Below are 64,190 nucleotides of genomic sequence, written 5' to 3'. Positions count from 1 at the left end.
GGAGACAATAACATTGCCACAAATGAGGGCGGGGAGAGAGATAGGGGGACTCCTGGTAGCTGACTGTCATCATCACTGGCCTTCAAGGGAATTTGTGTTGGTTTTCATTTCATGTTGTCAGACCTCTGCTGATCGGTGTTTCCAGGTTTCAGCAATGGTACATACAGTCTGAGTGCCTGTTTTCATGTCATTGTACTGAGGAGACAAACATAGTTTATTTTCAGTGTTCTGTATTTCCTGATGTTCAGAATTTGGAGTATATTTCGTTCTGAAGCAATCTGTTGCCTAACATGTAAAGGCAACAAAACATTATTCAGGATCAGCAGGGGTCATTTCCACTTTAGAGGATCACTTGCTTCTCTGTGTGAACATTTAAGGACACATCTACATGACAAATTTACATCAGAATAACTATATCCGTCAGGGGTGTGAAAAATCCACCCCCCTGAGTGACGTTGTTATACTGACCTAACCCCTAGTGTAGACAGCGCTATTTCAACAGGAGCGTGTCTCCCATCAACATAACTACCGCCTTTCGTGGAGGTGGATTAACCATGCCAATGGGAGAAGCTCTCCTTCTGGTGTAGCAGCATCTTCGCTGAAGTGCTACAGTGACACAGCTACACTGGTGCACCGCTGCAGTGCTGTATGAGTAGACAAGCCCTAATATGTGTTAAGATCTGTTCCCTTGATTCCTGTATGCCTGAGTTTTCTCCCTGGTGAAAATTACTCAAAATAGTTAAAACCAAAGCTGACAGTAAAGAGTTACAAAGCAATCTCACTAAACTGGGTGATTGGGGGACAAAATGGCAGATGAAATTCAATGTTAATAAGTGCAAATGAATGTATAGTGGAAAAAATAATCCCAGCTGTTCATACAAAATGAGAGTCTAAATGAGCTGTTAACACTCAACAAAGAGAGTCATTGTGGATAGTCCTCTGAAAAATATGAAGTGGCAGTCAAAAAAGCTAACAGAATGTTAGGAACCATTAGGAAAGATATACATAGTAAATCAGAAAATATCATAATGCCCCTATTTAAATTCATGGTACATGTACACCTTGAATACCGCATGCAGTTCTGGTCGCCCCATCTCAAAAAAGATATATTAGAATTGGAAAAGGTACAGGGAAGGGCAACAAAAATGATTAGGGGTATAGAACAACTTGGAGGGATTAACAAGATTTAGGCTGTCCATCTTAGAAATGAGACAGCTTAGGGTGGATGAGATAGAAGTCAACAAAATCATGCATGGTATGGAGAAAGTGAATAAGGTAGTGTTATTTACCCCTTCACATAACACAAGAGCCAGGGGTCAGCCAATGAAATTAATAAGCAGCGTGTTTTAAAACAAACAAAAAGAAGTACCTCTTCACACAATGCACAGTCAACCTAAGTATAAGTGGGTTAAAAAATAATTAGATAACCTCATGGAGGATAGGTCCATCAATGGCTATTAGCCAACATGGTCAGGAATGCAACCCTATGCAAGTGTCCCTAAACCTTCAACTGACAGAAGCTGGGTCTGGATGACAGGAAATGGATCACTGAAAATTGCCCTGTTCTGTTCATTCCCTCTGAAGCATCTGGTACTGGCCAGTCTACTGTCGGAGACTGGGTAGATGAACCATTGGTCTGACCCAGTGTGGTGATTCTTATCTTCTTATTGCCTGCAATGGGCTCCCTTCACATAAAGTGCCCCTGGCTTTTAATCAGAGCCCTGCAAAATCTGCAGATATCCGCTTTAAATCTGCGGATATCCACATTGGCGGATGCAGATATCCGTGGACCATGTTTGCGGATCGTGGATCAGATGCAGATATCCTAGGAACTTACAGCAATGCAAGATATTACTTGTTGTTATTTCTTCGGTGGCCACAAGTGACTGGCAATTCCACAGCCCAACATTGTTAATATTGTATTTTAACACAAAAAAACATATATTATTATGATCGGCTATAAAGAGAGAGGTCATACCAATAAGGCAAATATTTTCCAAGAGAGAGGGACTTTCCATTCAGGTTGCTCATGTAAGTCTTTGAGTAGCAATGGCATTTAAAATTGCCATATGTTACAAGTGTTAATTTGGCAATTTTTGTGCTTATCAGAAGAACCTGTTTGAAAAGATTACTTCGTTACATTTCTGTGATGCTTTGGAGGCAGTGTGGGTACGCCATGTAGCTACATATTCATTTTTGTACACAATTACACAGAATTCTGTAATAGGTTGAGGTCCTACACATATTATGATTTTGCCTTGCAGCATTGGAACCTGTATTTTTTTCTTTCTGTTCACACCCCAAACTCTTAAAAAGCCACGTAAGTGGTGACTTCCATCTACACATGGCCTAACAATTTCCCCATTTAACTCAACCAAGAACACACACCACAGGCGTCACAAATTGATACCCATACTTTTGAAGCACTTCATAGCATGGAACCTTTTTACCTTACGATATTTTAAGTCCACTCCAGCATAAGGTTTTGTCACGGAATCATTGATGAAAGAAAGCAAGTGCTGTCACAGGGAGAAACTGGCATTTAAGTAAAAAAAAAAAAAATTCCTTTTTAATAAAAATTGATCTGCACTGAAATGGAGATCAGAAAAAGAGGTCATTTAAAAGAATTTATTTGCTAAAGAGTTCGAACTATTCTGCTTATAAAGGGTGCTTCAGGGACACAAGAAGGAGTTCAATATAATTTTTGTATTTTACTTGTATTTAATCTTTGGGTTTCCCTCATCAAGTCTTTCCTAAAATAAGTATTTCAACTGATGGCTATTGCTATAATCAAAATGAATGTAGTACCTGAGTTGCAGATGTATTGTTGATTAACGAGGACTACAATGTTTTAAATCTCCTCACTTCATTCAAACATTTTAATAGTGCACATTAACTGCTGCATTGCTTTGAGTTGATGGCTTTATTGAGCTATCCATAGCCACTGTTTTTAACCTGAGATGGTCTGGCCAACCCAGAGTCCAAAATTGTGTGTGAAAATTGAGTAGGCATTACTTTCATCTTACTAATATTAAATTTGATCCACTATCTGCTTTCCCAATTACCAAATATGGTTAGGGTTTTCTTGAATTCCTAATAAACCTCTCTTTCGATACTGAAAAGAGAAGACTGTGTATCAATTTCTGACTTATAATAACAACCCTATCAAGGCAGCAAAGATTCCATAGTAGTAAGAGTTTTATTGTCCAGTATCACTAGATTGTCTTTTCTTGCTTACTGACTTCTAGTAGAATAGATAGCCAGGAACATTCTCTTTGCTTGTTTTAGCCTCAAATCTCATAACTAAGATCTGGTAGAAACTGACTAAATATACATGGTTACAACACTGCAAACAATTTTGTCAATTAATCTTGCACTCGTTGAGTCTTCACATTTATTTTTCTGTAAAAATAAGTAAATCTTTGGGGTTTTTTAAGAGCTCCAAAATTTCAAATTAGGTTGTGAAATCCACATCTCACTATACATTTTATTCTTGAGATTATTCAAAAAATTTTACAGAAGTACCAAGGCAGCCATTTTGGCTAACAATCACAATGATATAAATCTTAAAACTTTTGTGGGGGGAGAAGGCTACTCCTCTTACTAATGCCCCTTGAGAAAAAGCTATGTTAAATATGGACTAAATGCAGGGCTAAGAGGCAACAGGTTCCAAATTCAGAGTTACTAACTCCTGTGATTGCAAGTCTCTTTAAGGTTGTTTAAAAACAAATCATGACATCAGGGAAAGCTGAGGATTTTCTTGTAACTCAACATTAACCCCCAGTGTGTGCCCTTTGTGAGTGACACCGCACTGCTCTTGCTTGCCAGGGGAATGGAGACCTACAGAGGAGTATGCAGTCTTCTGCGGATTATGTCTGCCTCCATAAATGAAGGAGGTTGTGAGGGTTTGCTTCCTCCAACATACACTTGGTCCTCCAAACCCATTCTCTTATGGGTCTGTTTGATAGGAAACTGTGATTTTTGGTTTGCCTGAGCATTATCCTGCAGTAAAGGAATATTTCTGCTTTTTATTAGTTACTGATATAGGGATGCTTCCTCACTTCTATATCACCAGTAATCTTTTGCGTTACAAAACATTGCAAACCCTTTTCAATCTTCCTTATAATAAGCCCTGATTCAGTGCCATTAAAGTCAATGGGAGTTGAAGCCCATAATTTATAGAGAAATGGTCTTGTAACATGTCCACAAACTTAATCAATGTATTTCTCCTCTTTACTGTGTATTGCTTTGAGATCCTCATACCTACTAGTTTTCCTTATACCTTTGTAATTCTTGCTGCTCCTGCTGTTCAAGCAGAATGTAGAATATTCTACTATTAATTTATTCCCTCTTCTTTTGCATATTTTCAATTGATTCTACTTGATAATTAGTTCTTTCAGAGTCTCCTATCCTCTGTACAAACCCTTTTTCTATATGGACTATTTCCTTACCGTTTAGCTCTGTCTTATCTTGTATTCCTCACTATTAGAACTTTTTTTTTCTTTGAAGCTACAGGTTCATCAAGCCATGATGTCACATTGTACTAGGTGAGTGCATGGGAATATATGTGTGTATATTAACATTGTTCTGATATGTGCAATTCTGTGCATTTCATTTGTGTTGAGTTGTTCAAGTGTTCTCTACATAGGGAGTGCAGAATATCTCTTCCTAATCCCCTACAAATAATCAGTTTAAATCCTGAAGTCTCTTCTTAGTTTGCATAACTGTACAGGTAATAAGGTAGTCCATCACTTTTTAAAATCCCAACAAAGTCCCTCAGATGTTTGTTGATTGTGTGGTGGGGGTAGGGGCGGGGAGGAGGAGACAGTTACACAATCTCTTAATAGTTCATGGAGGCTGTTGAAACCAAGCATTCACTCTCTAGTGGCTCATTATACTGCATCCACAGCACTCCCAGGCCACAACAGGCCCTGGGGCTAGACCAGGACTGAAAATGGAAGTTTAATCTCCTGGATAGTAGTGTCGGTTGTGTTTGGGGCAAAAAGTTAAAAACTGAATTCTATGGTCTGAAAATTTTAATGCATCAAGGGGGGAAAAAAAGCACCTCATGTACTTCTAGCACCAAATCTGGTGCATGAGACTCAGACTGACACAAGATAATAGCTTCTTAAAAAGCGATTATGATCTATCAGCTCAGTAAACAAGTTAATAAAAAGGGGATAAATATGGATTCATATAGTACAAAAATATGTATAACAAACTAGGCATTTTCCAGGATAAACATTATTTGTTTTTACTCAATTTTAAATCTCTATTTTACATGATAGACCATAACAGAATTTCTAGGTACATGTTGAACATGAATTTCACATAAATGTATTTACCCAGTATACTAGTATACTCCAAAATATGTTTATTACTTAGACCAATACATGCATATTTCTAGGCCATCTTAAAAACTGCCTTCATATTTATCTAAAGCTCCTGTTCTGGTGCATCATGTAAAATAATATTGTAACTTTTAAAATGCCTAAATAGTATGTAGATTTAACCACAGGAGATGTTAGGGGCTAATATTATCCTTTTTACAAGTCTTTTAAAATTAAAAGTAACATAACACATGCTGCCTACCAGACCATTAAGTTCAAATTTTAACTCCAAATAACAGCAGAGATTGTGAAACAAACCAGCCCAGAAATTCAAAGTTAAAACTGCTGTATGTTCCTCACTCAGTTTGCTTTCCTATAATTATTTCCCCCTCTCACTATGAAGTAAGTTTAGGATGGAGCATCAATTGTAACTCTGAATACCTTAATTTTGTGTTTGTGTTTTGGATGAAACACGTTTTTACTTTGACATTTCCATATTTGCTATAAGTTTACACAAGAATAAAACCTTCAAAATTCCAATGTTTCTTTATGGTCCATAGTATAAAAATTATTATTTTCATGATGGCCAAATTAAAACGGGCAAATGGGAAATAAAATGCCAGCAGTATGAACCATGGTAATTGACAATCAAGTCCTCACATTGTATCCACAGCATATTTTATAAAATAAACCCCTGTTGCCAATAGCATTTCTCCTCTGTTTAAGTTCTCAGAGACCAATGAGTTTTATAATTATCTCCAAACTATTTTCTCCAGAGTTACTTAAGCTCTCTCTAAACAGCTGGGTGTGCTGCCATGCAATATCACCATCCCCTCCACTTAGTTCAGCTTCCAAAATAACTTCTGTTGCATCAGAGAAATCTGAATAGGAGCGAAGAATTTTATCTGTTGGGGGAGAAAAAAAACACAAACAATTAAAGTTCTGCCACAGATAATTTATATTGCTAGAATACATGTTCAAGAGGCAATTTGTAATGAACATTAAAGTGTCTGACTTGCAGATAATCAAATATATCTTCTAATTCAAATGGTGGAAAAAGTCCACTGCAAATTATTATTTATTATTTGTATTGTGGTAGTCTCCAGAGGCTCCAGTCAGGATTGGGTGCCCCATTCTGCTATATGATGTATGAATATAAAGACAATCCCTGCTTTGAAGAGCCCATATATATCCTGTATCCACATCAGGTTTTGCTAGATCCTAATTTTATTTTCCCCAAATATGGAAAAATGTGGCAGGTGAGAGCTGTATATTGATTGTTCTCATATATTTCCTTATCCTTGGCAAAAAGCTTAAGTGGGAAAAGGTTAAAATGCAACTGCATTTTAACTTTCTTTATTGCTTACGTTGTTTCTCCAACCTCCACTTCCCAGCGTACTAGTGCATTGCATTTTCATTAGCATGTATACCTCATGATTTAAAAAATAAAATCAATCAGATTTCACACTTACCTCCAGCCAGATCAACTTCTGCTATGTTGGAGCGCAATCTCCACCTTATTCTTCCACTGTGAAATGTCTGACTGTTCGTTCTAATGGAAATGTTGTCTATTTTTAGACCAACTGACCCACACTCAAACTTCCAGCAGATGTAAGAAGAGGATGACCCTTCTTTTCGGGCTAAATAAACCTAAATGGAAAAACATCATGGTTAAGGTATTGAAAGATGGATGCTGAGCCCAGATCAAATGAAATGTCTTTATAAGGGCACTAAACCTTGGCGTAAAAAAACTTTACCTTATTCCTGTTTTTACAGTGATATTGGGTAGCTGTACATTTTCAGTGGAGTTTACTTCATTGAAATAGTAGGGGAAGATCTTTAATGTGCTGCGTGGTATTTTAGCAACATAGACACATACTGTTTTAAGTATGTAGGGTTCTGCTTTTAAGTAACTACAATGGGCCAGATTTTCCATCCTGTTTTGGCTCCTTTGCCCTTCTATGGTAGCACAAATGGGATGGGAAAGCTTGTGTAACAAATAAAGAGATGTGTGGGACTCCTCAACTGGTGCAGCTGGCTTTGTGCCACCCTTTCTAGGCCTTGGCATGCCAGCAGTCAGAGAGGGGATGACTAGAGTCCACTACACTCCAGCAACCCCAATCACTGTAATGATCTTTTGGGGCCATCAGCAGCTTAGAGTACACCTGAAGTTTCCTGCCTATATTACATAGCCTCCTTATTTGTGCCTACCTGTTTATACTGCTACCCTTTACTGAAGGAACTGCAAGCAGTCTGAATCTAGAAGGTTAAAATCCAGTTTACATTCTCACCCGAGTGCAATTTTTTTGGAAGATGGTTAGTGTAGACTGTAAGAAAGAACCTGAGGATACAAGGTTTTAAAAATCTGATGATTTTAGATGAACAGGTTCTTATGTTGCTCCTTACATTGTGCTTATTAGCACCATGTGCTGCAGATGGTTCTGGGGGAATTTGGCCTATTAAATCCTAGTTTTCTTCAGCTAGTTGGGTCTAATTCTATGAAGTTTTACCTCAGGGACATGTTCGTTTACAGCACTGCAGTATAAAAATAAGGTGGTGATTACTGCTAATCAGGATACTAGCTAAAGGATCAGCAAATCCACTTTACCTGCATCAGTTTGCCTTTCTTATCTTTCTGCTTTGCACTGCAGTTGGTATTTCTTCTCTACAGCTTGTGGACTGAGATCCATAGTTAGCTTTAGGATAAAAAACAGTTACCTACCTTTTGTAACTGTTGTTCTTTGAGATGTGTTTCACATGTCCATTCCGATGTAGGTGTGCAAGTGCACCGAGCACAGCTGTCAGAGATTTTTCCCCTAGTGGTATCCGTCGGCTTGGCGCTGGTGCCCCGTGGTGCAGCGCACTCATAGAGCCGGTATAAGGGGCCCCCACCAAGCCTGGGGAGGTCTGTCTTTGTCTTTGACTTTGTTCATCACTTCCCACATGTTGTAATCGTAACGACCCAGCAACACCTGCTGGTTCACTATCCCCAACTGGAGTCCCCCCATCAAATAGACCTTCCTACCCAGAAGGTCCATTTTCCTGGGCTCCTTTGGATTGGGGGTAAATCTTATCTGACCTTGGTGCTCCTTTTTGTTAGCAGCCGCCACAATGAGGGACCCAAGAGGGGAATGAGAGAACAAGAACTCACAGCCTTTTGCGGGCACAAAGTATTTTCTTTCTGTTCTCTTTGCTGTGGGTGGAATGGAAGCAGGAGTCTGCCAAGTGGCCTTAATAGGTCCCAAAATGGATTTGTGTAAGAGCAGGGCCACCTTCATAGGGGCTGTGGCCAACAGAATGTCTAGGAACCCATCTGATGGTTCCTTAATGACCTCTGCCTGCCAGGGTTAGAGGCCACCCACTTTAACAAGTCTTGGTGGGCCCTTACATCGTCCTGTGGGGGGGAGAGCCCCTTGAGCATGAGCTCGTCCTCTTGAGATGATGAGGAAGAGATGTGCACTGCCATAGTGTCTACTGCAGCCTGTTCCCGAGGCACAAGAACTTGGGTACTGGTACTGGTTCCAGTACTGGCATCAGTACCAGGGAGTATCCCTGCTTGGGCGCCGGTGCTGGGACCTACTCCGGCATCAGGACCGGTACAGGGGGTTGGCTCCTGAGTTTACCTGTGCGTCCCTGGTGCCACAACAGTCTCCGAGCGCACCAAGTAGGAGCACCGTGAGCTGGTCCCTTGGCCTGGGGGAAGACCCCACAGGTTCCAAAAGCCCCACTGTAGGGATGCCAGACGCCATGGGCCCAGCGCCTTGGGTCATCCATGCTCCCGGCACTCCCAATGATAGCATTGTCTGTGGAGACTGACACAGAGTCTCCTTTCGGTGCTGGTGTCTTGAATAGTTGGATCCCGAGTCTGAACTTGATGAAGATGACGATGTGTAGGTGGAGGACTGTGGTGACCATGGTGGGGCCGATCCTCCCGGTGCTGGAGATCGGTGCTGTGGAGACATCTCTGAGGAAGCAATGAAGGGGGTTTCCCCCTGGAGGTTGGTCTTGAAACTGGCTTAAAGGTAGTCAATGCCGTGGTGCCACTGAGTGGTGCCACTGGTGCCGCATCCTATCTCCCATCTGGGCTCGGTATCGACAAAGTCATCAGCTCATTAGCAGCTGCATAGGCTTCTGGGGTTGAAGGCACTGCAAACTGGTCTGCCCAGTGCCAACCATCTGGTTGGTTGAGTACTACTGGGGTCTGCGGTGCCGATGCTTCTGCCAGTGGTTGCCGCAGTGCTGGGGAGGGAGAGCGGCCCAGCACGGATCTCACTCTATCCCGATCTGCTCGCTTGTCTCCCTTCAGTGCCAGCGAGCAAGTCTTCTCCGGTGGCCTCAACGTTTCTTCTTCCGTACCAGTGAGGAGGACCAGTGCCGAGAGCTCTTAGCCACCAGCGGAGCACTTTGTACTGATGCCGAAATATTCGATGCCAAGTCTGATCTCTGCTCTGTCTCAGCGCCGCCTCCATAAGTAGGACTTTCAACCTTGCTGCTCTGTCTTTCTGTGTGTGTGCTTAAATTCCTAGAAGACGTTACAGCACTCTTTCCTGTGACCCACTCCCAAACACTTGAGACAACTCAAGTGAGGGTAACTAGTAGGCACAGTTTTGCCACACGAAGAGCACTATTTAAACCCTGGTGCCCGAGGCATGCCCCAGTACCGGGGGAGGGTCAGAGCACCTCTCCGGGCACGGAGAGGAGTCCCAGTCCTATACTATGACTACTTAAATGTACTGAAACTACTAAACTATCAAAATCTAACTATTTACAATGAAAAATAGTGGAAACCACTAAAACACTTAGCTCAAGATAAAGAGGGGAAGTTCCAACAGCTGAACAGGCAGTCAGAAGGGACCGAGGAGCGCGGGCTCAGCGGGGGCCCCCTATACCGGCACTATGCGTGTGTGGCGCCAGCACCAAGCCGACAAATACCACTAGGGGAAAAATCTCTGACAGTTGTGATCAGGGTGCTTGCACACTTAAATCAGCGTGAGCATGTGCAAAACATCTCAAAGAAGAACTTTACCTTTTGGGTCGCCTTTGTTGGTTTCCTCTCCCTTCATTCCAAATTAAAGGATGAACCTTTTTTTTTTTTTTTTAATGAAGGCTTCTCTTTTTCCACTGCATGCATCCGATGCAGTGAGCTGTAGCTCACGAAAGCTTGTGCTCAAATACATTGGTTAGTCTCTAAGGTGCCACAAGTCCTCCTTTTCTTTCTGGACAGCTGGACTCCAACTTCTTAAGTGGTACATCTGCTTAAGTTAAAAGACTGAACATTCCACAAGATGGCGTTCTATAGAAGTGCCATATCACATCTACAAGCCTGATGGGTATCTGCTGTCAGTTTTCCTACCCACCCCCAAATTCTTCCAACTTCATGGAAGAGCTGCTTACTGCTGGTAAACTCTTCTTGCTCAGTCACACATCAGTGCTCCCTGCTCCACTTGTTACATATACCCAGAGTAGAGAGCTGAGCAAAAGAGCAGATATATGTATTTGAACAGAGCACTCCCCTGATTAGTGGCTAGTCTTTTTTTTACCTGGACCATATGTTTCTTGCAAAAATGGGAAGTCTGATCATATGAGTACCTGAAGGTGTGAGGTACAGCCACAGTGTTTGCAGACGTGGGAAGGCTGGGGAGTGCCCAGTCTGATCTCTTACCCTTTCCTGTTCTTCTTTCCTCCATTATCCCACTCTGTTGCATCTTCTTTTACCCTTCATCTTACCCTCTAGCTGTTTCCCTCCTTTCCTCTTTGTGCACTTCCCCATCCTGTTCTTCCATGGTGCTCTGACAGGCTGTTGTATACTGGGCCAGCACAGCAAATTTCAGAGTGAAATTAACTTCTCTGGTAAGCTTAATTTTCCATTGTGGAGAGGAGGCAAAGCCTGGCCTAAGTTGGTGGTATGACTGGACAGAGAGAGCTGTCAGGCTAACAAGATGTTAGGGAGAGCAAAACAATAGTCACTAATATAGAATGCTCAGCTCCATACTTGGTGGCTGTTTGCTAGTAAATGTCTCCTTCCCCAGTTTAGCCTTAATTTCCTCTCCCTCTTTAGATTTGGAGTGCATGATCCTTCCGTTGCTCAGTGTGTCAGCAGATGGGAAGGGTTTAGGCAGGGTCTTCAATAATCTGAGTAACTGACAGCTTTTTCCCTTCTTGCAGATGGAGTGTAAGGTTTAGCATAAGGAATTTCTTCCTTTTTGTCTGTGTGATGAAGAGATATGATATACTACAAAGCTATTTCACCACCGCTGAAAAAACAATTTAGACTCTTTGGAAAGAAATATTCCTTATTAATACATGCAGTATTGTGCGTGTCCATGTGAACACAGGGAGAAGGTAGGTCTTAAACTTTAGTGCTCCAGCAGGGTTCTTGTTATCTGCAGAGAAGTCAGTCATCCCATTCTGAAAGGCAAGCTGACTTTATTTCCAATTTCTCGTATCAGTTAACAATCTTATCTGAAGCAGGACAGTAAAATTTGGCAACTCCAACTGAATCCTTAAGCATTAAGAGAAATGTGATGCAAAATATGCTTAGTAATTTTAGACTTTAATAGCTAGAGGATATTAATAATCTAGAAAATTCTACAGAAATTTATTTAATTCCAATCCTTACCATTTTCCAATCCGTTTCAACCTTTCTCCATAGAGACTCAGTCTTCCACACACCTTCCTCCCAGCCAGTGATTTTTTCATTATTATTGGAAAGTCGTGTATAGCTGTCTTCCACTATATTGTAACTGAGGTGGAAGAGTTTAGAGGTCTTCTCTTTCCCAGATGGAATAAAAATGACTTCTTTTCTCCTCTGAACAAAACCAAAAACTATACATTGGTGTTTTGCGATGTATTTGAAGGGATCATGCTAATTTTATTTTTTCTTTTTTGTTTAGCATACACATCTGGCAAATATATATATTTGATAAAGCAGATCACCATGCCCTTAGCTATTCTATAAGCAGTACACCAAAGAGGTCCACAGTTCTTTATGAAAAACTGTATAGTAGCCAATTAAAAAATACTAGAATGTTTTTTTCATTGAAAAATGTTTGCCCCAACTTAGAAATTTTACATTACTTTGCTAGAATATAAATCTTTCACAGAGAAAGGGGAAGTAAAGTATTCTAAAATAACTGAAACCATGAGTCTGTCTACAGTAAATAATAGTTTACAAAAGATTTTTCATGTTCATGTATAATATGGGGCTGTAGGAATTAGGTGTGTTAAACAGATTTAACACACTGAGAAAAAAGCAAATTATTAAGCTATATTAAGAGAGCAAGCATAGCTCAATGACTAATGGTGAAAGCTACAGCTAACTATAGCAATTTACAGAACAATGTCTTTCTAAATCTGATAGGGAAACAAAAATAAAGATCGGCTTTCAAAATTAAGGGTAAGTGTGAATTTGATAAAGATATTCAGAAAACAAGGGAAAATGGAGTATATGCACTTAAAAATTGATTTCTAATCATCCTTCATATCATGAGATTCAGTAAGACAGAAATAAAGTCCCCTAAAATATGTATAGTTGAAATAAACTCTAGTATCTCAAATCTGAACATTGCTATGAAATCCATTAGTTCCATTTAACTAGCTCTAATTCAGTATTTAGATTGTCATCCTCTTTACATCAAATGACAAGATCACTAGAAAAGGATGTGCAAAATGTTAGGAATAATTGATACCTTTGTGTACTGGCCTATCTAGAATGGTTGTTTTTAGGAAATTGTCTCTCCGCATAAGGAATTAAGAACATTAAAAACTCCATTTAGCCAAGAACCTTGAGGTGAGGGGGGATTATGTAAACATTAATTAATCTTACTTTGTGGGAGTTGCAGTTACACATTCACAGTGGGCCTTGATTTACATTTTATTCACAAAAAAAGTTGGTAGAAAATTGCTCTCCAGCTTAATTAGATTCCCCAGAATTCTTGAGGAAATTGTCAACAACTTAATGTGTTGATTTCCCAAACACCTTAATTTCAGTTTTCTTAAATTTCCTGCTTTTGTTATGTTGTAGCTTTAATCAAAAGAATGTCACTCATTAGCCTATAATTAAGAGACAAACAATTTAGACCCACCCCCCCCTAAAATGATCACCAGTTGACAAATTAAATACCTCTGAACCTATTTCACCTCTGGCTACTCTCCAAGCCATTGAACCAGATATCCTTCCTCCAAGTTCACCAGGTTTAGGAGTTTTGGGAGAAATGAACTCAACAAGCTCCACAATTATCCTCTCCAGGAGCACTCTCTTTCTGCTTTCTGACATGGACTGTTGTCTCTGTCATAATAAAAAAAAAAAGTGCAAAAAACCTCAAAGAAAAAATAATCTTTCAGATTAGTTCCAACTGTATCTCAGCCCTGGAATGACACCATAAGGAAATAAACATGAAAGAATCTAGATTTAAACTGATTGTTAAAACATTAAACTGGGATCACATGCATTAATATGCCTCAATCCTAATTGTATAGTTATTGCATGGCACTGTGCAGTGACTTTAAAAATGTTTGAGTGCCTTAACTGCATATGTCCATACCTTAATCTGTTTGGGTTTCTTTTAAGGTAAATTCTAACTGAATTTCATGGGATTATAATGCATGTGTTTTGCATCATTAAAACATCCTTGTAATGTATTGTATTCTAAATTACTGATATGTAGTGTCAATCTTAATGTATTTTTTTTGTCTGGGAATAGAAAAAAGGCATGATTATTGGGTCAAGCCTTTCTTCTACACCGTGGACTGTTCCAGTTACCAGCGATCTTGGTTTGGTGAATAAGTCTAAGCATAAAAATTACATAAAGGCTGAAAGAGTAGATTCACAATGATGCATGCCATTACAAATGCAGTATGAGTTGCATATTTTTAAGAAGCAACAGAATTGAGTAAAATCATGCCTTTACACTTCAAGATAAATCAAGTGAGCCTAAAGAAGTCTGGTATGTAGAACAAGAATTATTATATAACCTACTTTTACCATATGATTAAAAAGGGTGGGTTTTCTTGAGAAAATGTCTTTAAAATGCATTTGACTGAGAGTCCATTTTTGTCTCAATGATTTCCATATCAAATATGCTAAGCTGACCTTTAACACTTCTTATTTCTTCATGGACAGTCCTGCAAGCAGCCTGAGAGTTGAGTCAGGCTGAGTTCTTCTCTCACAGCCAGTAAAAAAAGTTCTGCAAAATGAATTAGGCCCTCTCTTACAGCTATACAACTTTATGGTATTAAAATTATGGTCTCATTGAAGTTGTGCAAGTCAACTGTTTGCACAGGTATAATTGATTGAAATTAGACTTGTCTGTTGATACACAAGAGAGAACAGAATCCAGCTCACTTTCTCTGCAGAGCCAACAGGAGTAAAAGGTAATAATTTCCTTTTCCCTAATCAAAGTAAGGAAATATGACTGACTATGCAGAGAACCGACTGGTAACTGACAAAAATGCTATGCTGTGATTGGTCCTGAAGTGGTCTTATATAAAATCACAAAGAATGTATAAATAGCAATATTTAATTTTTTTGTAGTACACAGAGACCTTTATCAGGACTGGGCTCCCTTGTCCAGGGAATTTACATAGTCTGTTTCCAATACATGTCATTTCAATATATCAGTTGAGGTAAAGCTACGTACCAGTTTATTAAGCCTCTCTATGGTTTCACGCAATGCTGCTTCTTTGACTTGTGTCCTTCTAGAAAGTAATTCTTCGTGTTTACAGGAATATCTCCAGGTGACATCAACAACCTCAAGTATAAGTTGCAGAAGTTAAAAAAATACATATATTCTGCCTCTTAAATATGTGTATTTTCAATAGACAACATGATCAAGAGACTGTCTTCCCTTACAATAATCTAGCAGATCCCATTAAAATGGTATACTTTGCACAGCTTCTTTCTCAAGGCAAATTTGTATTTTTATTTCATAACATATTATTATCCCTACCCCTACCTCATCCTTGGAGAATGCAATTACATAGGAGAGCTTCTTTCCCCAGCCAATCTCATAGAGAAGAGGTTTATCACAGACAGTTTCACAAGGGTCACAATGAAGCCATCTCTGCTGGGATGAAGAATATACCTCAGTCCACACATGATCTGCATGAGAGACAGGCCAAGGAAAACACTGAATGTTTTTTAGATGGGTTTTCTGTTCTTACAGTTTGAGATATTTAAACTCTTCCAAATCAATTAAATGGGGAGCATAACATTACTCCTGAGGGCATTCTGAGCCAAAACATTAAATTCTGTGCCAAAAAATTTAAAATTCAGTGCACAATATTTTAAAATTCTGCAAGTTTTATTTGTCAATAAATAAATGCAGAGGCTCCAGTATGGCAGTGGGGAGTACAGGCCACTGGCTGCACAAAGGTGGGAGATCACCCTGCAGCCTCCCCACCCCCTACCCTGGAGACATGGACTCAGTGGTGACCCTGACACAGCACAAGGCCTGGGCCTGCCCCGGAAACACCCTGGGACCCTGCCCCTCTGCATGAGGCACACCAGGTTCTTTTGAGCGCCGAGACGTGGGTGGGATCAACCAGGCAAGATCCAAGTGTGGAGGGGCTCAGTGTGGGGGGATCCAGGTGTGGGATGAAAGGATTCTGTGTGGGATAATCTGGGTGCAGGCAGCTCAGTGGGGTATCTAGGTGTGGGGGGATCTGAATACACAGAGTCTCATGGGGGGGTTCCAGGTGCAGGGACTCAGCAGGAGCTTCTGGGTGAAAGTGGTTGGGGCTAGTAGAGGGGTCTGGGTGTGGGGGTCTCATCGGGAGGTCTGGGTACTGGGGAAGTGGGGCCTGGTGGGGCAGGGGTCAGGGTGCAGTTAATTGGGGGTCAGTGGCATGGGGATGTGGATGTGTGGGGTGGGGGTGTGGCTCTTCAGGGTGCAGGTTTGCGTGCAGAGAGCTCAGTTGGGAGTGATCTGGGTGCAGGGGTGGCGGTTCGGAGGCAAGGGGGTCTGGGTGCAGGAGGGCTCCAGATGCAGGGGTTGAGGGTCCATGAGGTGAGGTTTGGATATGGAGGGCTAGGGGGATTCTGGGTGTGTGGTGTGAGGCTTGGTGGGGGTGTCTGGGTGTGAGAGGTTTGGATGCATGGGGGTTGGGTGGATCGGGGAGCAGCTCCCTGTACAATGACCCCTCCCCTGCAGCTGAGCGATGGGGGCAGGAAGCAGGGGAGGATGCTGAGCTTCCTGCAACTGGGGGAGAATTCTGAGGGTGAGTCTGACACAGCCCCAGCCACTTTTTCCAGGGGAAGAGGAAATCCCATCCTCTCCTGCCTCTAGCCCAGCCGGGACTAGCAGCTGATCCCGGCTCAGGGTAGGAGCCACTGGTTGGGGTGTCCCCAACCCCATGGTGATTTACCTCTCCACTGGCTGCTCTGGACGCCTGAAACAATGTACCTGTGCAGCTAGGGAGTGGTGCGTGACTGCTCTTGTAGCTTCCCTTTGCTTCCCTGTCAGAATGTCATTTTTCTGCAGGGAAGCAAAGAAATCTGCGGGGGACATGAATTCTGCACACACACAGTGGCACAGAATTCCCCCAGGAGTAATAACATGGAACTGCGTAGAGGGAAGAATGCATTTTCCGTTTATATGCCTTCAGACACATCTCCTTTTAAATGTGAAAGCACAAACAATGAATTCTGCTTATTTTCACTGAAAGTAGGAGAACCTGAATGTAATATGTAATGTAAGATATAAAGATTTCATCATGTTGAAAACAGCAGCCTTACCTCATTTGTAGAATATTTCATATAATCAGACAAAATGGAAATTTAACCTAGATTTTGTTCATAAGATACTGTGAAACTTCAGCGGTTACCAGTTAGCTAACATGAACACACCAATCTAATGATTTTGTAAGTCCCATTTTTATGCATGCTTATACTAAGTTTAAGGTGTTCTAGAGCATTAATACCTGTTGAATCCCAGACATATCTAGCTTCAAATCCTATAGCTCTGCAGCACAGTGTAAAACAGTTAGCCCACTCTCCACAACGCCCACGTCTTGTTTCCAGAAGTTTCTCAGGATTATTATACCTAAAAAAATTAAACATTATTCATTGTAAATTATGTGCTTTCTACCAGTTAATGGACTTTAACAGGAATATATATTTTCCCCTTCCAAATCTTTGAACCATTATACAGTAGAACCTCAGAGTTATGTACACGAGAGTTATGAAATGATTGGTCAACCACACACCTCATTTGGAACTGGAAGTATGCAATCAGGCAGCAGAGACAAAAAGAAAAATACAGTACAATACTGTATTGAATGTAAACTACTAGAAATAAAGAAAAGTTTTAAATTTTTTTGGACAAGGTAAGGAAACTGTTTCTGTGTTTGTTTCATTTAAATTAAGATGGTTAAAAGCAGCCTTTTTCTTCTGCGTAGTAAAGTTTCAAAGTTGTATAAAGTCAATGTTCAGTTGTAAACTTTTGAAAGAACAACCATAACATTTTGCTCAGAGTTCATAATTCTGAGGTTCTACTGTAGTCCTCCCATCTGTTCTCAGTGCCATTGACTTCACACTAGTTGCTGAAGATGATTGTTGCACTGGACAAAATTAACATTTGGATGACCATCTCCTTGCTTCTTAGAGAGCTAAAATTCTTATTTTAAAAAACTTGTTCTTATTTTAAAAAACTCAACTTAAGTAGGATTTGTGTACCCTAACTTCATTAACAGATGTCAGCACAATTCTGAAATTAGTACATATCTGCTGCTACAGTCAGCAGAAGTATGCCCTCTTTTGTGGGCTCCCCAAGAAAGTGCAATGGTTTATTTATTTCTTTTTAAAAACCACCTTGATAATGGCATATATATTAATTAAAATAATTATATACAGAAAATGTACTTGGTAAGATCAGTCAAAGATACTCTGTTTAAAAACAGGGCCCTCTTTTTAAATGCAATAATTTTTTTAAAATTAAGCATTCTAGGCTGATTGGTGATAAAATATAAATATCGGCGCCCACAACAATCCCATGGTACTCTTTAAAATGATCTATGTATGTATTACAGTAGGGTTTTCAATCTATGTAAAACAAAATACAAGCAACGGTCTCCCAATAATTCACAGAATACACAAATACAAAGTAGCATTTTAGAAAATCCAAGGTTATGCTTACCTTGGGAATCTATTGCTGAACTGGCACTGGTTACAGTGATGATTTTCAACTCTGTTTGCATTCCATCTCAGATCTTCATCATTAGGTGGTAAGAGACCTTTAGGCTCTGTCTGACCACCACATTTGCTGCAAGCAAGGTTATTCACCCACTGAAAAAATTCACCCTTAAACCACTGCAAGAGCTCCAACAACAAAAAATCATCTTCATTCACATGGGTTCCTATAATATTAAAACATAGTAATTCAAACAAGATTAACCAAGTTCAGATTCATTTGACCTTTCCAATATGTACATAATTACTGTATCTGGACCTTTATCATAACTAGAGTTGAAGTATCAACCAAGACATTATTATATAGATGCTATTTTTTAAAAAATAAGATTTTAAAGATTGAATAATGGTAAATCATATTTTAAAAACAAGACAAGCAGCCAAAAAGAAATTTAGAATAAGGAATTGAACAGAAAAGGATTGAATACAGAGAAATTTAGCATAGAACATAATAACTCTTATATTTTTCCAGAGGTATGGAATAGCTTCTAATCAACAAATAACAATTGTTTTGACTCCAAAATCCCAAAGGTTTTTTTTTACCAGAAGCTAGTGGCAGTATAGCCAAATATCTCTAGTACGAACAGACTTTTATAAATTGTACAGAACAGTGCATATTTTCCAATAATTAAGGTTTGTGAACTACGTTTTGATTTCATTCATAATTATTAAGCAAATGTGTCCTTTCAGTTCAACTTCTCCAAACTAGAGATTTGCTGTCTGGCCCCATATCTTTCTGTTGTCCAGCCAGTTCCCCTATGCTTGAATAACAGACTCTTCTGTCCTGTTCTTCTGTCTATTTGCAGCAGGTTGTAGAGCCTTCTTTCCTACAGTTATGAGAAGGAGTAAATAACACTTCTTTATTTACTTACCATCTGGAATAGCCTCATTGCACCTAACTGACTGATTTTTAAAATCCAATATTGAGACCCATCTCTTCTTTGTTCTGATTCCTTACCACCTTTAACTTAAAAATATTTTGAATACTATACCCTGAGTCTTCCTCTCTCCCCCATTCATAAATGTTCTCCATAAATCTGACATTTGCTCCTTCATAATCTAGATCACATCACAGTCACAGACGTTAATGCCTATACGATATTTTATTTGTTTGCTTGTAGTTTGCATTTACAAACTGGACTAGCTGTAATATGATATTTTTATAACAACATGCTATACAAAACCAAAGTCGCACTATATTTTCAACATTCTGAAAAAAAGATGTGATGTGCAGAGATAATCCAGGGTGATGAACTAGAGTGACTCGTATTAAATGAGGATCTTTTAATACAGCTCCCGGGAAGCAGACAGCATGACCCTGCTCCAGCTCCTACATAGTATACGGAGGCACGGCCAGGCGGCTCTGCGCGCTGCCCCATCTGCAGGCGCTGCCCTGGCTGCGGTTCCCGGACAATGGGAGCTGTGGGAGCAGCCCCTGTGGACAGGGCAGCACGTAGAGCCGCCTGGCTGCGCCTCCACATAGGAGCTGGAGAGCGGACATGCTTCCGAGAGCTGCTTGAGGTAAGCAGTGCCTGGAGCCTGCACCCGAGGCCCCTCTGCACCCCAATCTCCTGCCCTGATCCCCCTCCCTCCCTCTGAACCCCTCGATCCCAGCCTGGAGCACCCTCCTGCACCTGAAACACCTCATCCCCAGCCCCACCGCAGAGCCCGCACCCCCAGTCGGAGCGCTCACACCCCATCCCATACCCAACCCCCTGCCCCAGCTCTGATCCATCTCCCGCCCTCCGAACCTCTCAGTCTCAGCCTGGAGCACCCTCCTGCACCCCAAACAGAACAAAGGGCAATGGTCTCAAGTTGCAGTGGGGGAGGTCTAGGCTGGATATTAGGAAACACTATTTCACTAGGAGGGTGGTGAAGCACTGGAATGGGTTACCTATGAAGGTGGCAGAATCTCCATCCTTAGAGGTTTCTAAGGCCTGGCTTGACAAAGCCCTGGCTGGGATGATTTAGTTGGGATTGGTCCTGCTTTGAACAGGGGGTTGGACTAGATGACCTCCTGAGGTCTCTTCCAATCCTAATCTTCTGTGATTCTATGAATCATTAAGAAAGGGATAAATAATAAGACAGAAAATATCATATTGCTTCTATATGAATCCATGGTACATCCACATCTTGAATACTGCATGCTGATGTGGTTGCCCCATCTCAAAAAGATGTATTGGAATTGGAAAAGGTTCAGTAAAGAGAAACAAAAATGACTAGTGGTATGGACCAGCTTCCATATGAGGAGAGATAAATAAGATTGGGACTTTTCAGCTTGGAAAAGAGATGACTAAGGGGGGATATGATAGAAGTCTATAAAATCATGACTGGTGTGGAGAAAGTAAATAAGGAAGTGTTATTTACTCCTCATAACACAAGAACTAGAGGTCATCACATGAAATTAATATGCAGCAGACTTAAAACAAATAAAAGGAAGTATTTCTACACACAACGCACAGCCAACCTGTGGAACTTCTTGCCAGAGGATGTTGTGAAGGCCAAGACTATAACAGGGTTCAAAAAAGAACTAGATAAATTCAGGGAGGATAGGTCCGTCAGTGGCTATTAGCCAGGATGTCAGGAATGGTGTCCCTAGCCTCTGTTTGCCAGAAGCTGGGAATGGGCGACAGGGGATGGATCACTTGATGATTACCTGTTCTGTTCATCCCCTCTGGGGCACCTGGCACTTGCCACTGTCGGAAGACAGGATACTGGACCTTTTTAGCATTATAAAAATTTAAAATGTTCCATAAATGATTCAACAGAAATAGCATCTATTGCTTATATACTGGATATGCTTTGTGTGTATTTTACTGCTACCTTTTCTCTGAACTGTCTGCCAGAAACTAAATGAGGTAATTTCAATCAAAGGACAATTTTTCTTTCTGTTGGTTAGTGGTGAATACAATGATGCCCCTCTATGGAAAGAAAATTGCTACTATTACATAAATATTCTTCTCTGGGTTCATAAAGTACATCCTGCATGAAAGGCTCAGCACAAAAATGATGACAAATATGATCTGTTTCAACAAGAAATGATTGTTTGAAAATACCCAGATATCACAAAAGTTAAAAGTATACATAATTCTGGTCAATTTACATTGCTAATGGCAGGTGGCCAATGAAGATGAAGACAAGCATTGTAATCTCTTGTTCAAATGACCATAACTTTATCAGGGTAGTCTTTATGAGCCAAAATGTCTATGACTTTGACTTGTTCTTCAAAATCCCAAAGGTTTTTTAGATCTGCCTGTAATAACTGTTCTCCAACAGCACTGGTAATTTCTCCAGGAGGCTGTCTTAATACAACAGTGACAGATTTACAAGGAAACAGGCAAGGTAGATTATTTCTTAGCAACAGTAGCTACTCCCTTCCATACAGCCCATTCTCAATGGAGTCTCTTTCCATACAGCTTTTAAAATTAAAGTTAACACACTACCTCTGCATTTAAGTTGTCATTGCCTAACAAATGGCAAAGTTTTCCCTATACTCTTTTACACCTGAGTTTAAGGTGCGAGGTCTGAAACCTTGAGTGCCGCTTTTGACACATCAGCGGTAGAGGCTGGGGTCACATGAACACAAGCCCCATCCCCCTTAAAGAAGATGGATAAAAATCATTATTTTAAAAAAATATCAAAAACATCAATTTTTTTTGGTTTAAATCAACTTTTCAAAGTTAAATAATATTTCTTGTTTACATATTACTAGTTAGTTCTTTATCTCCATTTTAGTCTCAAATTGTTTTGTAGTAATTTCTTTAGTTTCCTAATTGTTAGAAGAATTTCAAAATTTACATAGTGATTTTTTTTCTTTTAGGTAATTCCATACTTTAAATGCTCAGTGAAAACATTTTAGTACTATTATTATGAGAACACAATCTCAAACATAAAACTGATAAGTGAATACCCCATCCTATATTTGTAGGGCCCTACCAAATTCACGCTCCATTGTGGTCAATTTCACGGTCATGGGATTTTAAAAATAGCAAATTTCATGATTTCAGCTATTTAAATCTGAAATTTCACTGTGTAATTTTAGGGGTCCTGACCCAAAAAGGAGTTGGGAGGGGTCAAAAGGTTATTGTAGGGGGAGGGTTGTGGTACTGCTACCCTTATTTCTGCACCGCTGCTGGTGGCATTGCTGCCTTCAGAACTGGGCAGCTGGAGAGCAGTGGCTGCTGGCCAGGAGCCCAGCTCTGAAGGTAGAGCTGCCACCAGCAGCAGTGCAGAAGTAAGGATGGCATGGGATGGCATTGCCACCCTTACTTCTGCACTGCTGCCTGCAGAGCTGGGCTCTTGGCCAGCGGTTGCCACCCTCCAGACGCCCAGCTCTGAAGGCAGCAGCGCAGAAGTAAGGGTGGCATGGTATGATATGGTATTGCCACCCTTACTTCTGCACTGCTGCTGGCGGTGCTGCCTTCAGAGCTGAGTGCCCGGCCAACATCTGCTGCTCTCCATCCGCCCAGCTCTGAAGGCAACGCAGAAGTAAGGGTGGCAATACCATGACCCCCCTGCAACTCCCTTTTGGGTCAGGACCTCCTCTATGAGAAACACTGGTCTCTCCCATAAAATCTATGTAGTATAGGGTAAAAGCACACAAAAGACCAGATTTCATGGAGAGAGTCCAGATTTCACAGTCCATGACGCGTTTTCCATGGTTGTGAATTTGGTAGGGCCCTATGTATTTGTAATCAACATAACCTTGTAAAATACTTAACTTCCACAAGTAAAGAAAGCTGAAATTCTCTGATACTCTTCCATCAGGGTATGCAGTTTGAAGTCAATAGGACTTCGGAACACAAGTCACTATGTTACTTTTCAAAATCCCACCTTTTGGTGCCTAAATCTGGGTATAGAAGGCTAATTTTACACTCCGTTTTTTGGAATTTTTTGGCTCGGGTGCATAAAAATTCAAAATAAATTTCTTAACGTCTTGAAAGTCTAACTGAAGCAATTTTGCTTTGAAGTGAGAAAGATTTTATGCCACAAAGAGTAGTTTTTTATTAAAAATACAGTTTTAGATCCTGATGCTGCAAACACTTATGCACATGCTTCACTTTAGGCAGGTAATCAAAAGGATTATTCATGTGAGTGAAGTCACATACTTGTTTGCAGGATCAAGGCCTTAACTTCCATTATTTTGGTTTTTGCATATTGTATTTCTATAAAATTTAGAAAAGACACACTACCAAAAGTGGTGTTTTAAAAAAAGAAACAGCATTTGGAATATAGTTCATTATACATTTTAAAGTAAAGTTAAAATAGTACAAGTTTTCAAATTAATTGTACACTGGCTCAAGACGACATGAATCAATTATTTAAAAATATAAACAATTACAAATACAATCAATTATTTAAATTGCTCTGCCTTTCCTTAAAACATACATACATTTATTATCTTCATTCTACTCCAGATGCAAGCAGCTAAGTAATATGTACAGAATCCTGCTGCCTCTAATGCTATTTGCTGCTAGTTCAGAAATCTGGATTCAAGTAAATTTCCTTTGCTCTCTCTTCCCTCCCCCCTTCCCCAGCCATGAACAGATGGACAGCAGATGGACATAAAAGAAAAGCATGCAAAGGAAGAGAAAATACAAAATTTAAGATATCAGTGCACAGTGGATGAGGAGAGGAAGGTGAGAATGGAAGACAGGACAGAGGGTTAATAAATTTAAGAAATGGTTCAGCTGAACTGAATTTATGAAACCTCTCAAAGACCCATCTGTACAGAATACAGGACTTTGCTTCAGCCCTGTGCACACATGAATTTTAAATGCATATGATGCACTGGTACTCAACAGATTAACCTGAAGGACCGAAGAAATGTGAGCCTCAAAATTTTATCTAATGTGATTTTAAACAAAGAAAACAAACCTAAACTAAGAATTAGCATTAATTCTCCAAGCACTTTTCTTTTTTTGACTAAGCAGATAAACTAATTGAATAAGATGGCATACTACATACATTCTGAATACTAGTGTAGTTTAAAACTAGTACTCTGAACTCACAAAAATATAATGACAATCCTAGTCTATAAACATGCACATTACGCCCAAATGTTTAACCTAGTATTTTTAGTGTCTCATAAATTGTCAGAACTAATACCTTCATCCACTTTTTTGGCTTGTGCTAACTTTTCTTGAGCTTTCTCTTTCAATGCTTGGACTGGAATAGAAGCCAATGCTTTCTTTTGAAGAGACTGGTTCTCATACACTTGCACATGCTGAAAATTTGATTGAAGGGTTTTAAAGAAGATTGTTTCAGACTCCTAATATGGAAAAAATATAGGTATTATTACAATCTATGCAAACCATTTTCTAATAATTGGATGATTTCAAAATATCTGATCTTGGTTCATTAATGTGTAAGCTTGTTTGCATATTTATTATAGAGTTTCTGATCATGACTCCATAGTTAAGGTTGCATTACAGATTTCAGTTAAAAGGAGTTTTAAACTGTAAAAATATGAGTAACATGGCTAAAACTAAAACATAGAATGTAAACTTTGAGCATGATTTGAATTTTTCATGATGGTGTGATTGAAAAATGGACTGACAGAAAGAAGTAAGAACTCAAAAATTGCCCCTTTTGGGCAATTTTACACTGCATTGTCTCACTTTTCTTTGTATGCCCTTTCCAAAGAATCTAAAATACTCAGATTATGGGATCTGTCCCTTGTGCATACTGTTGCCCCTCATGTGCTGATTCCTGGAATATCAGTTAAACATAGCTGTGCTTGACTAGAGAGCATTTTGTAACTTTTTAGCCATAATTGAAAATTTATGTATCAAGCTGAAGCTGCTGAATTTGACAACATAGCAGCCCCGGCCAAAGAGTGGGGTGAAAGAGAGTGAGTTAGCATACCTCTATACCCTAGGGGATAATTCCCTGAACTAGGAAGGAGGAGACCAAGAATTTAAAGCTAACTGTCCTTTGTATTTCCATGCAAGTCACAACCAGCAAAAAGCTGCTGAAAAAACCTTTATTGGAGGTAGTCATGCCTATTGTTAAGGCTTCTGAGCACTTCTTGTTATACGAGCCTGAGTGCTGGAGCGAGACTCAGGAGACCTGGATTCTAACCCCAGATCTCCCACCCTCAGCTTGTTCACTGTAGCACACTGCCTTTCAGATTGACTAAACCAGTTTCAGTTACTGTATTTCTAACCACTATGATTGCACTCCCCTCTTGTTGGGATTCCCTCTGAGACCTCCTTCCACTTGGCTTTCCTAGAACTTAGTTCAACTTCAGAGTCTGTCACTCATATTTTTATTTGGCATACAGCAAAGCTACGCTGAGTTAATCACACTCAAGCGTAGTGGGTGTGTATAGGGCATACCACACACCCAAAGTTACACTGCAAACCTCTTCCTTTATATACATTTACACATTATATTGCATTTTGCTATACAGTGCATCACATGTTTTGGGATTGGCTTGGAACAGCACACACTGTCCATACATGACTTACTCTTTACCTCATCTTATATTCCAGGCTCATTTTAGTTATTGTTATTTTATCCATTATAAATGGTTTCCTGGGTTTCCCCCTTGTTTTAACTAGTACAGACATTCTGCTTTCAGCCTACTGATAATACTGTCTCCCAAAAAATGAGGCCTCACCCATGTCCAATTAGTCATGTCAAGCCAGGTCTACACTTTTCAGAGCCAAGAACAGAATCCAGGATTCCTGATCATCAATATTCTACTGCTGACTAGTAAACAGTTGTGTAAGCCACTCAGAAAGCACATGTCAAGTTCTCATTCAGTGGCTAATCCACAAAGTGGCTAGCAATTATTAGCATAGCTCAAACAGTAATTGGCCTAAGCTAGCAATTTGAAGATCAAGGGGTTCAAAGCCTGCTACTGATTTATGCGGGCAGATGGCTCTGTGTGGTTCACAGAGTGAAAAGACTTCTTTTAAACTTTGTACTTAAATACAATCTATACATTATGGTGGGAATCAACAAAATATACGTGTCACATTTCAGCTGTTTGTCACACATTTTGCTTGTATGATGCACTTGTCGATGTGCGGGTTGTGTGCCTCTCCATGCCCGAGGCTCCGAATCTGATAGCTCTGAACTTCAGAGGCTAGTTCTTTAGCATAAACGCTAACAGTTCATGTTTTTAGCTCTGGAGTTCAGCCCTGGTGTCAATCACAGTGGTGGCTGTCACATATTGGCAGGTTTGAAGGTTGAGGAGCATGCTTCAGGAGGGTCAACGTAGTCAGGGGCACCTTAACAGCACAGCTTCTCTTTTCAATTCCCAAGCAGGTGCAGCTCCCTTTCTCCCTACTTCTTGGTAGCTATCCACTAAGGTACCCTAAAGCCTATATAAAAAACCTAAGAAATCAACTAACAAAAGTAATTTTTAGTAGCAATTAAGGACACACCCCAGCCACTTAAAACCTTAAAAGCATGGATATAAGAAGTTAAGGTAGAATGCTCTTGTATGCTCTGCCACCTTCGTTACCTACAACACAGTTGATAATGGACTCCAACACACCGTAAGACTTTCACTTGCTCATCCAACAAATACCCAAAAGCAATATACGTCCCAACTTCATCAAACCTGCACTCTCAGGGATATGCATGTTATAGGCATTAGTAACAACATTACTAATTTTCTTTCTCATCACCAGGGGGAAAGGTGTTTGACAGTTACTCTAAAAGCAAGGCTAAAGCCTACATCAAGGCCAGCATAGTCCGAGATCTGAGGTGCAAGCGATTTGGCATTGACAAAAGTGATTCATGGCCATTGCCACAGTCACAATGGATAGGCTTTACATACTTCTTCCTTTCTGAGAAAGAGCTCAGATTAGAGGTCCATTTTGCCATATTGTATGAAGGAAATAGGAATGGGACTTAAGGAGCATGACCTTGCTCATTTCTGATAGGGCCCCTGACCTGGCCACTATGCCCTCTGGTGCACAAATTATGGAGTACCTCAAGATTTGGTAGGGGGTCAGTCATCAGTTGATGTAGAACTCATATAAGTATCAGAGCATACAGATATTCATATCCTTCTGTTTCTTCTATGTGTTGTGTGGGGTAGGGAGAAGCTTACTGGGGTAATGGTGGGAAGCTATCAAGCTTAACATTGCATTTTCAAGCCATCTCTTTTGGCTCAGGAACTGCCAACAGGGCTTGGAACTGGTCTCATCTGGTACCATCCAGCTGCTAGATTTGAGACTTTAATTCCCCCTTCCTGCCGTGCACATTTACTAACAATGAAGGATCAACACTGAATTAGCCTGCGTGGCAATTCCCATATTGTCTACTTTAGCCTTCCTCCCCCCACAACAACCTTATGTTTTGTGTGGGCTGTTCACATCCTTCCTTTCTCCTCTCCCAGCCCCAATAAAAACCGAACAAATAAATAACCCATACATAAATTTAATTAAAAATGTTCACATTAAAAAAAATGAACAAAAACAAAACTGGAGATGGATATTTGAATGACTAATTTCAGCATGCTTTTGGACTTCAGACTTGTGTTCTTGTGCCTCAACATCTATGGTGTCTTTGCTGAGATGCTCCTTCCTTATTTCACATTTGCTGTCAGATTGCATCTGTTGCTTCCCCTCTTTTGTATAGCTTTTTTATGACTCTGCAGGAAGGAATGATGTTGAATCAGAAGGCTCCTCCTTCAGTAAGGATTATAGGGCACAGTATGCTCCAGGGGGCTTTCAAGAGGGTAGCAATTTATTGGCCTGCATCATAGATGGCCTTCACCTGGGGGAAATAGTTAATTTTAGTGTATGACCAACTGATCTACAAGCTTCAGCATCTGCTTTAGCTCATATACATTAAACCTCACTGTCCCTTGGCTTACAGACATCAATGTGGTTGTGGACAAGGACATTTATGCTACTAATTTAAGACAAGTGGGTCTGCCACCTCCGCTGAAAAAGGCTGTTACATCATCTGTACTACTCTGTTAGGCAATCTGCTGTTAGTTTGGTTAGATACAGGCAGACTGGTAGTTGCCTGATCAAAAATATCAAGTTATGAAAGCTTTTTGCCCATTCAGCCAGGAGCTGTGGATGTTGATGCAGAAGAGCATCCCTTCCAATTACCTCCAACTATTGGGTCCAAATGAAGTACATCTCTTGGATGTTGGGAGCTGATGTCGTTATTTCCATGGTCTGTTTCAGTGCAATATTCTACTGTTTCTCTTTTTGGCTTTTATATGTAGCTACAATCCAACTTCTACAAACTTATTCTGTGTCCTATCCATAGAATTATATATTCCTGAAGTTACCTGTTTGTCCTAACTTCTCCTTAATGATTTTGTTCAGTTTGGCTGTTTCCTAGGAAAATTCTGTCCTGAGTTATTGGGATCACTTTAAACCTAAAGCCCTATGTAACAGGGTGGTTTGCTTCTTTAAGAGTCAGAGAGTCTGGGGCCAGAGGCCCTTTAAAAACAGGTGTTTGGGCCTTGTAGAGAGGATTATCAGACCCAGCTGGGAAGGAGTCAGGTGACAGTTTGATGAGCAGTTGATTCCCATAAAGGCTGAAAGAGCTCAGTTGAGGAGAACTATAGAAGCAAGTTGGTGCTTGTGCTGGGGGATGCTTAAGCAGACTGTTTCTAGACTGGAGAAGAGCTGCCAGGAGGGACGCCTGTGGGTCAGGGGAAAGGTTGAACTGTTTTTTGGGGAGGTCTGCTAAAGACTGTCAATACAACCACTAAACAGTGCCCTGAAGAGACGCTAGGTGGGGCATTAATCCTTTCTGGGATGGGGAGACAAGCCAACAGACTACACACTAAGACTCTTTAATAAGGTATCTAGATTACAGATGTTGTTCGTGTCTGGACTGTATGAGTATTCACAAAGCACTCATTAAACTCTCTGTCACAGCATTCACTAGGCTCACTGCTAAAACTAGAATTAACTTGGGGCAATCACTTCTTCAATTGTTCCGAAGTCTTGGTAAGTAATCTGGAGGGGATAGTCCCTGGACGTTATAGGCAGCAGCAGTTTCTCCCTACAGAATGGAATTTAGAAGTTTACCAAAGCAAGCTAATGAGCTCTAAGTCCTGTGCAGTCAGATCTGATTCTCAGCTGCCATTCAGTGTTCCACTGACTGAGATGTAAACTTCTGGCAAAAATTATGCCAGTCAGGAGCCTCTGGCTCTAAATAGTGCTGAAGTGGATTATCTGGATTTGAGCCGTTGGACATCTTGCATTGGCTTTCATCTGTTCTGAATGACTTACAACCAGATTTGCATTCCATAGCATGTGGAAGCACGGTTGATGTCTCCAACCATTTTGTGGCTTCTCCCTCTTGTTTTGATCAGCTTCCTGTGACTTTGAGTATGACTTATTCTTGCCATTAACATAGAGACTTGGTGTCATATGGCATCAGCTATCTTGAAGGAATTTCTTGGTGTCTCCAAAGGATTCTCAGCTCATGACCTTGGGAAAGTTTTTGATTCCTTGAGAAATACTGTGCTGCCTCAAGGAGTTGTCTTATTACCAAGTGATTGCTTGAGCAGGTATTATCTCCATGAGAGATTGTCCCTTAACTTGAATAACTTCTAACCTCAAGGGGTGTCTCAGGTGAGCCCCCAGTATTTCTGGAGTGCATCTGATTGGGGGTAGTTACATTTAGAGATGTCAAAACATTCTGGAATATTTAAGTCTCAAGATGCTGAAACCTCTTTGACATTTTAGTGTACCATATTCGGAGTGCTACATAGCTTGTTCTCCCCTCAATGTGTCAAGCCCTGAAGGCATGCCATGGTGGTTGTTTCAGTATTGTTCATGATCTGTAAATTGCCAAGGAAATTTAATGCTGAAATTTCTCTCTGCTCATTGACCTACAAACAAGTCATTCTAATAGGCACGTGTCACAATTTGTGTAATTTAAGATCAAGTAGCAGTTGAGCATGTTTCCTTTAGCATGTAAATATAGCTAGAGTTCTACACTATTACAGCAAACAAGATATGCAAATTAGATGTCAATTGCAATTAACTGAGGAAAAGTGCCATTTCCTCCTGGCACAACATGCAGCATTGATTATGTACATTATGGCTTTCTTTCATAATGTGGGTTGTTGAACCAACCAATTGACCTTTAGGCAGAATAGCATGCACTGCTGGTATGCCTCTCAGGAAGCTGCTGAGCTTCACTGTTTGAAATATGTAGATAGAATAGGGTTCCAATTCAAAAATAGGTACTTGTATCCATGGATGCCAGGTTTGTATAATTTTTGGTGGTACCCAGAATGGGTCCAAGCAGAGCTGTCCCACCCATAGGACAGACCGGGGCAACCGCCCTGGGCCCCACGTTTTGGGGAGCCCCGTGCTTCAGGGGGACATGGGATCCAGGGTGGCCTGGGGGTTTAGTGGGGAGCCTGGTGCTGGCAGCAGCGAGCGACCCGGCCCCAGCCCACCCCAATCCACCCTGCTGGCTCCCACATCGCTTCGGGGGGGGGGAGCAGAAGCTGGAAAGGATTGAGGCTTGGGGGAACGGGTGGAATGGGGGTGGGGAGGGGGCAGAGCAGGGGCAGGAAGAGGCAGGGCAGGGCGGAGTGGGGCAGGCTGGGGCTGGAGCTGGGTCGCTCGATTCTGCCGGCGCTAGGCCCACCGCTAGCCCCCAGGCCACCCTGGACCCGGCATCCTGCTGAAGCATGAGGCCCTGCAAAGTGTGGGGCCAGGACTTTTGCCCTGGTCCACCCTATGGATGGGACAGCTCTGAAAATATAATCCCAAACATTGGTGTAGCCGAGCCCACGTTCCTGAATATTTGTGGAGCAAGGGCATCACAGGCACATATAACTCACCGCCTACGCTTGTATCTTCATTTTATATACTATTACAACAGATTCTGTAAGAACTGTTTACCTCTTTCAAGAAGAGATCCAAGATGCTCACATTCCCTTTTTGATACTATGAATGACATCACTGCTACAGATTTGGGACTGGTCAGAAGAGGGCTCAATGGACAGTTGTCTCTCTTTCCCAGCCAATCAGATTGCTCTGGAGTAGAACTACAGGATAGCAATTTTGTGAACATTCTAACCTCAGATCACATAACTTTGATTTTAGTAAGGATGATTTTTTTTTAGTGGCTAGCAAGTTCTGCCAGTCAAACACTGGAGCCACTGGACTCCAAGAATGTAGTATTCTTGCAGCTTATAGTTTAAGACAATGGCAGGTAAATAAGTTTGTCTTCAACATGAGGAAGGCTTGTACGAAAGCCTCAGAAGTTCACTAAGCAGACAAAATATCAGCAGTGCAAACAGTAGGTAATATCAATCTCAGTATCAAGAAGGAAACGTTTGTGTTGTTGGACTCTTCCCTTACCTTAATTTTTTGGGGAGCTGCATGTATGAAGCACTGGTAAGCCAAGGCAGTATTGTGTTATAATACCTCCTCATGACGTTTAACAATGTAATTGAAGGTGAATCTATCTAAAATGCCTGCTTAAGATAGAGTGAGTTTTCACTTTACATAGGGAAGATTGACTGTCTTGCAATGGGTGGGGAGGCTACCTGTTCACAAAGGCCTAATAAGTGAATAGTGGATCAAATCAACCTGTCCTATCACTTAAACCCACTCCATTTAGCTGCTCTGAATTGTCTCTGTTCTCTAAGCCTCCAATATGACATTTGGCTTCCACTAAGCCTGGATATAAAGAAGAAGCGATTTATATGAATGTAGAAGCAAATCCCTGTATGTGCTCGGAGCTGCAGACTTTTTTTCTCCATAGCTCTATTTTCTCCTCTCTCACTAGTATGGTCTGTTTCTTCTGCTTTTTCACTCAAAATGATCATATTTTCAGAGTTATTTTATTACCTGCTGCCTAAGCTGGCACCATACTTTATGCTGTTTCTTATTGAAGTTGATTGGGTCTTGGAGAGAGTGTCACAAGTGAGCAAAACTGTTAAGGTCAAATGCGGTCATCTTGGGTCATGCGACCTCAGCATTTCTTTATTCAAATCCTGTAAGTTCAGTATGTGCATCTCTTATAGAAGAGAGGAGATGTGTGGATTCCCGCATTCCTCCTTCTGTCCCCCACCCCATTCCTCCTGTGGCTCCCATGTCACAGGATCAGTTTATTCAATACGTCGAACGCAGCCAAACAGATTTGAGTAATGACATCGTAAGCACTTTCAGTTCACTTGGGCAGATTTAAGGAATGCTCCGCTGATCAGCACTCAGCTAGGTCTGAGTTTAGCATGTCTCATACAGAGCAGGGGAAATATTTTTTCCACAGACCCTTGTCTGGTAGAGGATACTCTCTGGCCAGGACCAAATGCTGTGGCTGAAGAATGCTCAGGGAGGCCAGCTGTGGTCAGGTGAACTAGATCATTGTCTAACCGGCTGGTTGTCTAATTCACATGCCGTAATGGAGCTCCTGGTTAAGAAATTTTCCCTGATATCCAAATTAAACTTCCCTGTGTTTGCATTCATTCCATTACTATTAATTAGCCCCCCAAACCCCAGAGGCTTCCTACACAATTCCTTTACATTCTTCCAGTATCTGGAGATTATTTTCCTCTCCCCTTAGTCACTTGGCCAACCAAGTTATACATATTTTGTTCACTCACTCAAATTAATTACCCCCCCCTTATTTTAATTGGTTTTCTTTTAATACTCTCCAACTTATTAACATATTTCTGGAGATAAAGCGTTTGGACCTGGACTCAACACAGTAGCTGTGGTCTCACTGCTGGTGTATGTAGTACATCCTTGGCTCCTGATAAGGCTGATGATTATTCCGTAAGTTAGAGCACACATGGTCATTTTTTTTAGTATAAGTCATCTTTTACAAGTCCCTTTAGGGCAGTGGTTCTTAACCTGGCGTGCACGCACCCCCCTGGGGCTGCAAGATGCCCTTTCTGGGGGTGCAAGACATGCCAGATTTTTTTAGAAGGTAAATCATCGAAAACACAAATTAAGCACAGGCAGGTAAGTACTACTTTGTTTCATCAAACCTATGTATTTATTAACATTATACATTTTTTAATGATTACTGTAATATACAAACAAAAAATATATCTAGGTTTAAAGAACTGACCTACTTCAATGATTTTTGATAAGGGGTGTGAGAACATATTTTGAGAACCAAAGGGGTGCAGGCTGCAGTAAAGGTTAAGAACCACTGCTTTAGGGTGACCAGGGCCCCAAATATCTGGACTGTCCCTGATTTTATAGGGACAGTCCAGATATTTGGGGCTTTTTCTTACATAGGCTCCTTTTACCCCCCACCCCCGTCCCAATTTTTTACCCTTGCTGTCTGGTCACCCTAAATCCCTTTAATGTACTAAATTAACTGGAATAGGTAAATTGTCTGCCAACAAACCACTGCATTAGGCAGTTTAGCACAGGGACATAACTGATACACAAGATAGGAAATGCAACAGCTATATAGAGATTGAACTTGTGAAAACACCTTGAGCATGATTAGATGCATTAATAATTTGTTACTGTGAAGATAAGAAACTGCAGCTTACTAAGGTAAACTGAATTTGCTAAGGGGAGGCTTGATAATGAAGTATGGAGCTTTTTATCATTCACTAGTCAAAATCTGCCTAAATGGGCAGTGATCAAGTGTTTTTCAGGCTAAGAAAGCTTGTTAACTGAGTTGTCCATGGACCACCTACTTACTCATCAAGTATGGTTGTCTAATATAATGTTTTTCCACTTTTTAAAGCTATGTGTATGCCCCACTTGTATGACATTGTATGTATGTTTTCAGTTAGTCACTGGCCCTCCTCCCTGTCTGAAAGTTTGTCAGTAACATTCTAGGTTCTCCAAATTTTGTACCTTGTAATAAACAGAGTGTGATGTTATAGCTAACTAGACAGGGGACCAAGATGTGTTGTATGGTGAACCTTCTACTCTAATATGGGAAGATGGGAGAGTTTTTTGGTATTGAGGTCAGAGGTGGAAGTAGGAAAGGGTGGCAGACTGCTGTTGCCTGTCATCTAAAACCAGCCTGACATCTGGATGCAAGTAGTATTCTTGTATGTTCCTTCCTTCCTTCTAGAGGCAGCTGCTGCTCTGACATATAATTAATGAGTGCACCCAGGATTATTATTTTTTTAGTAGCATATCTAACCAAACGGGAATTAATTCAGGCCTGTGCTATAGAAGAGGTCAGATTAGATGATCACAATGGTGCCTTATAAATATAATTGATGAAGATGGGAACTGGCCTCTCCCAGTGAGTTTTGCTAAGTACCACCTAACAGCAATTACACCCTACTACATTGACGGCACCTTCAGAGTAGTAGCTGAGCAGACAAAAGCATTCCCTGCCCTCCCATTTAGCATAGCAGGACAAGAAAAGAGAGATGGGAGAATTAAGTTAAGGGCTGTCCAGCAGGCAACAAGTCATTCAGTTTTTGCTTGTTCAGACCAGACTTTTGGTTGCTCCAGTTTTCAGCCAACAGACTTTTTCCTGGTCTAGTAAAAGTGATTACTATTTGATAGTTATATGAGGAGCTACATAAAATTTGTGGCCACATGAAAAGCCTCCTCAATAGCTAAAGTTTCATGACTGGGCATGAAAACTCAACTTATGTCAGAGGCTGTCCTTCCAGAATATAGTTAAGGCACACTCAGGGAAGCATGCAACACTACTGCTGAATCTTTTCTGAGGCTAGAGCATTCTACAGTGATGTTAATCTGGCATTTTTCATTAGCACTGAGACCCCTATGTATGTACTACTGGAGGAATTCTGCGCCGAAAAGTTAAAAATTCTGTGCACAATATTTTAAAATTCTGCAAATTTTAGTTGTCAAAATAACACTACATAATCATGCCAGTTTTATTTATTTTGGTAATTTATTTCAAAATACCTGTCAGCAAGTATGTCTAACAATACAGAGACACAAAAATTCCCCCAGGAGTAGAGAGTTAAAGAAACCCCTATGACAACACAGTTCCTGCTTCTCTGCCCCCTTCAGCGCAGAGCCCAGCCATGCCCCTCATCCCAGATTCCTGTACCCCTCCCCCTCAGAGTCCAGCTGCGGGAGCCCCCTAGCCCAGCTAACTGCATCACCACCAGCACCCAAGCCCAGCCATGCCCGCCCCCCCCCCATGGATTCAGAGGGAAAAACAGCCTGATGCTGGGTCCCAGGCTTGAAATGAGTTTCCTGCATGCCGCTGTCTCCTTCCCTTAGGGCATGCGGGGAACTGCAGCTGCCATGAACCCTCTAGCACTCTCCCCAGCAGTGTCTTCTATGTTCAAGCTGGGCTCTGCCAGGTACAGCGGCCCCTAGTGGCAGCCAGCAGCACTGCAGCCCATTTCTGCATGGGAAAGGAAATTCTGCGCAAAAAACATTTCTGCAAAATTCTGCAATGCGCAGTGGCGCAGAATTCTCCCAGGAGTAATGTACCGGAGACCAAGAGCAAATGTGACATTGTAGGTGGGTAGGAGAATCCCAGGATGATAGCTTCCTTCACAGCATTATTCTTAAACTCAGGAATGACCCTTTTGCTGCAGGACAGTACTACAGGACCAGTCAGAACTTTTCATAACTATTGAATCAGGGGGGAACTGGTTTTGCTCTTCCTGGAGCTCATCAGCTGTAGGTAACTGGTTAAATATAATAGGCCAAACTCTGCCCTGATTCACCTCAATGAAGTTGCATGGAGCATAAGTCATGGTAGAATTTGAGAAGCATGTATTCTCCACCCTCCCAGGGCTGCCATGGTATTGACCAGAGACAGTTTTCAATCAGTAAAATCATGGTTTTTACCACCCTAGGAAAAACTAGTTAATCCCAGTTTAAAGCATTTTCTATTTTGAAAACTGTTTCGTTAATGCACACCACACTAAACTTAGTTTAATTATATAGTCAAATTGTGGTGACATAAGGCAGTAGATTCATAGATTAATTTATGGTTACACAAATAATAAGTAAAACGGCAGTGGGTGTAATACTAATATATGTAACTAACACTGAACATCTGAATGTCTATACATTTTGGTTTGGTATTTTCTCAAGGAAGTTACATGTCATGATTCATTTCAGTTTTCAATATTATATAAACAAAAGTCATATGAAAATGACGACAATACAGAGTTGAAACTTTAAGCAATCAGAAGCATGCAGAGTTGCAGACTACCAGTCCAGGTCCATTTGGCCACATAGCAGTCTGCCGCAGAAGACCAACTTTGATGTAGATAGACAGACCAAGCCTATTCCTCAGTTTTAAATGGATGTATCCAACATTTGAAAAGATTAATTCTATGCTTGCTGAACTTGCTGGACATTGATCCAATTATTTTCCCAGTTTCCCTGTTTAAGCCGGTTTTACCAGTGCCCTGTCCTAAACTAGTTTTCCACCAGGAAATTGCCAACCCTGTACCCCCACCTCATAGCCTCATTAGAAGGTTTTTAATAACTTATTTTAAAAAGCCTGTTACAGTCTGTAAATGGTCAAATATTGTAAAGTTTTAGCAAAAAGCTTCATTTATTGAATATTTTTTTTATTGTATTCAGATGATGTTCCATCCCAGAAACAAACATTTCAATGCATTTGAACCTGGACCTATACCTGCAACTGGAAATATGCTGAATCCTATCTTAAGCCTAAGACTGGGTACTGGAAACATCAACATACCACTCTTTTGGTATGATCATCACCTCATCTAGGCAGAGATCAGAGCCATCTTGCCTTCCCACTACAGGAGTGAGCAACCAAAACTATTCCACCCCTGAAAATTCCTGAAGTCCGTAGGTTTTCAACTCACCATAGGAAAACAAGCCACCCAAACACAAGGCAGAAAGCTAGAATGCAAGTGGCACAAAAATCATTCTGAACCCCTCTAGCAGCAGCACAAACAACACTCACAGAACTGTGTCACTGCAATAAAGGAGGCAAAACAAGCCATCCACTTTTCTGCAGTGAGTGCAACAGAACCACAACCAGCAGAGCTAAATTTGCAGTGAACTATCTAATCAACCCATATGGCATAGCTCAGACATCAGACCCAGAACTGACCACTGTGAAGAGCTCTCAGCATATTCCACTGATAAAATCAATCAAATGTGTATAGAACTAACTGAGAAAAAATATTCTCTGGTCAGAGTGGAATTATTTTCCCCATCACCTTTGAGTTTGGCTCCATCACTCATGAAAAAGCTCAAGAATTCCTAAGAAATATTAGAGCCACAATCTGTGAAATGGATCCATATCCATCCGAATAGAAACAGTCAAGCCTCCTTCAGAGAAACATCTACTAAGCTCCTAGAAAAAATGCAATAGTTCACCCAATCCTCAAGAAGCCAACACTCAACCCTGAAGATCTCTCAAACCACCATCATGTCCCCAACCTCCTGTTCCTGAGCAAAATAATTGAGAAAATAGTAACTACCAAGTGCTAACATCCTGGATACGTCACAATCTGGTTCAGACCAGGGCACAGCAAAAACTGCTCTTCTGGCACCAAATGATGTTTTTTTCATGGCCATGGACATACAAGTCTTCGGCTCTTGTTTGGCTCGTTGTTAAGCCCGGATGACCTGGTAATTTCCAGAAACGTCTTCTTTCACCCCCAGCTTGCTAGGAAACATCTCCCCATCTTTCCTGATGAGTACCTAGCCACAGTAATCCATCTACTTGTCACCTTCACGTAGGATTCCTGTAACTCACTGCAGCTGAATCTAAACGTGAAGGCTTGCATAGGCTCCAACTGGTACAGAATGCATCTGCCCACCTTCTCCACGGATTAAGACACTGAGTACACCCAGGCCTGCACTCACGTCCTTCCACTGGCTTCCCGTCAGTTTCTGATGCTAGTTTAAAAGCCTCGATCCTAATTTTCAAAGCAATCAACAGATCAAGCCGCAGCTACATCAAAGACCAAATGTCCATCTATGAAACATTGCAACAGCTGCACTCTTCTTTATGATCTACATCAGGGGTGTCAAACATGCAGTCCGCGGGGTTCTTTTGTGCGGCCCGCCAAGCTCCCTGCGTGCCCCCCACCTATCCCCCGCTTACCTCCAGGCCAGGGGTGGCCAAACTACAGCCTGTGGGCCAAATCCGGCTCCGGCATCACCCCCCCGGTGGAGCACAGAACCATGTCTCTGCGGCCCCGGGGTGAGCCTTGCTCTCGCTTCCAGGCACCACCAACCGCAGCTCCCACTGGCCGGGAACGGGTAACCGTGGCTAATGGGAGCTTCAGGGGAGGTACCGGAAGCGAGAGCAATGTGGAGCCCTCTCCCCCCCCCCCCACTCTGCAGGGACCTGGTTCTGGCTGCTTCCTGGAGCGGAGACCGCACCCCGAATCCCTCCTGCACCCCAACTCCCTGCGCTGAGGCCCCTGCCATATCCCACACCCCTCCTGCACCCCAACTCCCTGCCCTGAGCTCCCTGCTGCACGCCGCACCCTGCACCCCTCCTGCACCCCAAGCCCCTGCCCTGATCCCCCTCCTGTACCCCTCCGGCACCCCACACCCCACCTCCCTGCTCTGAGTCCCCTGCCGCACCCTGACCCCCTGCTGCACCCCAGCCCCGAGCCTCCTGCCACACCCTGCACCCTGACCCCCTACCGCACTCCTCCTATACCCCACACCCCAACTCCCTGCCCTGAGCCCCTGCCACACCTCCTGCAAGCCCTAGGTGCAGAGAAGGAGCGGAGTTGGGGTGGGAACTTCAGGGAAGGGGTTGGAATGGGGGCAGAGAAGGGGTGGGAAGAGGCGGGGCCAGGGCAGGGCCTCATGGAAATGGAGGAGTGGGGGCGGGGCCGGAGGCAGCGAGGGGTGTGTGTCAGTGATGCGGCCCTTAGGCCAATGTACTAGTCCTCATGTAGCCCTTGTGGTCATTTGAGTTTGAGACCCCTGATCTACATTGTCTCAGACCAGGATGAAGCATCTGAGAGCTGGGGACAAAGCATTCTCTGAGAGGACCTGGCTATGGAACAATCTTGCAGAGATCAGGCAGTCTAGTGTCTGACCATCTCCTGAGGGAGCAAGCCTTGACTTCAGCTGAGCATTGCCCGCTCCAACGACAGATAGCTGAATGGCTGTGCCACAGGCCATCAGGGTAGCTGAGTAATATAAGGTGCTGCGTTCAGGGTGCAGTCTCCTCTGGAATCATGGGTTTGTATCCCACCCCAACATGACAGGAAGGCTCTCTCGGAGAGGAAACTTTTGCACTTAAGTGACACTTGCAAGTTGAATACCCCGCCAACTCCTTCCCTCCCATCACCTCCATCAAAAAAAGCCTACCCAAAACAGAGTTCTAACTGTATAAAGGGTGAAGAGAAAGAAAACCCATGAATCTACCTGAGACTTTGCTAATGATTTTACGTAGAAGATGTTCAGATCCTACACCAATGGGAGGCAGTATAAAACCCTAAGGTAGGTAAATAGATAGTTCTTTGTACATTACCTCATCTCTTTGAGAATTAAGCCATTTTGTACTTAAATTATCTAGGTCCTTTTTGTAAATAAGGTAGAACAGGAGAGCTAAAGTCAGGACTTCTTGGGTTTAGTTCTACCATTGGGTGAACTTAAGTAAGTTACTTAACCCCCACTGGGCTTCTGTTTCTTCATTTGTAAATAGGTATAATACTTTATGCACTGACATATTATAAGGTTTAATTAACATTTACAAAATCAAATAATCTGAAATGAGCTATACTATTAACTATTATTAACCTTTTTACAGAAGCACTGAGTTTTGCACATCCTTGGTGCCTTTTCTAACTATAGTCAAACTGACTGCTTGCCATGTCATGCTTTCTAACTATAGGCATACACAGACTGATAAAGCTTAAAGGTCTGATTTTCACCTGCAGCTTCCATTTACTTCAGATGGATTTGCGGGTGCTGAGCAAGGTCTTCTGAAAACCAGGACCTTAAATGATCTTTTCTGGGTTGCTTTTAATTAGTTCATGAAGAGGTTTGTAAATAAGTAGAAGTTCCCTGAACGTTTGAATGTCAAGAATGAGAGTAAGGACAATTCGGACAATTATGGTCCATCCTCTTAATCTCACATGCAAAACTTGGATTCACTTTGTCTGAAGAAAACCTCTCAAGAGTAGATTGTTGTGAAAGTGAAATGGGCTATGTTCAACATTTGAATCACATCCCAGAAAAGCCTTCAGGGGGGAATTAGTCTTAATGTATGAATGAGAAAAAATGAGATAGAAAAGAAAGGGGCTTTGGTTTCAGGCCCTGGAAAAGTTTTAGGGAAGGTTCCCATCTTAACCAGACTGCTGGCAATGAAGTTAAAAAAGGGTGGTGGGAAGAAATTTATTAGAGAATGGATTCACCAAGGGCAAGTCATGCCTGACTAATCTAATTGCCTTCTATGACGAGATAATTGGCTCTGTGGATGAGGGGAAAGCGGTGGATGTGTTGTTCCTTGACCTTAGCAAAGCTTTTGACACGGTCTCCCACAGTATTCTTGCCAGCAAGTTAAAGAAGGATGGGCTGAATGAATGGACGATAAGGTAGATAACAAGCTGGCTAGATTGTCGGGTTCAACCGGTAGTGATCAATGGCTCCATGTCTAGTTGGCAGCTGGTATCAAGTGGAGTGCCCTAAGAGTCGGTCCTCGGGCCGGTTTTGTTCAATATCTTTATTAATGACCTGGAGGATGGTGCGGATTGCATCCTCAGCAAGTTTGCAGATGACACTAAACTGTGAGGAGAGGTAGATATGCTGGAGGGTAGGGATAGGATACAGAGGGCCCTAGACAAATTAGAGGATTGGGCCAAAAGAAATCTGATGAGGTTCAACAAAGACAAGTGCAGAGTCCTGCACTTAGGACGGAAGAATCCCATGCACCGCTACAGACTAGGGACCAAATGGAATGTGTTACCTAGGGAGGTGGTGGATTCTTCTTCCTTAGAAGTTTTTAAGGTCAGGCTTGACAAAGCCCTGGCTGGGATGATTTAGTTGGGGATTGGTCCTGCTTTGAGCAGGGGGTTAGACTAGATGACCTTCTGAGGTCCCTTCCAACCCTGATATTCTATGATTCTATGATTAGAGAAGATTGGAAAACAGAATAAAAATTTTAATAAGCAGAAATCAAGTTACATGTCCAGTAGCATGGGAATCAGTTAGCAACAAACAGTTGCAACAGAGAAAAGGGAAGGAGGGAAACTGGGAGTAATTTTAGTAAGACTAGATATATTAAAATAAGCACATATTTACAAATAGATACCTGTTCAGTCACCAATGAGAAGCCTAAAAGCCAAAATGGATGAACTAAAATGTTTGACATTAGGGAAAGGACCTCTACATAACTGATATTTTCGAAACACGATGGAATAAGAACCATCAATGGGATACTAAAATTCCTTGCTTCAAACTATACAAAGAAAGGATAGTTAGGTTGTTTTTCTAAAAAAGATCCTGAAGGAAAACCGTATATGGCTATATATGTGAGATCTTAAAAATATGAATACAATAGTGAGGGTATACTATCAGGTAAGGATATGATTTTGTTACGGAGGTCATGAATTCTGTGACTTTAACGGGCCTCCGTGACTATCTGGGCCCCCCAGGGGAAGAGCAGCAGCCAGCCCCCCAGGACTGGAGCAACAGCCAATGGGGCTCAGACTGTTAGTCCCTGTCCCTTCCTCCCCACTCCCCCCCGATGGCCCCCTGTTATTGTTAGTAAAACAGTCAGGGTCAGGTGACAAGCTTCAGTGAATTTTTGTTTATTGCCTCCGACCTGTCCGTGACTTCCACTAAAAATACCTGTGACAAAATCTTAACCTTAACTATCAGTCTCTAGATCAGAGGAGCAATGATGAAGTTTAAGACAGTTTAAAGAGGCAATAAAATCCACAACAGTAACAGCAACATCCAGCCAACCCAATATCATACAATGATTGAAACATCATTTATAAACACAGTTTGGAAAAAGTTTCTTTGGACAGCTTGTTCTGAAGCATACAAGTGGAGAAGCTATTCTAAACACAGTCCTGAGAAACAGACATGAGTTAATTCAGGAAATGTAACTGAAATTTAAAGAACGGGGATATGGATTTTTAAAGAACTGAAGTTAAAAAACAAGATTAACTGAAAAGCTAAGCATCCTCCATACTGATTCCACTAATGTTAACTTCTTAACAGTTAGTCTTAGACAATGTAATACCCCAGGGCAAAGCATTAAAAAACCCTACAGGGTACACTTCCACAATATATAGTTAACCAACTTGTGGAATTCACTGGTGGTCAGTAGAGAGCTGGCTGATCACACGATGTTGGCTGTCTTCATTTTCTGCTGGTAATCACATATAAACCAGCTAAAATACATAATACTTTCTTAATATTTACTTCTCCATGTAACTGCTGTACACAATTATGTATTTATTACCAAATGAATGTTATGAATGCAAATGCTAGGGAAAGTGACCCATAAGATAATAAGATGGATCCACACTATGAGAAAGCTAAGAATCTCTTGCCTATCACTAACAGGATTTTTTTTTAAATTTGAGTTTTCTTCTGAACTATTCTGCATAGGTCATTTTTGGCTACAAGTTACTAAGCTGGATGGACCGTTGATTTGTGGAAATTCCATTGCTACTTTGGAAAAGTTTTCCATCAAAAAAACATACATTCAGTGAATCCTGTTCTGGAAATTGCACACTCAAGACCTTTTCTGTTGTGTCATTTGTTTGTGCTGGGCCTATAGCACATTCAGCTTTAAAGCTGGATGTAGATAAAGAACTTCCACAACCTCATTAAGGTAATGGGAAAAGATGTTCCCAAGAAAGATACCAAGGGAATCAAATTTTCAGTTGTCCCCAGTATTCCAGTTATTTCTACTTCTGCCCTCATTAAAGTTTTTCCAAGTCTTATAAATACAATTCCTTTTACAGGATAGGTATTATAAGAGGGTTTTAAAAGGTGCTTACCATTTCAGCAGATTGTGCAGCTGATGTTTGTAGTTGCCTATTGACAGGGATTAGGGCTGAGTCAGCAGCTCTTAAAGACTGAGGTACAATATGCTGCATACTAGTTACAGTTTGAGAAGATCCTGATCTTTGGGTTTGACTTGATTCACTTAATCTGCTATTTCTCTCTCCAGCAATCAGATCTCGGATTTTGTGTAGTTGTTCAATTGAGGCTTCCTTAGGAAAAACAAGATGAGTTTCTCCCTGAAATGTAAAAAACATAGAAAAGTTAATTTTTATGTATTTAGTGCATGCAAATAAAACAATGCAGTTTAACTCTTTCTCTGCTGGTCTTGCTGCAGAAAGAAGAGGCATCCTTAACCTTAGAGACCCAGGAAAACTGGAACAAGATCTCAATGTTTCTAAAAGAATTTACCTATCTTCAGCTTGGATTAAGAGAGGAGGAGGAAAAGGGCCTCATGTTTTTATTTGTATATTATTACTCCAGAAGTAAGGGGAAGTGTCCAGTTTCTCCTCTAAACAAGGTCTTGTGCAGTAGTTGTGCAATGGGAAGGCTGGTAAAGAAACTGCCACGCCTGAAAGGAAATCCAGAAGCAGTGAAATGACCATGGTGCTAACATGGAGAGTGCTGAGCCAGAACAGCCGTAGCGAGATGGGGTAACTATAACTCAGATTTCTTCCCCTCTCCAAACACCTGAGAAAGATGGACTAGCATACCGTGCTGGAACACACATCCCCTGGAGATGGTTACTGAAAATAAGTTTGTGACCTCCAACCTTGATTACCACAACTTGTATAGAGATGAAGCAGCATACTCTCAAAGCTCTAACTCATGCAAAATACAGCAGCAGTTTACCTAGTAACACAGGTGCCTGAACACAATCACTGTGGAGTGCAGTTATCTTCACAGATTCTCCATTTAATACTATGCCATTCAAGGTGTTATCCGGGACCTCTTCATGAGATTAGCCTTAGAAACCTGAGGCACTACCTCTTCCTCTGCAATCAGGCTCTCCCATGACAACTACTTTCCATCAGGTCAATTATAATGTGTGACCAATAGAGGGAGGCTCAAAAATGCAAAAGACAGAGCTTTCACCAGCACTGGACTTAGATTAGAGAACTCAACTCCACAAGAGATAAGAGTGACAATGGAACTAGCCAAATTCAGCTCTGGAAGCAAAATTTGTTTTTTCAGTTTAGCTTTCCCTCAAATATTCCATACACAAATTAAAACTAGAAGCTATTTCTACTTCAAGAAACTTGGAGGGTACTCTGATGCTACAGTGATGGGGCCATATTAGCACACAAGGGGTGAAATCCTGGCTCCACTGAAATCCGTGGTAAAACTCCCATTGACTGCAATAGGGCCAAGATTTCACTCAGGATGTTTTTTTTACCTTAACCCTACAGATTTATGATGATGCTTTCCTTAACTTTCATGTTATTTGGCACTAGATATTTATGGACAAAGTAAACATATGCAAAATGAAAGGAAAAGTGCTACTTAAACTGCAAGTGGCCAGGAAGTAGAATCTGATGAAGTCTCCGGTCAAGCTCAACGGATGAGCTAATCACTTGTTTCAGGCCCCACAAGACCATAGGCTAATTCTGGATCTGCAGTTCCATCTGTAAGTGCCACAGGAGAAGGCAATTGTAGATGAACATGCACTCCTTTTAGCTTTATGCCTCACACATTTATCCTTGCTTGCAGCAATTCAGCTCATGGGCTGAAAGCTCCCAGATGTTGAAGTCAACTCTGCAAGGTTGGACTTTGGTCCCTTCCAGTGTTTTTGTAACATATCTTGGTCTGCCTCTAAAATGAGTTCCAATCTGCAATTCTCTTTAAAAGATAGCCTTTGATATTCTACTGTCAAACATACGGACCATGTGACCAAGCATCTCAGCTGTGCTCTCACTATAAAAGCTTAAATGTCTGATGTTGCAACACTCAAAGACCTTGGTATTTAGAATCAAATCTTGCCATTTAATTCCAGTTATCTGCTGTAGAAATCATGGAGGGTATTTGTCCAAGCATTTTATGTGGCATTAATAAGTTGTCCATGTATTGCAGCCATAGAGGAGAGTAGTGGTGATGATACATAGTGGTAAACATCAATTATGGTTTGCAGTCTGACATGGTGTTCATTCCAGAGACAACGCTAAAATTCTCTGAAGGCATCACTGGCTGCACCAATGCATTTCATAATGGTGTTGTCATCATTGTATTTAGGGTTACCATATGTCCATATTTTCCCGGACATGTCTGGCTTTTTGGTTCTTAAATCGTCGTCCGGGAAGAATTTTTAAATACCTAAAAATGTCTGGGATTTCGCCATTATTATTTTTCCCCAAAGAAGAGTTGATCATTCAAGAAAGAGAGTGAATGTTAATCATTCGAGAAAGAAAGTGAATGCTGATCACTCGAGAGAGTGCCCACTTTTTCCCCCTAGCTCCCAGCGCTTGCGCCGCAAAACAGCTGTTTCACATGGCTGGGATGGGGAACGCGGCACGCTCAGGGGAAGGGGGGGCCCAGGATTTGGGGAAGGGGTTGGAATGGGGACAGGGAAGGGGTGGAGTTGGGGCGGGGGTGGGGGGCGCAAGCAAATCCTCGCCCCCCCCCCCCCCCCCATGGAGTGTCCTCTTTTTTGAATGTTCAAATATGGTAACCCTATTGTATTTCAAAAAACAACACTGTGTAGGTAGCAAAATGTATCAACAACCTTGACTGGTACATAGTCAATAGGCAACAGGATAAGTTGCAGTATTTACCAGTGGAGCCTGGACTGTCACTTCTGTCTTCTTTAGGCTGATTGTTAAGTTAAAATATTTTGCTGCACACACAAAGTAATCAGCGAGTAACTGAATGCCCCTGAGGTTATGGGCCAGTAAAGCACAATCATCAGTGACAGTAATTCATGAATAGTTATCCTCATCACTTTTGTCTTCACACACAGGCAATGCAGATTTAAGACACCTCCATCCATATGGTACTTCATATAAATACACAATCAATGTCTCTGAATGCATCTATTAGAACAGCTGCAAACATGATGCTAAACAATATTGGGGTAAGAACACAGCCTTGTTTTACTCTTTTGATGACAACAGAGGAAGCTGAGAAGCAGCATTGGTCAAGGACACGAACCTTAATTCCTGCATGAAAAGATTTAATAATGACAAACTTATAGGAGAAAAATGAACTTGTGGAGTCCACAAGCCTTTTCAATTTACAGAGTCAAAGGTCTTAATACGATTGAGAAAAACTACATATAGGTCTTGATTCTGCTCACAACATTTCTCCTGTATTTGCGGAGTGAAAAGATCATGTCTGAAGTACCATGCCCAGGACGGAAGCCACATAGTGCCTAAATGCCAATCTTCTCTGCAAGTTGATCAGTTAGTTAGTTTAGCATGACTCAGGCGAGTATCTTACCTGCAGTGGCAAGAAAGTGCGACGCCACAATGGTTATCGCAAGAAGCATGACTGCTTTTCTTTTGTAAAAGTGGATAATGTTGGCATCTTTCTGCTCCTGTGACATAGCCTCCTGTTCCCAAAACTTTAAGCAGAGGCCCGTGAGCTTCCTGATCAGCTCCCTTCTAGTCCTACAATTCTGTATCTCTCACATTTGAAGATCTCTGCAGGAATACCATCTGTACTTGATCTGTTGCTGTTTCACATTTGCTTGACAGCTTTCCATACTTCAGATATATTTGGTGGAATTGAGAGTTGGTCTTGAATTGGAAGTTGTTCAAGATCATCAAGTGCTGATGCTAATGTGGTGCTGATGCTGATGCTAATGTGGGCAGTTCACCACTTATTAAAGTGTTCACCTCATCATTACAGAATTTGTCCACGATCAGTCAGCCCATTAGATTGCAGGCCATACAGAATCTTCAGCTCATCAAAAACACGTTTGGAGTCTTTTTTGTCTGCCACTGATTGAAGATGGCTGGGTTTCATTTTCCACCAGCTATCGTTCATGTGGCGAAGCTTAGCTTGCACATTACATTTTGTATGTGAATAAGCCATCTTTTTAATAATGAGTTTTTATAATTTATCCATGTGTGAAGAGCATGCATGGATCTCAAGAGTTGCTTTATCTCAGCATCACTTTTGTCAAATCTTTTCTGATGCTCCCTCTTTAGATGTATTGAACACGGTTTCCTTAAAAGATAACCAGGCAGAGTCAGCATTTATTATGTCTGACTCAAAGTGTGATGAGAACTTCATGAAGTTTTTTAAACAAGCTTTGTATACGTGAGCTCAGATTTCAACACATGCACACTGACTGTGGGTATTGGAGATTGACAACATCTGTGCTGTTTCAATTGGATCAGTATCACTTTACATCTCATGACCTGATTATCAGATGGCATGCAGCTCCCTGCATTGCACAGGTGATTTTGACATCTCAATGATTGCCTTGGTATACAATGTGGGGGTGCATTCATGTTGTTTTGCACTTTGGTGCTTGTTGAAATATCACATCTGTGATGACTAGCTAGTTCTCCATGCACTTTTGTGAGGAATAGTGTGCCATTTGTACCCACACCACATTCACCAATTTCTTTTAGGCAAAGTTTTGTGATTGCAACCAACTTTGATGTTAAAATTGCCTAGGATGATTAATTTGTCGCACCTATGAGCTGAGCTCATGGCATTGTCAAAGTCTTCATAGACTTTTTCTTTGAGAATGTCAGAACATGTCATCGTCGGTACATATGCACTAACTGTTACATGACATGCAGATGTCAAGCTGAGGTGAAGGACAATCAGGCAATCATTTATTCCTTTTGGTACACAACTAGGTGTGCGTGTGCAATATACATCCAAATAGCAAAGCCCACTCCCGATAGTCTCCACTCGTCTACGGACTTGCCTATCCAGGAAATGTGTATCCAGCACAGAACCCTTCAAGATGGGACTTGCCTGGGAGATGTGTCTCACTTGGTGCAGCTATATCAATGTTGTATTTGGCAAGTTCTCTTCCAAGGAGTGCAGTGTACTTTCCAAGCCCACCAACATCATCAGAAAGAGTGCAGACATTTCCAGGCTGAAAAGTTCAGTGTTCTATGTGTGATGCTGCTTTTTAACCAGATACTGCATGACCAGCTAGTCACGGCATACTAGTAAATTGATAATGGAGTGAGAGAGATTTAGGAATCCATTTCTCCCCCTCCCCTGCATTAGGGAGAGCAGCACTATCTTTAAAGAGGGCTGATCCGTCGCATGAGAAGGATATGGATTCCAAGATCACTCCAAGTCAACAATAAACAATCATCACGCTGGCACTGCCTGACTGCAGGTTTGTGACTAAGGACCCCCTGTTCCCATCACCATACTTTCCTATCACCACAGGACTTTCAAAGAACAGAATGAGTGAAGAGATAGCAAGGAATAAGGACTATGGACCTGCACAAAGAATTGTTTAAAGTGGTACTAGGTTGTACATGACTAGTCACACTCTCCTGTCCTTAAAAACAACATGGAGTCCTTGTGGCACCTTAGAGACTAACAAATTTATTTGGGCAAAACCCACTTTATCAGATGCATGGAGTGGAAAATACAGTAGGCAGGTATAAATACACAGCTCATGAAAAGATGGGAGTTGCCTTACCAAGTGTGTGTGTGTGGTGGGGGGGGATCAGTGCTAATGAATCAATTCAATTAAAGTGGAAGTGGGCTATTCTCAACAGTTGACAAGAAGGAGTGAATACCAAGGGAGGAAAAATCACTTTTGTAGTCCTTGTTGGCTGTTCTGTCCACTGGTGCAGAAGACTGCAACGTGTGGATTGACAACACAGCTCTTTGCAAGGTGCAGGTGAAACAAAATTGAGAAAATTGCTTGCAGAACCCACTGAAGGCCAAAGTGACCACAGCCCAATGCCCGGGCTTTGCAGCAGTGCCAAAGGGAGCTTGCTAACTCCACTGCAAATTGAAGCAGAAAGCAGCTGCTCCACTGAAGTCCATGGGCCATGATTGGCTAGCAGGTCGGACAACCTCAGTTTGAATACAGACTATACCGTCTCTTTAGACCAGCTGCCTACCAGGGCTAAGGAGTGTCTGGTTAATCCCAATAATGGACTTTTTGTCTGATGTCTACCTTCTGACCTGTCCAGTTGGAGTGGCTCTACCAGGAGTTAAACTACTGCAGCATAGCTCTCAGGATCATTGGAACACTTAAGCCTTTCCACCATCTTAAGGTGCAGCCCTAGAGAAGGCCCTATAGCCTTGCAATTGTAAAGTTAAGCATGAACCAGAAGAAGGACAAATCACCTATTACACCGTAGATGGAACACTACTGAAGTTACTACAGGATAAAACAAGCCTGGAAGACAAACATCTAGAATACTCACCTCTTCAAATCCCATTTCAAACAAACATTCAACTGCTCCTCTGACAGGTAACAACCGAGTAGAAAAGGCTGGATTTCCAATCCGAATAGACCTATATTTTTCTTCATTTGGGTGTCTGATAGGAATTTAAAAAATTGAAACAATTACATCATCAGCTAAAAAACTTGGAAACTTACAGTGTGGGTAGTGACACCTCTCATTGGATTTTTTGGGGTGTTAACATTTTTTAGACGCTAAGAAACTTAGACTTGCTTTCATGTACAGAGTGTAGGCAGCACATGAAAGGTCATTTCTAAATCTACATCCTACAAAAAACTTGACAATAGTTAGGCCACTGCTGTGCTGTCATCACTGCTCATAATGCTGACTAATATTGTCTCGTTGTTTCCTTGTCCTTCCCCATCTGTCTGGGTCCATCTGTCTTACATTTACATTTGTACTCTTTGGGGTAGGGACCCTCTTTTTGTGTGTGTTTGTACAGCACCTAGCATAATGGGGTCCTGCTCAATGACGAACTAACTTGGGATGAATGGCCGTTTACTGGACACTCCCCATCATGCCCCATGTGGCAAAATACTGCGCAATACATGAATACCCCGATGCTAAAATACTGCAGTGATACACACGGTTTAAACACCCAAACCGCTCACAGACTGTGCATGTGCCTGGGGGAGAGGTGTGAACTGCACTAGACCTGCACCCTCAGGGTGGGAAAAGCAACTGACTCATTAAACGTCCGCCTCCCGCCCTCACCCTGTCCAGCCCCAGGAGACAAGAGTAAAGGGCTGCCAGGTGGGCCCGTCCGAGCGGGTGCCAGGGCAGTGGCCAGGAGGCAGGTCACAAAGCCAGGCCTAGGCCCAGCAGGACTTGCCAGCCGGGGGCAGCCCCCTGCGGACAGGGCAGCGACATGCTGCTTGGGCCGACACGGCGTGGGGGCGGAGGGGGAAGCTCTGCCCCTCAGCGGGAGCTCTGCTGTCTAAGGGGGGTTGCAACTGACCCGACGGGGGGCAGAGTTCAGGCGGTCATGGACTCAGGACCGGCTGAGCTAAGCCGCCGCCGCCGCCTCCCCTACTGAGTCAGCAGCTCTTCCCGCTGGGTGCCCTGCCCAAACTCAGGTCGTGCCCCCCCGCGGCGCCCGCCACCAGGCCCCAGACCCTGAGTCAGAAGATTTATACCCGCCACGGGGACGGTGCCCTAACTGACCCCGCTCGGCGCGTCCGCCGCAGCTTCACGGGCCCGTCCGCACTGCTGACCTGAGGATATTGTCCGCGTAGGTGAGCAGTAACCGCGAGGCCTCCAGGAAGGTGTCTCGAGCGTTCTGGCAGAGCTCACTCACGGCTCGAGAGCGCGGTGGCGCGGAAGGACCCCCCGCGGCCGCCATCGTGCTACTCTCCCGGGGGCGGGGGATGGGAGGGTGTCGCTTGCTCCCAGATCCGGGACCTGCTGAACCACCCAGCGGCTGAACGTGGAGCGGGCGGGCAAGTTTCCCTTTCAGTTTCAACAGCTTCATCAGCGATTATGGTTTCACAGTCAGTGCCTCCATAGCTAAATTGGATTATTTCACTTAACCCTCAGATTCAACGTCTTTGTTTTGCATGAAAAATATAGTGCATCTTTCCCCAAATGTACCGCACATAATCTGAATAAATTTTGAATTTTCTGAGAATTTTCAAATAAACCTGTTAGATTGAGCTAGATTTAATTAAAAATGGGTCCTTTAAACAATCTGTCCTGGTGAGTGTCACACTTTTTTTTAAATCCCTTTAGCTAAAAATGTATTTTATGGTCTTATTTTCAGATGTGCTAACCTTGTGCAGTTTCCCTTGAGGTTGTGGTGTGTAGCCTCTCTGAAAATCAGGCCCTAGGTGTATGCACTGTAGTGTACAAAATACAAAATAATTTATCTTGGTCAGTTACAACATGGTGTGGTCTGATTGCTTTGCTTTTACAGTAATTTTGAAACTCCTTATCCTTTTCTAATAATGTGGTCCTATAAAGCCCTGTATTTCCACTATTAACAGGCAGAACATTTTTGCATTTTAGTCCTAAAATGGATCTTTTACCACGTAAGGACAGTTCCATCCCATTTCACAAGAATTATGTAAAATGTGCAAGTACCCTGACTAAGCCCTGACTGGGATGATTTAGTTGGGGTTGGTCCTACTTTAAGCAGGGAGTTGGACTAGATGACTTCCCATCAGTATTGCACCTCATTTAATAACTTTTGCCAAAAAGCAAGTGCCAACAATGTATATTTCACGTTTTTCTGTTTGCACTGAACCTCTAGGGACAGTTGTACACACAAGTTTCTTCAGATTCTTCTCTCAGAAAGCCAAAAATCACCAGGGTCTTTGAACTAGAGCAGCTCATTTACACACTTGAGAAATTTCTTCCTACCAAATAATGAGCATTTACAGGTGCTTTTATCCAAGAATCTCACAGTGTTTAATAAACACAGCTTGGTTTATTAATCCTTAGCACCCCTGTGAGGTAAAGTGATCCCCATTTTATGGTTGAGTAAACTGAGGCAAGAGCACAGCATGAGTCAGTTATTTTATTATAGGCAACGCAGATAGCAACATCCATCATTTTAACATTGCCTGGACACTTTCCATTATAAGACCCTGTTTTCATTTGCTTGTAACTTTATCAAATTTAACCATTTGGGCTGAAATTTTCCATGCCAGGGTGTCAGCCTCAGGCTGCACTGTTTTTGGAAAATTTCAGCAAAAACAATTCTGTTGTTTCTCAGAACAAAATTTGATGGAAAAAAGTGTTGCCCATCTTAAAAAAAAAATCTTCTGACCATTTTGATGAGCAACTCTAGTGCCTGCATACTTTGGGGTAAGGACTTGAAATTTGGCAGGGACAGGTTGCCCTGGTGTCAGGGATGTGCCTTTTTGCCATCCCCATGAAAATCTGCCCAAATTTGTTCAAATTATGAGCCTCTGAAAATCTCAGTTTGCACACGCTCTGGGGAGTTTGGCAGCTCACTTCTCTGAAGATTCCATCTGCTGTGGGCATACTCCACCAGAGGGATGCAGAGACTGAGCAGGACTTTCTCTTAGTTGGTCCCCCCAACAGTTGGAGATTGCTGAAGTGCCAGGCACAGGAACTGAGAGCCAGGATTCTGTCTTTCCTGTGCTTTTAATGCCCCCCTACTGGCATCCAGGCAGAGAGGAGGAGGAGGAAGTTTAACTACCTGACTGGAATATGGAGGAATAAATTGCCAATCCAAGGGAGCTGGTGAAGTGGTGGGGATGGGAGAGAGAGGACTGAGATGTGAAGCTCAGGGATCTGGGACTGAAATGAGGAGCTGATGCAGGTGTGGGGTGTTAAAATGGGACTGGGGGCACGGACGTGCTGTGCAACCTTAATTTGGTCCCCTTGTGCATATACTTTATGATACCATGTAACTGTAATTAAAGACTATTTTTGTGACAAGCAACATTAATTCTAGCATTTCCCAACTTCTGAATTTGTAACCCTAACGTTCTTTTTAATATAAATAAGATGATGTGAAAAAAATAAAGTGAGGGAAAGTGAATTTCTCTTTTAGTTTCCTTCATGTCCTCGTGATTATTTAGACTCATGCATATTTTCTAGTCATCTCGTGGTTTTGAGTTCTTGGTGTTCTCTTTTGCATGTTTTCTATTTCTGAACGTGACTTTTTGGAGAGTGCTTGACTTCTTTTTTTATTAATTTCCTTTTTAATATAACTTTATTCTCTGGGTTTTTAAAAAAATCTCCATGACTCTTCCTTCTAGGGATCTGCCTTGCTGTTTTTGTTGTGATTCCTCTTTTTGGTCTCTGTAGATAACCCTAATAGCTCTTGGATTCTAGCCTCATGCTGTGCTCTAAGATAAGTAGGAAGAATATTTCCACCACCTAAGAACAAATTGAAGAAAGGCTCCGCTTATTGTCATGGGTGGGATTCTCACTGGTGTCGCAAGCAGAGACTGTGAGATAAACACACCACACGCCTTATCCTGCCACAGCCTCGGAGACAAAGCGGCAGAAGTCAGAGAAACAGCAGGTCACATGCCCTACCAATCCAAAGCCGATTTCTTGAGTGGTGCAGGAGCTTCTGACCAATCGAGGAATCGGCAGTCGATTATCCAGTCGTCGAGGTTTGAGACCCCCCTTTTTTCCTCACGTGGTTTAGCCCACCGCCATTGGAGAAGGGGAGGGAGACGGAGCTGACCACACCGGAGAGGGGGAGGTGAGATACAGACATCCGAGGAATGTGCCTGTTTCCGCGCCGATCTCAGGGGTGGGATGGAATGAAAGAGGGAGGTCTGGGAATGGCGCGGAGGGGAAAGATCTTGCCCCCCGGAAATGGGTCAGGGCTGTTTCCCCCTCTCCTAGATAACCGGGGCGGGGCTGCCCCACCCAGGAAGGGGAGGTTGCCCCCGATGGAACGCTCTGGGGCAGGGGGTTATACTCTGACTCACACCTGGGAAGGAGCCGGGTGGCGGAGAGGGACCCCCCCCCCCCCGAGCCCCCTCAGCAGAGCTCTGCCATTGCTGGTGCGGGAGGCGCGGTCCCAGTGTGTCCCGTGCCCGCCAGTCCCCTCTGCCCGTCAGGCATCGCGCAGTGCGTGGAGAGAGGCCTCCGCTAACTAGGCTGTAACCTCTTCCCTAGCCCCCAGGAGTTTACAGGCGTGAGGTTTGAAAGTCCGCTCTTGTTTTCACACAGGGTGGCTAATTTTGGTTGGACGTATTCCTGGAGGTGTCATCCCGTGGCATAAACTTCTATTAAAGATTAATCTTGTATTGCTGGAGACTCCAGGACAGTCCTGGAGGTTTGGCAACCTTATTTTCAATGCTGTGCCTAGGGGCTGGCAGTGAAGCCAGAGGAGGGAGCAAAAGGGTAAAATGTTGATTTTTTTTTCAGTTTAGAGGGCTCCACGCCTTCTTTGGTGAATTGTTGAGGTTTGGCCCCCTATAGCAAAATAGTATTCTATGTAATAATCTCAGCTACTCTAGCAGTGTTGCCAACCCCAGTGTTCAAAACAAGTGAGTCAAATGCACCAAAACCATGAGATTGGCTTTAAAATCATGCGATTAAGTAAAATAATAGGTTTGGTGTTTTACTTTGTTTTTTGTTCTGATTTATGAGCCTTTAGGGTGCACTGGGGGACACATTTTGAAGTTTTCTCTGCAGCCAGAAGGGCTAGAAACTTGTTGATATTGTAACACAAATAAATAAGAGTTGTCACTTGGGTATCCCTCACTTTGCACTTTTATAGAGCTTTGTACTTTCACTATGCTATAAAAAATATTAACTAATCCTGTGATTGCCCTTAAAGTTAGTTTAACATGACTTTATTTCTTCTTATAGAACATTAATAACCATTAAATGAAGGTGGTGCACAAGCATTGCTTTTTCAGAACATACCTCGTTGTAAGGTTTATTTTGACAATATTTTCAGTGGTTCTCAAACTGTGGGTTGGGACCCCAACGTGGGTTGTGACCCCGTTTTAAGGGGGTCACTGGGGTTGGCTTAGGCTTACTGGGGCCAAAGCCCGAGCGCAACTACCCAGGGCCAAAGCTGAAGCCCGAGCCCAACTGGCTGGGGTCAAAGCCAAAGCCCAACAGCTTCAGCCCTGGGCAGCGAGGCTCAGGGTACAGGCCCCCTCCCCCTCTGCTAGGGGCGGTGGGGCTCCCACTTGAGGCAGCAGGGCTTGGGCAAGCTCAGTCCCCCCTTCTGGGGTCGTGTAATTTTTGTTATCAGAAGGGGGTTACGGTGCAGTGAAGCTTGAGAAACCCAGTGTATTATGCCACATCCTGAAGTCTGGCTGCCAAATATGCTGACCGTTGACCCACAGCGGAATATAAAAATTAAAGCAGCAGCCTTAAAGATACAACACACTGCTGCTGTGAATTTAAAACCAATAGCATTTTGCAGCCTGTTGTCACAGGAAATAAAATTACTTTCAGTTTTTCCTCCCACTCATTCCAACTGAAAAAGATATTCACCAAACTTTAAGAAGCTATATTTAAAATATAAATTTAAAATAGGTTTCCCTGTCCTTTCAGTGCTCTTCATTTTTGTCGTTGGCCGTATGTATAAAGGGGAAACAGTATAAGAAAAAAGTGAGAAAAGTTCTACTAGTACTTGTCCTTGGCAAAAACAACAACAAGGCCAACATCCAAAATATCTAGTGTTATACAGTCGCATGCTTTTACCCATATAAAATAACAATCGCACCATTAAACATTTGGCACAATAGAAATAAAGGCACTAGAACCAAATGCTGTCACAGGATTAATACTCTGTGTTGAAAAATAACCATCCAACTCTTTATCTAGCAGCAGGAGTACATAACAGCATTCTATTACAGTGATATTATCTCCAAGTCCGTTCCCCTCGGAAAAATTATTTGGTAAAAAAATGGCGTTGTGGGGGGTTCCAAGTTTATTTGTTTCTCATGGATGTCAAACCAAATTTGCTCCATTTAGAAGAGAAAATGGTTATTTTCTAATTGGAAGCCCTGCAAACTGCTTGGACACTTAATAGTCAAGTTGGGTTATTTCTTTCTTGTGTATCATCATGGGTAATAAAGTTCCTGCAAGCCAAATCATACCCTCATGAGCACATGTACAACAGGAACACAAATTGCCAAACCAGATCAGACCAATAGTCCAGTATCCTATCTTTTACAGTGATCAGTACTAGATTCTTCAGCTGAAGGTGTACTTTAAAATATAATATTAATATAATAACGCAGTGTTTTATGATGCTAGATGTGGTTATTTTCGAAGTGAGAGCTATTAATCCTGTGACAGCATTATATTTCAGTGCATTTGTTTTCACTATACCAATACAACTGATGACATATATGTCATCTTATGAAGACATATACATTTGATTGTGTGACATGTAGTGTTTTGGAGAATTTTCAAATAATTGTTTAAAGAGAGCAAGTGGCCAGATTTCATGGCTTTCTAAATCGTAACTGTACTACATTTTTAATAAATGTAAATTAACTACTTCACATGTATTTTGATATATACTATATGACTTCAAATTACTCTTTTCCCCAATTAGCAACAATTTAATTTAAATTAGGGACTAATTTATAGAATTTCATGATCGAAATCTATGCTTAAAGCTTAATCAAACAAACTATCTCAAATGTGAAAAATCTGATTTTAGTAAGTCAAAAATGGCTTGATAGAGCAAAGCAATTTTTTCACAATATAAATGGATATTCAAATACAATGTTAAACTAACATTAAGGGCATCAAAGGACTAGTTAATATTTTTACAGCATATTGAAAGTATAAATCTCTATAAAAGTGCAAAGTGAGGGATACCCAAGTGACGGCTCTTATTTATTTGTATTACAGTACTATCCGAGATCGAGGCCCAGATGTAATAAGGGCTGTATGAACACATTGTAAGAGAACCCTGTCCCAGAGAGCTAACAATCTAAATAAACAAGACAGAGAAAAGGTGTGAGGGGAAAGAGAGGCATGGAGAGATGAAGTGACTTGCCAAGGTGTCAGATCAAATCAGTGGTAGAGCTGGAAACAGAATCCAGGTCTCCCGACTCTCAGTCTAGTGCCCCATCCCCTAGAGTTGCTGTCTCCCATAAAGGTTATGATGAGGTCCTTAACTTACTGTAATAAATAGCCACAATAGGGCACTAGTCACACAGGGAACATCATTCTCTGCAATTTAGAAAATGCATGCATTTAAAAGGCAAGTCCTAATTTTACTGTACCTTAAATGCTTTTTACATCAGCTACTTCATTGTTACCTTTTTTACCTGTTACAGAAACGCATTTCAGGTTACCGTGGTCTCCACCATGATCTCACAGTGCTTACAAGATTTCTTAAAAATTGTAAATTTTCGTCCTCGGAGTTCCAAATTACATCAGTGTTTAAGAAGTAGCAAAAATGGTTTCAGCACCAAGTCACTTTCCAAACATCAAAGGCGAGTAGTTGTCACAGGTATTGGTTTAGTGTCTCCTCTTGGTGTTGGGACTCAATTCGTGTGGAATCGCCTTCTCCAAGGAGAAAGTGGGATTATCTCTCTGGATGGGGAAGAATATACAAGTGTTCCATGTAGAGTGGCTGCTTGTGTGCCAAGAGGAAATGGCAAGGGTCAGTTCAGTGAAGAGAACTTTGTGTCAAAATCAGAAAGCAAATCCATGTCTTCTGCCACTATCATGGCATTGGGTGCTGCAGAGCTAGCAATAAAAGACTCTGGCTGGCATCCACAGTCTGAAATGGATCACTTAACTGCTGGTGTGGCAATTGGAATGGGAATGGTTCCACTGGAAGATATTTCCAATACAGGCTTGCTGTTTAAAACAAAAGGTTATAACAAAGTCAGCCCATTCTTTATCCCTAAGATCTTAATCAATATGGCAGCAGGTCAGATCAGCATTAGATACCAACTCAAGGGGCCCAATCATGCTGTGTCAACTGCTTGTACCACAGGAGCACATGCTGTTGGAGATTCCTTTAGATTTATAGGCTATGGTGATGCTGATGTGATGTTGGCTGGAGGAACAGAGGCTTCTATTAGCCCCTTGTCTATAGCTGCATTTGCAAGAGCTCGGGCACTCAGCTCTAACTTTAACTCAAGCCCTAAACTGGCATGTCGACCGTTCCACTCGCAGAGAGAAGGATTTGTAATGGGAGAGGGTGCAGCTGTGTTGGTGTTGGAAGAATATGAACATGCTATTCAAAGAGAAGCCAGGATCTATGCAGAAATTTTAGGTTATGGACTCTCTGGTGATGCTTGCCATATAACAGCACCTAATCCAGATGGAGATGGTGCTTTTAGGTAAGAATTTGTAGATTAATTTGACAGATACGTTATTAAGCTATTATTTTCTGTTGGTCAATATTCTCTGTAAATTTGTCAAGAGAAATAACATGCACCTCAGCATGAATACCATCCACATATCTTTTAACTGGTGTGAGAGTGTTTAAAATACAATGGCATGCAGATTTTCAAAAAGCCTGAAAGCTTAATCTGAACAATGGAAGATTTTTGTAAGGTTTTATCTTATTTTTCTTGTGGCAAGGTAGTCTCACTAGAGTCAGACGCCTCATGTAATATTATGGAAGCTTTATTCAATGTGGAAAATATTTCACTTTTACTTTTGATGTACACAGCTGTTCACCATAAATGAGTCCCAACTACACGCAGATGTTAAAGGCTAAAGTACAATAAAACCTTTTGAACCTCTGTATTTGAGAGGAGAGACATTCAGCTATGAAAGCAGGTAATGCTGCTACCTGTGTTCTTTAGGAATACTATTTAATTAGCCCACACTGAACTCCAAAATAGTACATTAACAGTTATGTAGTAGTTGAAGAATGCCGATTCCCAGAATAAGTACCTTAGATATTATCAGTGTGAATAGTCAAAATGCTCTGAAAAAGATTTAGGACTTGGTTTTAACAAGTTACGTTGATGTGTATGCAAAGCACACGGTTAAAATAGAGACCTGGTTTAAGGATCTTGCTTTGTTGGGATCGTAATGCAGACTCAATGCCTTCAGTGTAGTATGGGGGGAAAAGGTTAGAGTTGGTGGATGGACAGCAGAAATGAACTTTGGATTTTCACTTTGGTATGTCCTCAGATCTATGTTTGCATAGAATTAAGATACTATCACACTGTAGGCTGATTAAATGTCTTATTTTTTATAGGATAGTGCCATTTTTCAGCACTCTTTTGCCAGTCTTAAAATAGGGCTGCTTTTACAAGGGATATCTGTGGAAAAGAACGCATGTTGCTCTATCCATTACTGAGATAGAAAATCTTCTTTTATGAAGCTAGTTTACACACAGTTTATATCTTTTTACAGTTTCGCTGTTTTGACATTTTATGTTTATACATAAGAACATAAGAATGGCCCTATTGGGTCAGACCAAAGGTCCATCTAGCTCAGTATCTTGTCTTCCAACGGTGGCCAGTGCCAGGTGCCTCAGAGGGAATGAACAGAACAGGTAATCATCATGTGATCCATCCCCTGTCACTCATTCCCAGCTTCTAGCAAACAGGGGCTAGGGACACCATTCAACCATAGAATAGAATCCCGCCCATCCTGGCTAATAGCCATTGATGGACCCATCCTCCATGAATTTATCTAGTTCTTTTTTGAACCCTGTTATGGTCTTGGCCTTTACAACATTCTCTGGCAAGATATTCCACCAGTTGACTGTGCATTGTGTGCAGACATACTTCCTTTTATTAGTTTTAAATCTGCTGCCTATTAATTTCATTTGGTGACCCCTAGTTCTTGTGTTATGAGAAGTAGTAAATAACACTTCCTTATCTACTTTCTCTACACCAGTCATGATTTTATAGACCTCAATCATATCTCCCCTGAGCCATCTCTTTTCCAAGCTGAAAAATCCCAGTTATTAATCTCTTCTCATTCGGAAGCCTTTCCATACCCCTAATCATTTTTGTTGCCCTTTTCTGAATCTTTTCCAATTCCAGTCTTTTCTGAGATGTGGCGACCACATCTGCACACAGTATTCAAGATGTGGGCGTAACATGGATTTTTATAGAGGCAACATGATATTTTCTGTCCTATTATCCATCCCTTTCTTAATTATTCCCAGCATTCTGTTCGCTTTTTTGACTGCCGCTGCACATTGAGTGGATGTTTTCAGAGAACTATCCACAATGACTCCAAGATCTCTTTCTTGAGAGGTAACAGCTAATTTAGACCCCATCATTGTATATGTATAGTTGGGATTATGCTTTCCAGTGTGCATTACTTTGCATTTGTCAGTATTAAATTTCATCTGCCATTGTTTTGCTCAGTCATCCAGTTTTGAGAGATCCTTTTGTAGCTCTTTGCTGTCTGCCTGCATCTTAACTATCTTTAGTAATTTTGTATCATCTGCAAATTTTGCCATCTCACTTTTGATCCCTTTTCCAGATCATTTATGAATATGTTGAATAGGACTGGTCCCAGAACAGACCCTAGGGGGACATCACTATTTACCTCTCTCCATTCTGAAAACTGACATTTATACCTACCCTTTCTTTCCTATCTTTTAACCAGTTACCAATCCATGAGAGCACCTTCCCTCTTATCCTGTGGCAGCTTACTTTGTGTAAGAGCCTTTGGTGAGGGACCTTGTCAAAGGCTTTCTGAAAATCTAAGTACACCCTATCCACTGGATCTCCCTTGTCCACATCCTTGTTGAGCCCCTCAAATAATTTTAGTAGATTGGTGAGGCATGATTTCTCTTTACTAAAACCATGTTGACACTTCCTCAACAAATTATGTTTATCTAGATGTCTGACAATATTGTTCTTTATTATAGTTCCAACCAGTTTGCCTGGTACTGAAGTCAGGCTTACAGGCCTGTAATTGCCGGGATCACCTCTGGGGCCCTTTTAAAAAATTGACATCACATTAGCTATCCTCCAGTCATTTGGTACAGAAGCTGATTTAACTGATAAGTTACCGACTACAGTTAATAGTTCTGCAATTTCACATTTGAGTTCCTACAGAACTCTTGTGTGAATACCATCTGGTCCTGGTGACTTATTGCTGTTAAATTTAATTTATCAATTTGTTCCAAAACCTCCTCTAATGATATCTTAATCTGGGACAGTTCCTCAGATCTGTCATCTAAAAACAATGGCTCAGGTTTCGGAATCTCCCTCACATCCTCAGCTGTGAAGACTGAAGCAAAGAATTCATTTAGTTTCTCCTCAATGGCCTTATCATCCTTGAGTGTTTCTTTAGCACTTCGATTGTCCAGTGGCCCCACTGGTTGTTTAGCAGGCTTCCTGCTTCTGATGTACTTAAAAAAAATTTGCTATTACTTTTTGAGTCTTTGACTAACTGTTCCTCAGATTCTTTTTTGGCCTTCCTAATTGTATTTTTACACTTCATTTGCCAGTGTTTATATTGTGTATATAGTGTTTGATAGTGTTTATATTTGTATATAGTGTAAATACCCTATAATTAATTTAATTATGAATGAAATAACTTACCTGTATCTCTCTCTCTCTATATATATATATATCTACCGCTTGAGAGCCTTGTGTAGGCTGACTATATAGGTCTTTGCTAAAGATCACAGGTAGAGCTTTACTAGTCTTCACAGCTTATTGTAGTATTATACTAAAACTTTTACGTATCAGTGCAAAGTAATGGTTTTCATAGCAGCTGTGATGCCCTTTGTGCTTATGGCATATTGTTGTTACCATAGGAAATGGTCAAAGAAAAAGCGAATATGGTAAAACAATCCAAGAATACAGACTAAATAAAAAGTGAAAGCATGGATGACAGTGGCACCTAATCAAAGCCAACCCTATTTGTCGATAATCTGGGTTTGCTGAGTGTGCCCGTATGAGTCAATGCACTGTACTGACCCCATTAGAATTATTATTGTAGTGATAGTTCATAGTCATTTCAGTTCTTCTGTTCTTAATATACCATGCCTCCCAGGATTTTTTCCTTTCTAAGGATGAACTGCCCTGGCAAGGGAATGGACTAAATGACCAAACAAGTAGCCCTCTATATTTTATGTTGTTCTGATGTCTGTGTTTAATGCTATATCTTTGGGTTAACAGATTTTAAAGTAGAAGACTAATTTACCAGTTTTCTCCTTACAGTACTTGATTCATACGTAATTGCTTTAGACATTTATTTAGACTTTTAAGACATTTATGATGAGATACTGAGATTAACTGTGAACTTTCTCTCAAATTACAGATTTTTTTCACCACTGAGCTGATATGATAATACATTTGTAACACAGTTTTCCTATATGCATCTTATAATTGTGTCAGAATATGAATTAAATTCACAACAGGAAATAAAGCATTTTATATTAAACATTTTAAATTATGAATTGTGATATGTTGTACATTAGCAAAGAAATCTGAAATGTATACACTACACTTATTACTGTATATCAATTATTGGCTTCCCAATTTACATAATTTCAAGGGCATATAGTTTTTGTGAGATTCATAGATTCATAGATATTTAGGTCAGAAGGGACCATTATGATCATCTAGTCTGACCTCCTGCACAACGCAGGCCACAGAATTTCACCCACCACTCCTACAAAAAAACCCCTCACACCTATATCTGTGCTATTGAAGTCCTCAAATCATAGTTTAAAGACTTCAAGGAGCAGAGAATCCTCCAGCAAGTGACCCGTGCCCCATGCTACAGAGGAAGGCGAAAAACCTCCAGGGCCTCTTCCAATCTGCCCTGGAGGAAAATTCCTTCCCGACCCCAAATATGGCGATCAGCTAAACCCTGAGCATATGGGCAAGATTCATCAGCCAGATACTACAGAAAATTCTTTCCTGGGTAACTCTGATCTCACCCCGTCTAATAGCCCATCACAGCCATTGGGCCTATTTACCATGAATATTTAATTACCAAAACCATGTTATCCCATTGTATCATCTCCTCCATAAAATCCATAGATTTTAAGAGCTACTTCAGCCTGATAATAATATATATGTAGGACATGATCCTACATGTGTTAGGCAAAACTCTCAGTAAAAGAGAACAGGTCTGGGCCCAAAACTTGTGTATATAATGCATACAGTAGAATATATGTGATATATAATATATTTGGATAATATAGTAGCCCTAAGGAGTGTAGTAAGTTAAAATAGTTTAACTATTTCCCTTCTGGTTGATTAACTTTGTTGCCAGTATTCTGGCTTGCTAGTAAGTGACAAACAGGATCACTCAACTCTCTGACTTAAGTTAGAAGCTGGATTCTGCAACATGCCTGAAAAGGCGGAAGAAAGACTCAAAGTCAGAGATGTTTAAATTTATTCAACATTTGGTATACCAATAGAGCTCACTTCCTACTCGTCTGTTGCTCTGCAGATCTGTCATCCATATTATATTACTCCTGGAGGAATTCTGTGCCAAAAAAATAAAAATTCTGTACCAAAATTTAAAAAATTCTTCTCACAATATTTGAAAATTCTGCAAAATTCTGCATATTTTGTCAAAATAACACAATATAATCATTCTAGTTTCAATTATTTTGATAATTTATTTCAAAATATCTGTCAGCAAGTATGCCTGTAACAATATTACCAAAAAAAAAAAAAAAGAAAAGATTCTGGTAATTTTTTTTTGACAAATAGATTCTTTACTAGGCATATTAATACAGAACTTTGAGTAATTAGTTTAAATTACAGTACAGAACTATATTTCCTGCACCTGTCAGAAGCAGTGCAAAGGCTTGGGGGAGTCAGGAGTAATGGAGCTGCTGCGGGAGAGGGAAGGAGCCTAGGAGTGAGCCTGGAGATGTTGGGTGTGACCCCATGGGTCTCTGCAGCCCACATCCCCAGGCTTAACACTTTCACACCACTAGCTCCTGAGCATATGCCCCAGTCTGTCCCGCCCTGTCATTCTGAACCCCAGTCTGTGACACACACACATCCCCTCCCTCCGCAGCCCTGTGTGCCCCACTCTGTCCTAA

The 64,190-nt window shown here is 41.6% G+C and overlaps 2 protein-coding genes across 3 annotated transcripts in view; one reads left to right on the top strand and one right to left on the bottom strand.

Annotated features, from left to right (window-relative positions):
- Nucleotides 1-3,473: 3,473 nt before the first annotated feature.
- Nucleotides 3,474-51,179, bottom strand: NGLY1 (N-glycanase 1). Its single transcript, XM_077811256.1, has 12 exons — nt 50,983-51,179; nt 49,730-49,844; nt 43,370-43,612; nt 24,625-24,787; nt 18,464-18,683; nt 17,250-17,371; nt 15,284-15,429; nt 14,969-15,079; nt 13,453-13,617; nt 11,950-12,138; nt 6,803-6,980; nt 3,474-6,235 (listed from the first exon to the last, which is right to left on the bottom strand). Exons 1-12 carry the CDS (start codon nt 51,108-51,110, stop codon nt 6,060-6,062), a joined length of 1,956 nt encoding a protein of 651 aa, XP_077667382.1. The 5' UTR covers nt 51,111-51,179; the 3' UTR covers nt 3,474-6,059.
- Nucleotides 51,180-53,757: 2,578 nt separating this feature from the next.
- OXSM (3-oxoacyl-ACP synthase, mitochondrial) overlaps nt 53,758-64,190 on the top strand; it is a 12,732-nt gene continuing 2,299 nt past the window's right edge. Inside the window, exons 1-2 of one of the 2 annotated variants that reach the window (XM_077811255.1) lie at nt 53,758-53,951; nt 57,517-58,533. In XM_077811255.1, the coding sequence (XP_077667381.1) occupies nt 57,548-58,533 (986 nt within the window). In that variant the 5' untranslated portion in view covers nt 53,758-53,951; nt 57,517-57,547. Of the gene's footprint in view, nt 53,952-54,451; nt 54,602-57,516; nt 58,534-64,190 lie in introns of those variants that run through there. The other variant, XM_077811254.1, reaches the window with a different exon arrangement.

Source organism: Eretmochelys imbricata, chromosome 2, assembly GCF_965152235.1.
Source record: "Eretmochelys imbricata isolate rEreImb1 chromosome 2, rEreImb1.hap1, whole genome shotgun sequence".
NCBI classification, from domain to species: Eukaryota; Metazoa; Chordata; order Testudines; family Cheloniidae; genus Eretmochelys; species Eretmochelys imbricata.
Note: the sequence above shows the minus strand (reverse complement) of the source record. Positions and strands in the feature narration are given on the sequence as shown.

Excerpts from the sequence above, each read along its gene's own strand:
- NGLY1 (XM_077811256.1), bottom strand. The coding sequence starts at position 51,110 with ATGGCGGCCGCGGGGGGTCCTTCCGCGCCACCGCGCTCTCGAGCCGTG. Across the intron at positions 17,372-18,463 it reads TTCAGCAATAGATTCCCAAG|GTATAATAATCCTGAGAAAC; the intron begins GTAAGCATAACC and ends TAATTTTTTTAG. Across the intron at positions 15,080-15,283 it reads TTGCATTCTCCAAGGATGAG|GTTGTTGATGTCACCTGGAG; the intron begins GTAGGGGTAGGG and ends CTTATACTTGAG.